Consider the following 61,744-nt stretch of genomic DNA (forward strand, 5'->3'; position numbering starts at 1 on the left):
GTGCAGGCGTTTTGGTTAGCCATGAATCAACAATAGATCAAACTGATAAAAAAAATAAAAAATATTTGATGGCAGGAGGTGGTTAGTAGTCTGAATTTTTAAAAGGTAAGAATCAGACTACAAATTTCCAAACTTCCATGTACGTGTCGGGAGTGGACAGTATGCCCAGCCCCGCCCCAACTGGTTCATTCCCTCCAAGGGATCCGCCCACCACAAGGACACCAGGACCAGGAGGTGAGTAGAATAACACATGCTCTTTATTTTACAAATTTAAAGAAAAAAAGAATTACAATTCATAAAAATAAAGAGACGCTACTACGCTTTCCCACCCGCAGCTGTTTTCCTTCCCCTGCCCTGCTATCCACTCCTGTCCTCCCCTTCTCAGACCCAGATAAGGCCAGGTTCACACTACACGATTTTGGCCCTGATTTTCCACTCGCCGACAGTTTTTGGAGATCGCCAAGAAAAGCCCCAGATCAGAGGCAAATCAGCTCTTGGTCGGTACTTGTGAATTGTTCAAAGACGCCATCCGAGAGACTCGCCGATGCCTCGCAGACGTCCAAAAAATATCTAGCAGGCTAAATATCTGGACCTGTCAGGGAGTCCAAATCCAGTATGAAAAGTGTTGTGACCCATTGTGACTGGCAGTTAGGGCGGCGGTGAGCTACAGCCAATGAGAGCACAAGACATGGGGTGAGGGGAAACCCGGGAGAGGAGCTGTATAACATCAACAAGCATGAGATGAGATAGAACTTTATTGATCCCACAGCGGTGAAATTCACATGTCACTGCAGCATTAAGACAGGGGTAAAAGGCAAGAGTGGCAAAATGCAATAAGGTAAAAAATACAAAAATAAAAAAGAAAAATACAAAGATATATATATATATATATATATATATATATATATATATAATCAAGAACCAATAAAATAATAAATAAATGTACATTAAAAGTAAAAAAATACAGTGCAGAAATGAGCACTGAGTGAAAATTGAGAACTACAGGACACATGCGCAACCAGAAAAGATGTGCAAAAAAAAACAGAGATGTGCAAAAACTAGAGATGTGCAAAAACCATAGTATCTATTTACAGAGTGATGGTGTTTATTGCCCAGTGGTATTATTAAACAGTCTGACCACAGTTGGGATGAATGACCTGTGGTAACGCTCCTTCTTCCACCATGGGTGAAGCAGTCTCTCACTGAAGGAGCTGCTCAGGGCCACCACAGACTCACGCAGGGGGTGAGAGGTGTTGTCCATGATGGATGTCAGTTTGGATAGCATCCTCCTCTCACCCACCTCCTCCACAGAGTCCAGTACAGCTTGCTCTCCTGATCAGCTTGTCCAGTCTCTTCCTGTCCCTGTCCGTACAGCCCCCTCCCCAACAGACCACGGCGTAAAAGATGGCTGAGGCCACCACCGTGTCATAGAAGGTCCTGAGGAGAGCCCTGCACACTCCGAAGGACCTCAGCCTCCTCAGCAGGTGGAGGCCGCTTTGACCCTTCTTGTACAGGGCATGAGTGTTGTCTCTCCAATCCAGTTTGTTATTAAGGTGAACACCCAGGTATTTGTAATTCTCCACCACCGCAATGTCCATACCCTGGATGTTCACAGGCGTGATGTGTGATGTCCTCTTCCTAAAGTCCACGATCATCTCCTTTGTCTTGCTGGTGTTGATGTGGATCTGGTTGAGCACACACCAACTGACAAAGTCCTTGATGACCTCCCTGTATTCTAGTTCATTCCCCTCAGACACACATCCAACGATGGCTGTATCATCCGAGAACTTCTGGATGTAGCAGTTGCTGGTGTTGTGGCAGAAGTTTGAAGTGTAGAGTGTGAAGAGGAAGGGAGAGAGCACCATACCCTGAGGGGCACCTGTGCTACAGGTCAACAAAAGTTCAGTGGTCTGCTTGGACCCAAGGAATGGAGGAAAATTCCTCTGATTCCTTTTGCATCATCACAGTCAATGGCGGATGTAGCCCAAGCCTGCTATACTGAGAACTAGCAATTCTGGCAACACGTAGTCACCAGGTCTTCATAGTCAGTGAATCTTTGGAGTCCGAACGAACTGGTGAACTGAGGAACTTGTCAGCATAGTCACCAGTTCCTTTGAGTCCGAACAAACTGGTAAACTGAGGACTCACAGTTCCTTTGAGTCCAAATGAGCTGGTGAACTGAGGACTCACAGTTCCTTTGAGTCCGGACAAACTGGTGAACTGAGGAACTTGTCAACAGTTCATCAGGTCAGTAGGTGGAGTTTCAAGTCTTCGTAGTCACCGGATCTTTTGCTTGTTCCACATCATCAGCTGTGCCGAGATGGCCAGTGGGAGGTACTTCGAGAGTTTTAGCATTTCAGCCATTGGCTAGTTGTTGTCATGAACGTACTGCTGATACAGTTTTGTGATAGGCTGCTTCGTGGACAGACCGCATATCTAATATCCACTGGAGGGAGAGTTATAGCTGCTATGCAGCTAATAAGCGCGCATGTTTGCAAAGAGGAAGCAACGAATCTTTTAGACTAGTGATTCAGTACACTCAGTTCACCTCAAAGATTTGTTTGTTCACGAACTGCACATCACTACTAGACCACCAAAGTGTTGGTGCCGCTCCTGAACCAGTTTTCCTGGCCAACAGCCGGTTCTTTGACTGTCGAAACGTGAAGAACTGGTTCGAGATTAGGCACCGGCTCCGAACTGGCCCTCGAACTGCCTTGGTGGAAAAGGGGCATCCGTGATCTGCCACCTAGCCATGGGGAGAGAGAACCGCTCTCATCTACAGGGGGTCCTACCGCCGTGGGGGAGGCTCCACACATGCGCACACACCACATAAGGCCAGGGCCACACCAGATGCGTTGCGTGTGCGTGACGGCTACGTCGCTGAACTGCTGCAGCTCGCATGCGTGTGTTTGTCCACACATTGCTGCTGCGGCACTGCTATTGCCAGCCCTATCTTTCTACATAATAATAATGATAATAATACATTTTTTTTGTAACGCACTTTACATTTGAAGCAAATCTCAAAGCGCTACAGAATAAAAACATCACAGCAGTCCATCATGAATCATAGGATATCAAGTAAAAAATTAAAAATTTAATTTTAAAAATCATAGGTTTTACTAAAAAGAAATGTTTTGAGTCCCTTTTTGAAACGGTGCCCTGAGATGGTCGGGGAGACGATGGTCCAGAGACGAGGGGCGGCAGAGCAGAAGGCCCGGTCACCCATAGTACTGAGCTTTGTTCTGGGGAGCAGGAGACGATTGGTATTTCCAGAGCGAAAGGAGCGAGATGAGATTTGTGGAATGATTAGTTCTTTCAGGTAGGAAGGGGCATTGCCATAGATGCACTGGTGAGTGAGGAGGGAGACCTTATATTCAATCCAGTGAAGTGAGCGGAGAATGGGTGTAATGTGTTTATATTTGCGCACCCTCGGGAGGATCCTTGCAGCACTGTTTTGTATATACTGTAGTTTCTGCAGACTCTTGTTATGTATCCCAAAGAGGAGAGCATTACAATAGTCCAGTCTGGAGGAGACAAAGGCATGGACCAACTTCTCTGCATCCGATAAGGTGAGAGAGGGACGAAGATTGGCAATATTTCTAAGGTGATGGAAGGAGGTCTTGCAGAGGTGTTTGATATGGGCTTCAAAGGTGAGTTGAGGGTCATATCTTATGCCAAGATTGGGGACTGCTGAAGAGAGGGGAATGTCATGGCCAGCGAAAGTGATGCTGGTTATGGAGGAAGGCTGGATCTGATGGGGTATGCCAACCAGGATGGCTTCTGTTTTGGAGCTATTCAACTGAAGGAAGTTATGTTTCATTCACAGCTTTATCTCCTCCAGGCAGGCAGTTAGAGTTGAGAGAGTGGTTGATGAAGCTGATGACCCTGAGGAAGCTGAAGAGGTGTATGCATCTGTTTTCATGTACAGTTGTGTCATCAGCATAGCAGTGGAATGAAATTCCAAAGCAAGTGATGACACGGCCAAGGGGAAGCTTGTATAAAGTGAAAAGAATGGGGCCCAGTACTGACCCCTGGGGAACACCACAGGTGACAGTGTGTGTCAGGGACCTTGCATTTCCGGAGCCAATGTACTCTGTTCTGTCAGTGAGGTATGATTCAAACCAGCTGAGGACAGTATCAGTGAGACCAATTGTCTGATGTAACCGGTGGAGGAGTATGCCATGGTCAACAGTATCGAATGCAGCAGAAAGATCAAGAAGAATGAGGAGGGAAGGTGAGCCAGAGTCAGCGGTCATAAGGAGGTCATTGGTGACTCTCACCAGAGCTGTTTTTGTGCTGTGAGCAGAGCGGAAACCAAACTGAAATTTTTCAAAAAGGCTGTTGCATTTGAGGCGGTCCTAGAGGTGGGCAGCCACAACTTTTTCCCAAACTTTAGAGATAAATGGGAGATAGGCAATGGGCCTGTAATTTTCCAAGACTTCAGGGTCCAGAGTGGGTTTCTTCAGAAGTGGTCTGATTATGGCAGTCTTCAGAACAGGTGGAACATAGCCAGCCTGGAGAGAGTTATTAATTACAGTGGTGATCAGAGGACTTATAGCAGAAATGTTTGCTTTCACTAGGGCTGTAGGAAAGGGGTCCAGGACACAGGTGGAGGGTTTCATCTTCCTGATGATATCTTCAACCTCTTGCTGTGAAGATTCTGAGAAGCAGCCAAAGGTATTGGAGCTCTCACACTGTGAACAAAGGGTACAGCAGAGGGTTCAGAGAGGGCAGAGCGAATCGAGTCAATTTTTGTTTTAAAGAAGGACATAAAGTTATTGCAGTGCTCTTCTGTTGACGCTGTGGGCGAGGGAGCTTGTGGTGTGAGAAGATGATTAATGGTGGAAAACAGCTGCTTAGAACTACCAGGACTACTACTGATGATATTTGAGTAAAACTGTGACCGGGCCTCCCTAAGGGATTTCGAATAGGCCTTTTGGTGGTCCCGATAGGCTGTCTTGTGAACACTGAGGCTTTGTAACGCCGTTCAAGAACACGCTCAGCAGCCTTCATTTTCCGGAGTTTGCTGGTAAACCAGGGGGATGAGCTCTTTTGACAGGAGCGTGGAGATCCAAGATGCTGGATCCACGTCTTGTTGTAAAAATCAGGTCAGCTATCATGGTTTCTGGATTAATTTGTTTTTTAATTTCTAAAGCAGATTTGGCGTTTGGGCTTGGTGAGGGTGAGCAAAGATTGCAACTCCATGTAGACGGCCTTATGGTCGGCCACAACCAGATAATGTACCAACAGATTGCTGAGGGGAGCAGAATTAGTGATGACCAAGTCAAGAGTGTGCCCTCTAGTATGTGTAGGGATGTCAACAAGTTGCCTGAGATTGAAACAGTTCAGTAGTTGGAGAAACTCAGCCGCAAGTCGGCAGGAGGGGTTGTCGATATGAATGTTCATGTCTCCAAGTACAATAATACTGGCAGAGATTGTACTGAATGTAGAGAGAACGTTGTACATCTCAGGGATGAAGGACGGATTTGGCTTGGGTGGACAGTAGATGAGAAGTATTGTCATTGGAGAAGGAGGCTTACATTTGAATGCCAGACACTCAAAGGAAGACAGCTCAGGCAGGGGCAGAGAGGTCTGATTGAGATCACTGCGGTAGATAACAGATGGCACCACCACGGTACACCACCACGGCCTGTACTGCAGGCTTTCTCAAGGTAGCAATAACCAGGAGGGCAGGTTTCATTTAAAACAGAAAAAAAACAGAAAAAACATCTGGTTGATGCCAGGTTTCCGTAATGCACATCATATCTAAACATTTCTCCAGTATATGATCCAGTATAGTTCAGTATCTTGCCGGTTGTGAGGAGTTGAATGAGTTGTTAGCCATTAGCCATGAACGTAAAGCACAAGAAGACCCATCCAACACAGAGGTAGAACAGCAGCGACTTAGCCGTGGAAGCTCAGGGTCCCAGGGGCATACACCAAGGAGAAACTTCACCAGGAAAAGTTGAGCCTAAGAGGCAGCCCAGGTCCCAAGTGAAAACCTCACAATGGCCACAATGAACAGATATAGGAGACTCCGGGCGATGGTATGCTGACAACAAACAGGTAGATAGGGAGCTGCTAGGGTCGGTAGAATCCGCACTAGGCAGACAGGTATCTGAAAGTTTACCGCAAGATAACGACAATCGTAGACTTGACTTATACTATCAAACTGTTGTAACTATGGCGCTCGGATGGAGAAGCGGCGAACAAACAACAAACAACGCCAGTGCCCTCTCCCCAACTCAATATATTTTGGCTTTGTCAGTCTACATTGAGTTTGCAGTTGATAATGGCCATCAACGGTAGAATGTTTGATTTAATTTCGTTATAAATTTAATTTATATTTGGTTTAGACAGAATTTGAAACTGATACAGGAAGTATTGGGTTTAATACATATATATGTTTTTTCAAGTCTGTGACATATTCTACAGATATAGACATTGAAACTAAAGGTGTAATGTTGCTGGTATGATGTCAATATGACTATCAACAGATCATTTTCACTGTCTACAGCGGCGATTCTTTTTTGACTGGGGTGGCATGGTTCATTCAAGGGTGGCACAAGGATAACGCAACAGCTAGATAGACAACTTTGCTTGCTAGCAAGAGCAATAGTGTTGTAAACTAACACACATACTAACAACCAGACATTTAGAGCTGCTGTTTATTGGCTATATTAAAACGTGTACTTAAATTTTTGTCAGTCCTGACTCCCTCGCTGATTTGAACCACCAAGTACATCAAGAAAAGTCTTGCCTTTGACCTGTTTGATGGCCAGTCATAGAGTAAGATTTTTGGGTGGCAAACCAGGATGGCCCATGCCCCCCGAAGCCCTCCCTCTGGCCACGCCCCTAACTGTCTGTTTTTGCTGAGAACTGCACGCGTCACAGGGAAAAAATAAGTGACACGCTGAATCTCTAGATGAGGCGCCGCTGCAGCGAGGCTCGAGCTGCGACTGAGCTGCGCTGCTCATGTGGGCTGTGTGGCATCTCTAATCTGTTAACACGGGTGACGAAATGAAAATTGAGACATTCCACGACATCACGGACATCACGCACACGCGACACATATGGTGTGGCCCCGGCCTAAGACACACACAAAACAAAGGAATTATAAGGGGTGATGTAGCTCGGCCCGCACCACCATGGGGGGTGGGGGCTCTCCTCAGTCCTGGCTGTGTCCAGTATGGCATCAGATTTATGTCAAAAGTCGCGAGTGCAGAAAACATTCTGTTTGGCAGTTTGGCCAGAGGCTTGTTATTTCACATTTACATTTATTCATTTATCATACGCTTTCATCCAAAGTGACATACAAAAGTACAAATAGTGGGCAAACAGGCACAAGGGCAAGATGTGTACGGGTAATACAATGCAGATAGCATTGAAGCTGAGCGCAAGGTCAGTGTAGCGAGACAGAACTAATCTGATCTGAGGTTACATATATCAAATACAGCCACTGGGACAATAAAGTGCTGCTATACTGCCTAGGCAAAACGTGCTACAAATACAATGTAAGAGATAGTGCTACAAGTACAAGCCAAGATTCTTAGATTTACAAGGTCAAATGGCAAGGGTGTCAGTCCAAGTAGAGTCTGAAGAGGTGTGTCTTCAGCCCACGTCTGAAATTTCAAACAACTGAGTCCTGTCAACAAGTTAGGAGTTTAAGACACAGTGGACGGAACAATGGCAGCAACACCTGAAGATTTATATGTAAGTAATATTGACAGATGGCTTCATCTAACAACCCAGCAATTTACTTACTGTGAAATTTGGAACATGTAAGCAGCTAACGTTAGCCAATTAATGTTAGCTATGCTTCCTCTATCATTCAGCCGATTGCATGCAATAGACCAAATGTTAAGTAACGTTAAAGTAAGTAAATTGCTGGGTTGTTACATTATGTTGTAGGCTACGTATTACAGTAATGGTTGGGTAGTATGTTCGAAGTTAGTGCATACTGAGTATTCGGATGCAGCCAGAAACTCGCCGCAATACTCCTGGTCGCCGATTTTTCCTGGAGCTACCTAAAAATGCACACGAAGACAAACTCGCATCCAAGCACGCCAAAAGGAAAAAAGGAAAGAAAAACCAATCAAAATAAAGGAATGAAGGAATCAACAGAAGAAAGAATTATGATTTTAGGCCATGCAATTCAAAAGATATGTGACACGAAAACGCTTGGGCACCCTCAGGGCATTGTCGAAAACACAGGCACCAAATTTGGTGTCGGTACACAAAGGCATTGCGTAGATATGGCCTCACTACCTGATTGGCATCTTTGTTGTTGACTTTGTTAGTGCATTACACCCGAGTGCTTTCTATAAACAAAAAAACATGTATAACTTTTGTGTGGCATGCTCTCAATATGCTCTGACTCAATTTTCGTGAATATTGGAGAAAATTTGTGGGAGGAGTAGTGAAAAGACGGTTTTCATTAACATTCAAAATGACAGAAAACCAAATATGGTGGAAATGAAAATTTTACATCTGTTCAACTTGACATGACTCAAGGAATCAAAAGAAAGAAGAATCATAATTCTAAGCTAAAGACATCAAAAGTTATGAGCAGCAATTCAATTGTTTTGGTTATAGCGCCACTTAGTGGTGAAATGACACAGAACGTCTTGGACACTCTCAGGACTGTGTAGGATATCCATATACCAAGTTTGGTGTGAAGACACAAAAGCATTGCTGAGATATGACCTCACTACCTGTTTGGCGTCTTCGCTGTTGACTTTGTTACCACATTACTCGCAAATGCTACCCATAAACATAAAATCATGGATAAATTTTGTTTGGCACTGCCTCAATATGCTCTGACTCAATTTTTGAGAAGATTGGAGAAAATTTGTGGGAGGAGTAGCAAAAAGACTGTTTTCATTAACATTCAAAATGACAGACAACCAAATATGGTGGAAACTTCTTGGACACTCTCAGGACTGTGTAGGATGTCCATATACCAAGTTGGTATGACACAAAAGCATTGCCACCTCACTTCCTGTTTGGTGTCTTTGCTGTCAAACTCATTTGCATATTATGGGCGAACGCTTTGGAATATCTAAAATAGTCAGATAACTTTTGTGAGGCATGGTCTGAAGATGATATGTACCAAATTTGGTAAAGATTGGACAAAATTTGTAGGAGTAGTAGCAAAAAAAGCAGTTTTTGTAAAAATTCAAAATGGCGGAAAATCTAATATGGTGGACTTTGACAGCAATGGATGTGTTGGACTCGGACTCCAACACATCAAAATTCTAACAGGGTCAGGAGTTATGGCCAAAAATGTCAGCTGAACTTTGACCTAATGGTGGCGCTAGAGGGCTTGATTGACTGACCCCAAAATTGGTGAGTGGACAGCTGGGACTGTCCTCTGTGAGTGTGCCAAATTTCATAAAAAGCGTACGAACGGATCTATGGGCTGCCATAGACTCCCATGGCAGATGTATAATAATAATAAGAAAACTAACAATTACAATAGGGTTCCAGCACCTTCGGTGCTTGGCCCCTAATTACAATAGGGTTCCAGCACCTTCGGTGTGTGGCCATTCTAAAACCCCCGTGCACTCAGCCTCCATCAGCATCTCTCAAATTAAAAGCTTTAATTTAAATTTAAATTAAAGTTAATTTTTTTCATGCACAACTGTCTCTAGAGTGTATAGAGAATGGTGCAAAAAACATCCAGTAAGCGGCAATTCTGTGGGTGAAAACGCTTTGTTAATGACAAAGGTCAGAGGGGAATGGCCAGACTGGTCCAAGCTTACAGGAAGATGACAGTAACCCAAGTAACCACACATTACAACAGTGCTATGCATAAAAGCATTTCTGAACATACAACACATTGGGATGGATGGGCTACAGCAGCAGAAGATGTTTTGGTGAAATGATGTCATCAGTGATGTTCCAGAAGCCTCGTTTAACCGCTGCTTCAAGAAAAGTTTCAAGTTTGGCACAACGTTTCGACTGTTTCTCTCAAATGCATGGGTTGTTGTCAGTGTTTGAGGTAGTTGGAGATTCTGAGTTGCGATTTTGTGATAATACTATATTGATTGAGATGGAGCCAGCAACGTGTAGACAACTCTGATTTGATTTCTCCAGCTTGTAAGCTATGATTTCCATGAAATATAACATAAGCCTAATTATTATGTTTCGTGTTGTCACGGACCATTTTGCAACATGTTTTCCACTCTGTCCACTTTAAAGAACCTTAAATATCAGAATGGCTTACACTACCCAGATAAACACTGATAAGATGATTTATATTCAGTGTGCAAAATATCAACATTTAGGTTTCAAAATATGGGGGGGGGGGGGGGGTGGTTGTGGATAGTAAATAAATAATTATTTGAAAAAAATATGTGCTTAGTCCCTACTGGAAGTAAATAAATAAATTGTTTTATTCACTGAAGTCTTGTCACTGAATCATTGGATGAAGAATGTACTTTATTTTATGAAAACCTGCACACGTCTTTTGACCACAACTTTTGAATCATTGCAATGAAAAGCAAATACGTTATTTTGTGTTTATTTTTCATACTAAGTGGGATGTAAAGTGGGATGTTATGTCAGCCCTATGTTGGAGAAATTTGCTGTGATTTCAAAACCGGATAACTTGCCAACGCTTTGTCGCACAGAGAAACTAGTACCATCGGAAAGGGTAAGGTCTGCTGTTTATTTTGATATGCAGTACGTTGTGAAGCGTGAGGGACTTTGTGACTTATTCAGCTGAGAAGCAGGAGTGTGAACATGGGTGAAGAAATCAGTAAAGATATTACTTTGCAGAAGTTTGATTTGTCTTCATAACATGATTACTTCGGTATGTACAAATATGTGACTAGCATCATTACAAAGCTCCGGTTCCGCTCTTTCATGTGATATTTGCTCCATTTCTATTAGAACTATTTCTTTATTTGACTTGACTTTCATGTGTAGGCCTATGCATGTTAATAGGCTGTCACCGCGCCTAGAATTTTTCTCGTATCGTACCAGCAGGTGTCCCTAGAGTGCATTTGAAGCCTCGAGAAATGAACTACGTTTCAACACATCTGGCTGGAAAGTTTCAAGGCTTCATGAAGCTTCATCTCGCCATCACTACTCCAATGGCCTCCACAGTCACCAGATCTCAATCCAATAGAGCACCTTTGGGATGTGGTGGAACGGGACATTCACAGAATGAATGTGCAGCTGACAAATCTGCAGCAGCTGTGTGATGCTATCATGCCAGCGTGGAGCAGAACCTCTAAAGAATGTTTCCAGCACCTTGTTGAATCCATGCCATGAAGATTTCAGGCCGTTCTGGGAGCAAAAGGGGGTCCTACCCAGTATTAGAGAGGTATACCTAATAAAGTGGTCATTGAGTGTATAGACACTAGACTTTAAATTGACCAGGATAACAAATTCAAACACAGCCTTTTTATTTGTATGAAGTAATTGTATTCTTTGTGCTTTTCTGTTTTCGTGGGGAGGTGGGCGATATCTCATCTTAATTTTGTTTTTTCCTATGTTTTGACGTTGCACACCAGAATGTCTGCATCAACTTTTAAGGTTTGTCTGTCAATGTCATAAATGGTAGTTTATGGGACCTTTACCTAATTTCTGGGAAGTTGTCTCCATGCTCTGTTAGCTTGAAATGACTATTGGTGTGCCCTGTGTCATTTTAGCCATCTCACCTTGATGGCTAAAGACTGGAATGACCTTCAACTACACGGGCATGTCCAACTGGCTAATTGTCAGTTTAAGGGTGGACTTGAATGCAGCCCTGAAATGACCTACTTTCAAATAAACCTCACAGTGGCCCACCTGGTTGTCAAACTATTGGGGTTAGCAGCCCTGCTCCTTCCTATGACCCCACCTCCCCCAAAATGAGCTTTTGGAGCCACTGTCTGAGCTGCACTTTTGGTGCTGTGGCCATTAGCACAAAGGTAGAGTACTGCTTTAAACTCGCTCTGTGTTTGAAATGGACAATTCTGTGGAAAATGTCAACTGCAATCTGAAAATGAAGCTTTTAAGGGAAATAGGCTGTGCTCACAAATCACACTCCAAATTCTGGTAGATGGCCTTTGCTGGACAGAAAGACTGCCTGGCCATCCACTTCCATTTGGTCAGACCTGTTCAGAGAATAGCCCTTTTGCCGCTGAAACACATTTAATGGAAACTGATTCATTTCATTGCTTTAATCAATAAATACAGATCTTTCCACTCTTAATGAGAAAACACTGGATGTGGAATATACATGGTTCTTTTAAAAATAATAAAATAAAAATTCAATTAAGTGTTCAAAATATTAGTACCACACCAAGCTGACTGTGTTGACTAATTATTTTCCCAACAAGCACTATCCTATAAGCTGCATTGACAGATGAATGTAAAATGAGTCAGATAACCCCAAATCGCAGCAGTGCAACACTGTAGCTTTAACGCCGTCCTCTGTATTATCGGTGGAAGACAAATCACATTGAAACATCCGCCGTTTCTCTTTTGTCAGTATTTTGGCGCAGAGGGACGCTTTTCAGTGTTCAGCGGACAAGCCAAGTCTCGCTCCATTAGCTAACCCTACAGGAAAGCTGAGAGGCGATGGCTAACAATACTACTTGTAAATATTTTGTTGCTCTTATTTTTTTTTAGCATCAAGACGGGAACCGAGAGATCAGAGGAGGGCATTGATGTGAAAAGCTAGATGGAAATGACATTTTTTCACTGTAGCGGTGCTAGTAGTTAATCTCTTCATGTCCACTAGCTACAATGGGTTTGTGCTGTGTACGTAGACAGCGCTGAAGAACGAGATATTACAAATGGCCAAAGTGACTATACGTATTCTCCGTAAGAATTGATCGCAAACACGTCCTGAATGATATTTTGTTTGCAGAGGTGAATTTTCCTCATGATTTTGGATCCTAGAGGTGCGCCGATATCTGCAGTTCCGACACAGCAGAATCTACAAATCGTGTGAAGTAAGAGGGGTGTGGACTATCTCGTCACACAGAACATAATGCTGTGCAAAATTGTCTTTGATGTCATCCTACAAAAACAACAACAAACTTTCAACTGCGATTTGTACGATGGACTTTATAAATAAAACGTTTGCTAACGACGCCATAAACGCGGTTTATACATTCAGGAGATGAACTAACACTGGCTGTCTGTTAAAAACTACTTACGCATTGCATATGCTGTGAAATAAATAAATAGCATTGCCTAAAGCCGTTTTTGCATTTAGGTCTGGACTTCGATTCTTCTGGAAATCTGGAAGTTCGGATGCAAGTAAACAACTGGTGTGAGCTAGTTTAGCCACATCATCCTGACGTTTACTTGCTATTCATGCTGAAGCCGGTCCTGCGTACTCAAGCTCCTGACTCCCACACAAAAAAGGAATCGATGTGCTGACGGTGCAGACGGACAGCAAGCTGTCTAGTTTGAACATTAAGGTAGTCCTCAGTACCGCAAACGGCCGGGTTTCTGAATGACTGGAAAGACAACTCCAGCTACATCACATGCAAGGCCTGTTCACTTTAATCCGGAGCTGGGGCTACAAGTTTTTCCTCCAAATATCTGGGAACATCGGACGATTTGCAACAATCCCGGCTGAGTGGAGATTCCCTTGAGAAAGTAGCGTAAGGAAAATACGCAAGGTAGGTTTTTTTGACGTGAGGAGCGGATGCCATTGCAGTCTTCCCCTTCTTCGCCACCCCCCAGTCGGTAGAGTTTACGCAAATTACGCAGAGAGGGTGGAGCATTGTCCGACGTACGCGTTGACGCAGAGGGATTTTTACGTCCGGTCGGTGTTTCCCCCCCGCCCATCCAGCGGCTACAACGATGGGTAGGAAGCGGTGTGTCGGCGCAGATTGTTCAAAGATGGCGGCCGGGTGCTGCGGGGTGAAGAAACAGAAGCTGTCGGGGTCCCCCGGGTCGGGGGGCCCCGGCGGGGCGGGGAGCGGGGTGGCAGGGACTGGGCACTGCGGATCGGACTTGGGGATCGCTTCCTCCTCGACTGTGGCAGCAGCAGGGAGCGTGAATCGGGCGAACGGCCTCGGGGGTCCTGGGGGTAGCAGTGGCAGCAACACCAGCGCGCTGTCCCCAACTCCTGGAGGCTACAACTCCACCGCCCTCTCGCCGAATCTCAGCCCCGGCCCGGGCTCTGGCAGCGGGGGCAGGAAGATGGTGGTGTCGGCGGAGATGTGTTGCTTTTGTTTCGACGTGCTTTATTGCCATCTGTACGGATACCAGCCCCCTCGAACACCCAGGTTTACAAACGACCCTTAGTAAGTAAATATCTGGCTGTGCTAGCCTTCCAACCCATATGAACAGGCTAGCTGACAAAGCCAACAATGTGTGACTTTTGCCTTTGTCATGTGGCAGTCGTTTATAAACCAATGTTTGTTGTGGAAGAAACTTAACTACCTGTTCTAGCTGTCTAAAATAATTGCTTATGTTGTTTGTCGGAATGCTAGCTACCATTAGCGTGTGTAGTGATAGCTAGCTAGCCAGGTAGTATCTATTCAAGATAGCTATACTTGGTAGGTAACGTTGACATCTGTATATTTTTCATTCCTACAGTTACCGTCATCACATTTCTCGGGAAGCTAACTTAGACTGCTGATGTCTGTTTACAGAAATACTCATTAAAGTTCATTCAGACTTTGGCTTGGTGCATGGAAAGAGAACAAAACATTCTTGTTAGGTAACGTTAGTTGGCTAATCAACAAATTAACGTTAGGCATCTGCAGAACTGATTTGTTTCTTAATGTTATGTTGGTTCCTTCGAAACAAAGACCGCTAGCATGGGAAGCTAGCAACAATCATACTGGGACTGTAAGCAATAGATTTAAAGTTGTATTGCTTTGTGGCACTTGAAGGCTAACATTGTTTCTTTTTGGGTAAAAAAGTGCTCATGCTAGCTCGGTTATGCTGGATGGGTACTTTTAGATTGTTTCAGCCAGACTTAATGGGACCTTGCTTACAATCCCCACCACGTTATGACCGTAAAATTATCTAGTTAGCTAGCTAGCTATTTTTTAGCTTTTTTAGCTATATTTTATTAGCTATTTTTTAACTAACGTTAGCGATATTGTCGAGCGCAAGGGATTATTGACTATCATGTTAACCGTTAATTAGCCAACGCTAGCTGCTTTCAGTTCCTGAAGTCTGGAAGACAGTCTTTCTTGGTTGATGTAGAAGTCTTTCGCCGGTGTAACTTAGCTGGTCCATTTAAGTGAAGGCTATATTAAGCGGTGCCAGTCATTGTAAAATCTCCGTGTTATGTTGAGATAATACAAAGGTATCAGTGTATCTCGGAAAGATACCAATGTCCGAATCCAAAATTATGTTCAATTCTTTCAATTCTGAAAACAAATAGGTTTCCACATTAAACGTAACTTGGGGTTCTCAGTTGTTTTCATCCCGAGTCATAATATGGCAAACTACTCCCACTATGTAACACTCACAGAGGGTCTTTATTTGTAGGCTCTGTTTCGCCTATGTGTGTGTGACTTTGACAAACGTTTAATCTGTGTTAAACGGCTAACCTTTGAAACAGATCATGTGCAAAACGTACGGTGTATTAAGCGTGGTCATTGAAACAGCCGTGACATATTGCTGTGCTCAGTCGTTCTCCACCTGTGGTCACTTGTGGTGACTCCATGTAGAGACGGAGCGCATTTAGGCCACGCCCACGCCGTGGGGGAAAACAACGCTGCACTTTCCATTGATTTGCATTGCACAGTTCTCTTTATAGTCTTAAAACTAAAATCGCAACCATCCCAAAAAGCTGTTGCGTGGTGGGATGCATGGCAAATTAGATAACTAACCCTGATTTAAGCTTTTACAGGATTCCAAGACGCAAAACGGAGCCAAAAAGATGTCATAGTTGGCTTAAAGTTATTAACAGACAGGAGGGCTCCCTAGCCACGGGATACAACAAGCCACAGTGGCTGGTAGCTAAATGTTAATGTCAGACCCTGATTACAATGTTATTCTCCACATGCACTTTCCAGAAGGCTTTATTAAAAGTGACTAATGGGTGAGGATAAGCCATTTAGTCCCTGCAAAGATCTACCATAGATTGAGTAGGCTATCTTGCTAGCTAACCTAGAGCAAGTTACCATGGCTATATAGCTAACTAACTAGCTAAACTAATGTATCTGAGGAATTGGAATCAATTACAAATACAAATTTTAACAACAAATTCTCATATTAGAGAATTACTTTTTGACCTACCTGACACAAAATGTCCGCTGCACACATGGACGTGAATAGTATCGGGATCCCATAAGGTCCCTGTGGCTGGGGAGCCCTGCTGTCTGTTAATAGTGTTAAGCTTAAGGTGCTAAGGTTGCTATCCCTAATAAACATTCAATATGTAATACTAGGCCTACAGTTAGACTTGAGCATTTGATCTTACATGACAGCATGGCAAGTTCATACGACATTGATTCAGATTGATACAGAACAAGGAGGGTCATGGTGATAGTTGTGCTAATAATATGTAGCTAGTAACAGTAGGCTATAGACTTGAGCATTTTGATCACAGCATTAACTAACGTTAGCTATCTAGATGACAAGATTGACTAGCTTAGCCTACCTGGTGATTCGATCAGGTAATGGTACAAGTCAAAACAAGGGATGGCTGGCCACTCTCTGGGGTCATTTTTCCACGCTGATTTGGGATAGAAAAGAGATACTGAGGGAGTCCAATGAGACTTAGTTTCTCTATATATCTGGCCCTTTCCCAGGCAGAAGGGTACTGAAATAGCCTGGTGTTGACATTTTATGTTAAAGCTGTTTCAAGACACGGTGCCCTGCAATTTCCCATTCACTTCCTTTCAACTTCGCGGAATGTTTTCCCCCACAAGGGGCATGGTTTTCCCTCCAATGACACATTGCGCTCTGTCTCGATTGGTTCTTTGTTTTAAACGTGTTAAACTCAGGTTTGAAGCAAATGTTTACGTTTGCACCAAAAACAGGTAGAGTCAGTAAAGCATAGGCTGTAGAGCCGCCTCTGTTCTAGGTCGATGGGGCCATACATTACTTTGAGAGACAGGGTTAGGCAAGATGACGACTGTTTAATCTCACTGTGAAACCAATTGGTTCTAATTTTATTTACTCTTTGTAGCCTAACAGGAAAATGGAGTCACTTAAAATTCTGTTTATTGTGTTTTCTGTTCTGAAGTGATAACAGCAGTCAGGTTAATGCAGATGTAGGTGAAGTAGTATTGTGTTTGAATTATGTTTTGACGGTTGACAATATTCTAGGGAATTTGTCATTGTTTTTCCAGACAGGACATGCTCACCTTAACATGACTCCTCCCCATGACTCCAGCTTTTGTTTATGTACTTAAAGCTGCTTGCAGAAGGTTAAGTGAATTGCTGCATCAAATCCTGTGAGAGATTATGAAGGCTGCCAACAGTAACTACAGTAATATGCGTGGTGGAGTTTGTCATTTAATGTGACATTTTTCTGCACTGAAGCCTAACTTCATAAAATAAGTCAGTCCACACATGGTTTGTCCCAGCCAATAAACTAATGTTTGCACAACCAAAACAAACAAAACACTAATGCTTTGCAGAATGCTTTAACAAAGGTGTGATGTGTAGATTTGACGGCACCACTATGAGACTCCCTGCTAGAAGTCACATTGGTTTCAAAGTTCATTGTCTTCTTTTAGACCATTCTCTTTATTTCCCTTTATTTTGAGTATATCTTGATATTTTGGAATCTCCTCTAAAGCACTTCATAAATGCTTGATTTAACCCTTTGATGCATACAATCACACCAGTATGATGATTCTAGTAGTCCCTGAAACATATTAGGGCTGGGCAATTAATCAAATTTTATTTTCAATTACAATTTTGGTTTCCAACTATTAGGAAAACAAGATAATTGAGAAAATTATTGTGCTGCATTATTTATTGAAATGTATGTGTGTATGTATATACACAAACATATATAATATGTTATTTTTTTTACATTTATTTTTATTATGTTTTTCAGTTGAATTATATTTAATGTTCAAGAAAATCCACTGTTAACCCTTTCGCACGTAACTTACTTTTATGCTATGTAGCGCATGTGTTACGTTATATGGTTTATGTTTTCACTAGTGTTATTAATCTAGTGTTCTAATCGCACTGATTTTAGCATACGCATTAAACGGCCAGACGAACCAGTGTGACCATACGTGTGAAAGGGTTAAAAGTTCAAAAAATGCATATTTCCAAAGTCAATGAGTAATCCTGTTAAATAATCGTGATCTCAGTATTAACCAAAATAATCGTGATTATGATTTTTGTCATAATCGAGCAGCCCTACAACATATGTCTGCATTAAAACATTCTTGTTTATGTTCATTAGTGGTTTCTATTGAAACAATTTTAAACTTGCATTCAAAAAGGGGGAAATCACAACCAAGTTAAATTAAACAAAACAGTATCTATTCAAACCAGGTAATGTTTTTGCTGCATATTTTGCAGATAACCATTGTTTGTTCAACGAAGAAGACCTTGCGATACCCAAACCACTGCCAGACGATGGATCCAATGCTGTTTCTTTTCGGAACCAATTCGTCTGCCTCCATCTTCTATTACCGTTTCTGAACTCAACACGTATAAACTCGCTTTGGCGCTTCACTTCTTTCACTCTCTGCAGGTTCTTTCCCTGTTCCCTCCAGATACAAAAGCACACATCTCACCTATATACATCACACACACTCACCCAGGAGAGTGGTCTGGATGGGCGGGTGAGTGTGTGTAACATAGGCTATGTATGTGAGTTTTTTTCTTTTTGTGTCTGAGAGGGAGAGAACGAGAGAAGTGAAACACCAAAGCAAACATGCTGGCGGCTTAAAAAATTAGTCTACATGACAATTTGTGCTCAATCTTCGTGATATAGTCATTTACTACACCCCACATAGAACAAGCTGCGATACATTGAGTATATTCAATATATCGCCCACCCCTAGCTCAGTCCTACTGTTGGTATTGTTAAAGTCTTTGTTTTGATGTAAGTTCATATATTCATAAGGAAATGATTGCACACTTGCTATTTATTCTGTTAAATGTTTTTTCTCTCAGTCTGTCGACAGTGTGGAATTTGGAGGCTATCATGTAAAAATGTTGTTCAATGGGCAGTCTTCTGCCTACTCTGAATTCGGTGCCTTTGAGTACTTGTAATCAGTACTGTAACTAGGGGTGGACGGTATAAACGGTATAGAAAGTACACTGGTATGAATTTGCCCTACGGTATGGATTTTGACTTTTGACAACACTACCGTGCTGACCGGTAGAGCCCTCACAGATCTAGGTGTAACTTCATCGAAAAGACACAATACTAAGCTTTATCTACATATACAAATCTTTGCTGACCTGACAGTGATCAATCTTTTCTGAAGCATTAAAATATTGTTGTCGAGGACACCGTGAGTTTGGGAGTTTTGGGGGTATTTTGTCACGTTTATAAATGTATATTTTGGTGTTAATCTAATGTTGGCTTGTGTGTAGACTAAAGTTGAATGTGCGCGCATCCGTAGGACTATATTAATTATCGTCTCCAATTCTTTCGATATATATATATATATATATATCTCCATACATCTCCATACAAGTAGATTGTATGCCTATACAAATCAGTTATCACCTGGTAGCGCGATTCCTAAATCCCGTAACACCCCCCTCCCCTCGCTTTTTTCTCTTCGAATTTACACTGATCTCATACATGGCCTCTCTGGAATCCAACGGACAGAAATCCGGCGTAGCAACGGAGAACTTTAATCCCTGAGTCAGTTTTTATTTTTTTATTTTTTCATTTTGTGCAGTTTGATTTTATTTATTTCATGAAAAAGTGTCTTTCAGAGATGAAAGTTACTTGAGAAAAGGTTTTGTATTTTTTTCTATTCATTATTGCAGTTTTGCACAATAAATGTTCTTAAAATACCTCTTTACTATGTGAAATATGTCCTAGTAATGCAGTTAAAAGTACAGTAATAGCTGCCATGCAGTTGCCATACCAGTGCTTTACCCCTTCAGAAGCATTTATATTGAAATTTTAAGAAAAACAAATTTACTGTGATATATACTGTTACCGTCTGTGCTTAAAATTTGTCCGTGATATAAATTTTAGGCCATACCACCCAGCCCTAACTGTAACCTGTTTCTTTAATGTATTTTAGTTGTGTAGCATGTCTGACGAGAACGGATGAAGCATTTTTGTTACTCTTTGTACTTTATATTTTATTTCAAGCAGTCTTAAGCTTAAAATTATGTTTTTATTATCCAATTACTGATGTAAGTGGAATGCATAGATGGTCAAGCTGGTTAATACCACTCAGTTACACATTTTATGCATGATCTGTTCCCTCACAAATATAACGAAAAATGTAAATTGGAGCAGACCATATAAAGAAAATGAATCAATGTGCTAAAGTGGAGGGTAATTGAGTATGAGTGTGCTTAGGCCTATTAATTTGAGGTTGAATCCATTAAAGCATGATTTGTAGTTGACATGCATGGTCTGGTGCCATGCTGACATTGCTGTATCTTTCTGCTGAAATTGCCACGTTTACATCTTTCACTGTAAGAACAGCGGTGGCACCAACACCGATTCACTTTAAACCATGTAGCATTACCTAAAAAGACATTAAATATTTGGGCTCTGTACTAATGTGCTAATTGGTAAGACTCAATTCAAAATTTAGGTGTACAGTGTGCTGTGAAAAACTGTTTTTTTACATTGGAAACTGCTCACATTAACATGAATTGTTCTTAACACATTTTTGTATTTTCTGGAAAAAGTTGAATTTACAGAACCTTATTTGTTATAAAACTATTTCTTGGATTTCACTTTATCAAACAGCGTTGTTGTAGAATATGTGTGTATGTTGATACATGTACACATTCTTTTTAATTGATTTTCTCAAAATCACAGCTGGTCTTATGTTGTTGATGTTCTGTTTTGTGTTCGGTTCCAAAAATTGGAAACCAAAGAAAAAAAATACAGACCGAGTTTTTAGCGTTTTTAGCTTCTATTGTCTGTTGATCAAGCTGCACTAAGCACAGTACACTGAGATGGCTTAGCTGAAATATTCAGCTGATACAAGGAAATGTCTGTATTCATACACATTTAACACATGTACACATATAACTGATTTTTTTGGCTCACAAAGTAATACTGAATGAATTGTTTTGAATTTGTAGTATTTAAACATGTAGGTTAAGGTTTGTGTTTAATTATTACACATTACATTATAAAATACATGGCTGAGGTAATAATGGTGTCTAATACCAAACTACTACCCTTGAAAATAATGGTGACACTATGTGTTTGTATGAAAGGTAGAAGACCAGTTACATGTAGTTATGCGTAGCTTGCTTGTATGTTTTTCAGGTGGTTTAAACATTGAAAAATTGCAACAAATGATTGGGCACTTACCACTCTTAACTCCTCTCTGGGAGTAAAATTTTGGATATTGAAGTGCTTGGAGCAAAATGCAACCTGTTATCATTTATTATCATACTGCATCAAATTCTGAGTCCTCATCCCAGTACCATCAACTGTTAATGTAGCCAGCAGAACTGTTTAAGCTTTAGCAAGCCACTAGCTGCAGCGATGTTATGTTGCTAGCAGGTGGCAGTTCAACAGTTGATCCCACTTGACAGTACATTCAACACAATGGTGAGTGATGCATGGCTTCAACAAAGTAAATGCGATATTTGGAGGATTGTGATTTTAAGCAAGGTAGTATTAACCAATATGTAATTTTTACACAACATAAAAATTGAAATCCATGAGGTAGTGATATGCTGCAGTGCAAACTATTGCATGTGGTGTTATGAGTGTGGAGTAGTCTTCTTTCCTGAAACAAATCGCTATAAATTTGCCATTTTATAGCAAAATCCCAGAAGCCTGTGCTTCTGAGACTAAGACAGACTAACACGATACTTCTACAAAGCTAATGTGGTGTATTAGATGGTGGCACTATGCCAGGTTGTTTATGGTTTATAGGACTATAGCACGGTGGCAGGCTGTGTTTGATGTATTAGACTGTGGAACTGTGCCAAGCTGTGTGTGCTGGGCTAAAAAGGGTCTAAAATGTAAACTTGATCAGCTGTCCTTCACGTAGTAACTTTAATGCCCCCTGACAAGCCTGAATAAATCTTTTTGGATTTTTTTTCTTTGAGTGAGACTTGGTGATAGCGTTGTGATCTAGAGTGATGCTCACCAGACGCATCTCAAAACTTGCTAGTAGTAAATTTCGTTGCAAAACATTTTCATTGCTTACAGAAAATGTTCAGGCAAGACAACTGCGAATATGTTTCATAGTAATTAGCCCTTTGGTACATGTATATGTCACATGGCTATGGAATGGTGGTCATTGTGGCTAGGGGTGGGTGATCTTCCCAAAAAATCATATCACGATCTTTTTAACACACAATCATGATCCACGATCTGAATTGCGATCTTCCTCCCAATTTTGAAATGCACTGTCGAGAATATCCAGACTCGAATAAACCTATGGACTTATCTATTTGCACCATTTAAAACACAATATTACATTAACGACAACTGTTTTCAAAATGGTCATTAAAACCTGAGTTAAACTTTATTTTAAATATTAAACAAAGCTGTAATCAACAGTCAATACATAACACAACCGTTAAATAACACAGATTTTTCGAGTACTCAGAACTCGGGTAGAAAAAATTGTAGTAGTAAAATGTAAACAACACAGAAGTGCACTTTTCAAATTGACACTTTCACACTTGAACATTCTAAGAAAAATAAACATTCAGTTTCACAATTTCAACTTCAAGTTGTAATCAGCAGCCAATAGATAACATGATAACCATAAAATAACAGACTTTTCAATTACTCAGAACTCAAATAGAAAAAGTAGTTAGCCTAAATGTAAACAACACAATCACCGTGCTTTATTTGTGAAGCAATCATCTGTCGGCATTCGCTATACATAGGGGGACATATTTGTGACTTGGCAGATCATACCGTGCATCTAAAGTGTGCATCAGTGTCTTAAATCGCACATTGTCCACAGCTTTGAACGGCACCATATCCTTAGCTAGGTAGAATGTGACTGCCTCAGTCATCTCTTTCCATCGTTTGCTGCTTTTATCATATATTTTTCGACTGCTCTAATGTCTCGGTCAATGATAACTGTCTATGTTTCGGGACCTTGTGAGATATAGATGAGTGGGGTTGTATTGACCTGAGTGAAACACTCTTGACATGTTCCTTCTGATGTTTCCCTTTAAGGTGGTTGAATAGGTTTGTCGTACCAGCCATGCGTCTCTTAACGTCCACGATACCTGTGAAATAGGATGTTATGTGATTTGGACGTTGTGCGAACACCATACTATATACAGTATATGGTATACTATGTACTGTACCATTATACGCCTGGCAGCGCAGTCGCTTTATTTCCATAAAACATGAGATACACGTGTTGTGTGCGGGAAGCGTTGCCTTCACTACATCCAGTTACGTCCACTACGTCCCGTTCTGCGATTGGGATTTTTAAACTATATTATAACCTTATGGGACTACGGATGTATATGCGAACATACGTAGTCTGAATGGACGTTAAGCAGCGGATGATTGACCGTTGCCCAACAAAGTTTACAGATAACTTTGCTTTGAGATATATCTGACTGTGCATAGCTGAACCACTACCACACTACTGACATTGAGTCCTTTTTCGGCACCAGCCCCTCATCCGCCATGCTGCTAGCTCACCTTGAATTGTTTTTCAAATAAGTCACGCATGAAAGACACCCTAATGATAGAGACACGTGATATAAGTTGGCCAATCAGCACAGCCATCTAGTAGGCAATCATTCTGTTGATTTGTGAATGTGGCGTGGATCCACAATTGTTACTGGCCATCGACGTTTTATGTGAAGTTTGGAGACATTAGTACGAGGAAATAAAAGGTCACAATCTCTACGATTCGCTTGCAAAGTAGATCGTGGACGTCTTCAAGATCGATCACAATGTAAAATCGTCAGAATGCCCACCCCTAGTCCTGGCTTAGGTTAGCTTGGACAACACCCCTAACTAACTTGGTAACCATGAGCCATGTAATGTACTCACTGTCTCCTGGCTTGCTTTCTGGGAACAATACATGTACTCTGGCAACATCTACCTCTATGACAGGCAGCAGTGGTACTGTTACATTTACATTTACTGTTACTACATTTTAATTTTCCAAATGCAAAGCTAGAAGAATGGCGCATCATCTGATTATGATTTTTACTTGCTCTTCTTAAGTGGATCACTTTCAGACAACTGAGTGACACCTCGTCTTCTCAGATTTCTGTCTGTGCTTAAGTGTTTGAGAACTCATGGATATTAAACCATGTTTTTTGTGTTTCAGTGTTGGTTACCTTTTTGAAAAATGAGTCCTGGCTTTGATTCTATAGGAATTGTTTTTGCAAACTAGCACAAGGATGACAGCAGGGTGGGGTAGGTTCATTTATTTCAATCATTTATAAAAATAAAAATCATTTATTTTTAACTGATTGCATTTTTGCCGTAATTGTTGCAAATGAAGTTATAATGACATTAAATTTCTATATTTAGTGTTTCAAACCCCAGAATGGCTCGCTAACTTACCACAGCTCAGTCAGAATGAAAATGGCAAAACATTTTTTAAAAATTTAAATTTAAATTTTTAAATGTATTTATTTTACCACAAACGTTAATGTCTGTGTTCCTTATTAACATTTTAGTTGCCACTTTAGTTTCACTCTTTGAAAAAACCATCACAATGTGAATTAAATTTCTTCCTCCTAAATAGACACAGTGTACTTTTTCATCTCCATCTGTCAACAGCTGAATATGAATTAATTCTAGATACTTGGATTGTGTGAGTGAAACCCTTAGCGGATTCAAAAATAAATTATTACAAATTTCCCAGCCTGGCTGATGGTATCAGGAGCATGTGCATGGCACTGAGTCATCTTTGTCAAGCAGTGTTTCCTGAAAGAACAGTTTACCAGCAGACCATCTGCTTAGTGCATGCATCAGTCATGGAAGGAGGAGCCTTGCCTTTTGGTGTGAGTCACATCATCATGCTAAGGGAAGCATGAGGAAAACATGTTGTCTTCAGCAGTGTCTATGTTGTGCTTCCTCATGGCAGTGTTAGCTGTTAGCTTCAGTGTCATAGTAAGAGCTGTTCTTCTACAGTGTCTTGTGTAAAAGCTGCTCTTTATTGTGTGTGTAAGAGTTGTTCTTCACAGTACCTGTTAATGCCAATCCTTGCTGATCGGTAGTCACAGTCTGGGACAGCAAGGTGCCAAATTAGCCATATTATGTTATGTTTAGGATATCTTCTGTCTTTCTTTTCCTTTTCAACAAATCACAATTGATCCCCTGAAGGTGGTCAGTGTTTTGGAAGAGGAAATTTTTGCCATGAACTCTGCATTTGGAAAGACTGTTGGTTTGTCTTACTCAGTCTATTCTACTTCAGCAAGAAAAAAAATCTTAATTTTCAATACCGTGGCAAAGTGATGCCATTCCATTCAGTGAGTCACTCTGACCTACTTTCCAAATACTGAAAGGAAATGGATGAAAAATCATGTTCATGATGTTGGGGGCTGAATTTTGGCAGGAGCAAGCACAATAAGACTCCTTGTACAACCAGTCCTAACTACCTGCAATCATGGTGAAACAAGCATTATCTGTACGGCATTTCCTTTATGCCCGCTTGAAAGCCATTGCAGCAGAAAGGGATAATACTGCCCAAAGCTCCAGCATTTAATGTTTCCATCAGCTATATCAAGTGAAATGCTTCACATCTGTGTTTGGTTCATTGTTTGTCCCTGAATTTTTCCCTGATGGAGGAAAAGGGCTGGCAGTGTCCTCCCCCATTGCCTTTACATGGTGTATGAATAATTGGATCAGTTCTTTTGTTTTGCTCTGGGATGAGCTGTGAGGGGCGCTGTGCACACTGGGGGTTGTGGGCAGGGGGCCTAATCTACTACAGGGAGAGAGGAAAGCTACTTGCTACTACAGGGAGAGAGAAGCACTAACCTAATCGCACTATAGGGAAAGAGGAAACCTAGTCATTACTACACAGACAGAGGAATACCCGTGTAATTGTTCCTACAGGGAGAGAGGGTGGTAATCAAATCACACTACAGGGGAAGAGGGAGCCTAATCACTGCTACAAAAAGAAGGAGGACCTCTTTGCTGCTTAGGGTTGGGTATCGTTTGGGTTTTTTCCGATACCGGTGCTAAAGCGATACTTTTAAAACGGTACCGGTGCCTAAACAGAGCCTGAACCGATACTTGAAAAAAAGAGCACAAAACAATGGTCGATGACATTAAAGAATGGCTTATTGCTAAGGCAAATTTGAACTTGAAATTGAACTGTTAACAGTTTTAAGTATACTTAAATATATAAATATAAATAAATACAAAACACTTAAATGTTCGCATTGTTAGCATATGTTTTCACTCTTTATCTTTAGCCATGTGTTTCTATGTACCACATGGAAGCAGCATAGTGCTGTTGCTGTGATATCAACATCGAGTAGATACGAGTGGCCTTTTTTCCCCCGGAAGCATTTCACATGGCCTTGGAAAACTGGAGGTGTGCTCCCACATCAGGTATGACTAAAGGGAAAAAAAATACGGGAGGAAACCTAGCACCTTATTAACCCTTTCGCACGTAACTTATTTTTTATGCTATGTAACGCGCGTGTTACCTTACATGGTTCGTTGTGTTCTCATTATCGTTATTAAGCTTCTCATAGTTTTCAGTTGGCATTTGCTATATTTTTTTAGTTAAATCGCTGTTTCCTCGAAGCTAAAATTAGCTAGAATTTCTCCAATCTAGTGTTCTAATCGCACCGGTTTTAGCATACGCACTAAACGGCTAATCACACCAATGTGACCGTACGCGCGAAAGGGTTAAGTGACACCGAAATCTGCGTTGCGATTCGGTCCGGTAGATTCCAGTCGTATAGGAACTGGTGCCATATTGGCACCGGGTTTCGGTACCCAACCTTATTGCTGCTACAGGAGAAGGGGCCAAATCACTGCAGCTGGTGCCGAAGTAGTGACCAGACAGGGGAATGAGTTTCGCAAAGCTTCCCACTGCAGGCCTGTAGATTAGTGAGAACAGTCTGTCCCAGCAGCTCCGACTCCCTCCGTGTCACTTCCTCATACAGGAGAACATGCAGAGCTCAGCTTTCAGCTGCCCTCACACCAAGTGGAGGAGACGGAGTCTGCTGTAGTGACCTCACGTCAGTGCTGAAGCTCCAGAGCTTGGTATCAGAGTCCCAGAGGTTATCCTACTGCGAGCATCTGAGAGGGCTTCTGGGTCCTTCAGATCGGGCCATCGCTGTCAATTAGTCAGGAATACAGCAAGTAAAGAACAGGAATTGACTACTTCAAGGCTGGTTCAAGACCCCTGGAGGCATCCTTTTGTGCCTGTCTACAGGCAAATCCCAGGAATCAATGCTGTTGACTCTGTGGATGTCCTTTAGTTTGAACCAAACCCAGTCAACTTTGGCTGAGGTTCAAAATAATCCCTGCTCTTGGTAAATCCCCATGTTGACTGTTCAGAGCACGGAAGCCTACACTCACTCACTCAGTTCTCATCTAAATGTCCCACCTCAGAAGTGTGGCATAGTGGTAAGGAGCTAGGCTTATAAAGCGTACCATGAGATTCTGTATATGCGTATATGCGTACCATGAGTTTCCCGATTAGTGAGCACTCCACAACAGAGAAAAAAATGTGTATGTGTATATTTGTCATGGCAATAAAGCTCTTTGGAATTGAAATTTGAAATTGAAAATTGAGAGAGAGAGGCTGTATTTGAAACCGCCTACTGCATACTGTGTACTGTGTATACACAAGTATATACTGTATACTGCATGCTGTTTTCAATATAGTACCCAGTATGCGACCATTAATGATTACGTTTGTAGTATGTTACATTGTCACGTGAAATCATTGCTAGTTTAGAAACGTCCAGATTTCCTTGTGGTATTTTCCAGTTAGACGGCACTAGCATTCTCATGAGTGAAAAGTATTGACGAGTTCACAAAAATATTTGCGAGTTGAAGTATTTTCAGGTTTTCTCTTTTCAATGCCTTACCTTTCAGTGGTACAGGTACACACTGTGGCATGGAGGAGGAGAAGGGCTGCTACAAAAAAAAAAACATTTTGGCCGTGATATTTGAGTATGAATACAATGTAAGTAAACTTCAAATAGGTAGGCCAGATTTAATTATTCATTAATCAGTCAGTGGTGTTTTTCTCTCTCTCAGCTCTCTCTCAATGTGTGTGTGCGCGCGTGCGTGTGTGTACGTGCACGTGCGTGTGTGTATGTGCACGTGCGTGTTCAGGTTTCTGTACCCTAAGATGAAGTCCTGCAGGCGCCCCTGCTGCTGTTGAACCATTGAGCAAGGTGCTTAACCTGAATTGTCCATGTAAATGTCATGTAATAATGCCATGTCATGTAATGCTGTAATAATGGATAACACGTAAAAATTTGATTGCCTGCTAAGCAAAGTAATGTAATGTAATGAGAATCAGAGGTTTCTGTAGAAAATCTTAACCTGTATGCCACCCTTGTTCATCTGGGAGATGCAGTACATTGTTAAAGGGTGTCTTTGTGCCTTGCTTGTTTTCTAGTAGATTTATGGCTGCCCTTAGAATGGGAGCTGTGTTTTGCCAGGGGGTTCTTTCTGCAAGATTAAAAGCTATTAATCTTAAAAAGGGCAGAGCAGATCTCTTTTGGTTTTTCGGCCCCCGGACCAAGGTTTGGGTTTAATTTGTGCTGGAAAGCCTTAATGCCTGGCAGCCCACAAAGGTCAAATTGAACGCCTTTTTTGCTGATAGAGCGCAAAACTGCCGCCCCTCATTGGCTCCCAGCCCCACCCCTCTGTTTTTGTTGTTGCATCACTCTGCTGAGACGAGTGAAGCCATGAGTTTGTGGGCATGAGGAGCCTTCCAACCCCTGGCTGTGGTTCATCGGAGTGGGTTTCACCGCTGTTGTGCACATAGTAGTGAGTGTGGGTGCACTATGAATGCCCACAGTGGAGACCCCAGGGTCAAATGTGAGATGTCAGAAGCTCCCTGTAGGAGGCTCCTGAGTGGCCACTCATTTGGGTGAAGGCTGAGTCCTACAGCCCAGTATATCCCAAATTTGTCATTTCACAGCCAGTGATGAACTAGGCAGAATTGCACATTGAGTTCATCATGTGTTAATTTAAAGTAGCACTCTTTACGGTGATATTCTCACTGAATGGTGTACTCGGTACTCTCCAACGGGAAAGGGTGCACGGTAGTATGATGTCTATGACTGGTTATATTTGCTAACAGTTATCCCTGGTGCAGTTAGGGAGTGTCACCATAGGGTCTTGTGGAGTTTTTCTGCTTTTCACCTCTCTGATTCAGGCTAAGCAATGGTGACTCTGGCATGTGAAACCAGTGACACAGGCAAGGACAGCTGTGTCTGCTTTTGTCATTGGACTCACTCTTTCTCTCATTCCCTGACTCTCTTCTTCACTGTCAAAGCCTTGTTTTTGGTGGTGAGTGGACTCAGGGATACACAAGGCTTTGTCGCTACAAATATGCCCATTTCTTACCCTGGGATTTTCCTCTCCATTACTGGAATCAGTTGCTACTATGACAGCACCATCTGCGTCTGGAAGGCTCAGGGTCACACAGTGAAGTCATTCTTGCAGGAAGTCTAAACGATAAAGGTCATTGAAACCCAATGTGCCCCACTTGGCCATAGAAATGAGCTTGTAATTGTCATGGAATGTGTACGGGGGCCCAATCACCAGCAGGCCTCATGACTGAATCATCTCAGCCCAGAAAAAATGGGGCAGCAGTTTCACTGAACACACACTGTCCGCCTGGAGTACTATTAATCTCTGTCATAAAACGCTGAATTATCTCTTGCAAGAGTTTTGTCTTTTTATTTGTCAGCGTGATAAAATGCAGAGTCATTTTCTTTTGCAGTTTTGTTTTATTTGCAGATATTGATCTGGTCGTGAAAGTTATTGCAGTTTTCAGTGTGGCACTGTGAATAAAATTATTGTTATATCGACCGATATGTTTTTTTCAAGGAAGAAACAATAATGATTATCTGTGACAAAAAGAGGACGATAACCGATACTTCAGGCCGATATTTGAATGCTTTTAACATGTTTTTTATTTCAGTGTGAAAAAAATAGGCTGTGACAACACGGACTTAATTACAAACCCTCTTTACTTAGTCATATGTTTTCAGGCATAAATTTAAATAAAGAGCAAAAAGATCACATGAAAATTCTTTCTCAAAGATAAAAAAGAAACTGAATATTGCAATAACTGACATGACCACATTTGGCATTACAGATTATCTGTGAGGGTCACATTTGAGCTGCAGCGTGTGTGCGAGGGTGTGCACGTTCGAATGAGATGGTGTCCGAGAGAGAGACAGGGCCTACTAAAAGAGGGCTAATATTGACGTTGTGGGTAAATTTCTCTATGGTTGTCTTATTTTGGCTACGCAACAGATGCCTATCACTATTTCAAAAGCGTTCGATTATCGGACGAACGATGGCAGTCATTGCGTAAGAAATAAAGCAAATTGATACATCATTTAGGCTGTATTTTCATCATAAAGTGTGAAATATTAAACCATAAAACTAGCCTGTGTATCCACGCTTTTTCAGAAGCTGCAGGGAGATTCTAGGAGCCCATTTGCTCGTAAGCCATTTATGTGAAAAATGGACAGCTCATACAAAAGTATGGTACCGCGTGGAAGGACTGTGATAAAGTTAGCGAAAACACTGTGAAGTGCAAACTGTGTGCTGCATTTTTTTTATTTTAATAACTCGACTTCCATGATGATGATGATGGCCAAATGAAGAAAAATCAAAGTGGCAAACGGGTATTTTCAGCTTTGCCGCGAGGTTCCGACATACAGTGCAACTGCAAGCGAGCTGAAGTTTAATTTCGTGAACGATTGCTTAAATGACGACTGTAATTCAGAAGGGCTGTGCTTTAGGGTAAATTTCTTTGAATGTTTCATTTGAAAGAATAAATATACATTACTCTTTGTTAAATGTGCAGTGTCAAACTGTTGCAACTTATGGCATAAGTGCACCAATTAGTCCTTATTACAAGTCCTTATATTCCAAGCTTATACTGATTCAAAAAGGTCCAATTAGCCTAGTGCAATTTGGTTAACGGCACGACCCTTTTACTGGATACTTACCTTCCATCCTTGTTTCCAGCAGCAGGTCTGAAAAAATGTTTGATTTTCAAGGTCAGATAACATCTGTCTTGGCCAATGAGGGAATTTTTTGGAAAGAATGTTAGTCATACCAATAGCATTTTTCTTCTGACAGAGGAGATGCATCGGGATAGTACATGCATTGCTTTTAAAAGTTTTTTTTTTAAATCGGGAATGTAAATAAAAATATACTGATGGCTGATAATCCAAAAAGTTGCAAATATCGGCCCCTATTATCTAATGACCAGATAATAGGTTGATCCCTAGTGTGAATGGAACCTTTTTACTTTTGAACGAAGAAGCAATTTAAACTCTGTGATAAAGAAGTTACCAGCACATAAGCACAGTTCAGGGATGAGAAAGAGGGAAGGATATGAGAGTAGTTTAGCCATCGTTCGTTTGATTGTCCCAGCTCCAGTGGTATGAAATACTGTGGTGCTAAAGGCCTCTGATCTGGAGGGTGACTGGGTGGAGGAGATGGAGATGGTAGCTACTAGTTCATGAAATGCCTATGTCCAACTACAAAACATTTATTTGCTTTGGAAATATTAAGAGACCCCCCCGAAGTTGAGCAAAGAATGCATTCACACTGGGGGAAACTTGTGGCAAACCCCCAGGTATTGCAGTTCACACTGCCCAGCTGAGCCAGCTGTGGGACAGGAGAGGTAAATCACATTGTTTTTCCCCCAAGTAGAGAAATTTACAGGCCCTCCAGGCCAGCAGAATTTCCTTTCACTGCACTGGTCTGGTACGCCCAAAAAGCCCACACTCCACCACGTCCATGTGATTGGAAAAGCCTGAGTTGCTGCTCAAAGACAATAAATATGTGGCCTTTCCCGCTTGTTGTTCATCCAATATACAGTATATCATCTTAATAAATATTAGCATGACATTAAAGAACAGCATCTGTGACTTTTGTCAGTATTTGAATTTCTTCAGTATTTATTGCATATACTTATTTTACATATGTCATTAACTGAATGAACCAATGCATTGAACTACATCTGTAGATTTTCTCTTCCACAAGCAGTGATGTTGATATGTTTTTATCCTATTGTGTTTCCAAGGAATGTCAAGGAATGCCTGACAGTGTACAGTAATGGATGTTTCACATTGAGTCATTTAAACAGAGAAGTATAAGCACATTTATGAATGTGCAGTATATGGAACTCAGATGTGTCCAACCAACCTGAAACATCCTTGTAGTCTTAACCTTAGCCTTCCACGGTCTGTAATTGCTGACTGTGACAAAGCAGAGGTATCAAAGTAGAGCAGCTTGCAGCACTAAATCACAGTCAAAGCAGAGAGCTACCTTCTTACAGTGTCTGCATCAGTAGGTTTCAAATGGCACAACAAGTAGAGAGTAAACCCATTTAAATATACATTCAAGGTCGAAATGCTCTGTGGGCGGTCCTCACAGCAGTGCGGCCTTCCTAACGGGTTCCCGTGTCTCTTCTTATTCTCCGCAGCCCGCTGTTTGTCACGTGGAAAGCAGGACGGGACAAGCGGTTGAGGGGTTGTATAGGTACATTTTCTGCCATGAACCTCCATTCAGGACTCAGGGAGTACACCCTTACCAGGTAAGAGCTTTTATTGTTGATGTTGCTTTTTTTGGGTTTGTTCTCATGAACACCTGGGCAATGACAGTCAGGTGGTCGATCCACGGTCCTCCTTCTGTATCAGCACCACCCAAACACACACAGTTTATGAGGACGGAATGCTAGGCTAACAGACACTTTGTCTTATGACTTGGCATTAGCATCAATGCATATGTCCCTTTTTTCTGGAAGATTGTGCACTGTTCCTGGGCTGTGTATTTGAGTTATGAATATGTGATAGATAAGAATGTGTGATGGTATTCTGGGTTTGTGTCTGAGAGCAATGGGATCTCCTGCACCACAGCCTTCGTTTCCAGCCACGTTTGTTTTCCATGAATGTCTGATGGTGTTTCATTTTCTTTCATGGGGTGGTGCTTCAGAAAGTGTGTGCATCATTGCTGCAGGCCAATAAAAACCAGCCCTGATTGTTGTCCAAGCACTGTCAAATTCTTGTTTTAATCCTAAAATGACTACATTACTGAACTGTGTGTATGACTTGCTGTTTTTTATTTATCAAGGAGTAAGGTATTCAGTAAATTGCTGTTTTTATGGGAATGATTCAGTCTCCTTTAAAATTGTGGACAGGTGGAAGGTCATTAAACATGAATCACCAGAGTACACACAATGAATGCAATACAGGTGACATCTTTCCTTATAATGTACCGAAAGAGAGAAATGATAGTAATGGTGAATAAAAGTGGTGAGTGAGAGACAGTAGTCATGGTTAATAGAGGTGGTGAGTGAGAGAGAGAGAGAGACAGCAGTATTGGTGAATATAGGTTGTAAGTGACATACAGTTATTTTGACATCTCCCTACCTGGACCGTGTAAAAATCTTACCTTTTCTGAAACTCAGCATATTTACAGATAAACTCTGTGAAACCTAACATGTTAACAGGAATTTAAAGTATAAGCTGTAGGCAGCCAGGGAACTATGCAGCTTTCCTACACAATGTGTAGAAGAGAGCCGTTCTGTTGTGGTTGATGTTCCAGTACACTTCGTGGTGCTGCTCTAATTCATCATTTCATTTCCAAATCGAGTTTGCTACATTTCCCTGGATTAGCTGTTGTTACTGCTACACTGAACGTGTTTTATTTTGATGTGAAGAGGGGGTTGAAGACCTCGTCTGACCTGAAACTGAAGGCAGTGTCATATTAGTCACTGGCCAGCGCTCCAGATAGAAGCAGTGATTGAGCCGCCCAGCTCCAGATGCCTGACCTCACCTGCCACGTCCCTGATTCAGATGTCTGGTGCCAGCCAGACGCAGATGGGTTCCCCACTTAAGTTGGCCTCTACTTCAGGCCTCTTCCTTTCAGCAAGGGAGTTTTTTGTTGCTGCTGTTCCCTTAGGCTTGCTATTGGGCATTCAGGCACTGGATCTCTGTAAGGCTGCTTTGTGACAAATTATCTTGTAGAAAAGCGCTATACAAATAAAATTGAATTGAATTATAGTGTCAGAAGTATGAAAATCCATTGAGCTTGTGTACCTCCAACAATGCCGTCAGTGTGGGAACACTATTATATATGAACTCTCATCTCAAACCTGGTGTCAGACTGGTCTAGGGAAGCGTTAGGTCAAAGGTTGCCTTGCAGGAACCCCATCTTTCCTCTGCGTTTCATGAGTTTAGCATATATATTTGATTTTCATTTGGCAATGCTTGCCAGACATTACTGTGAAAATAAAGAAGGCAAAATTACTCTTTTTTTCCATTTTTGTTGCCCATGGTTTTTACATCTCCTACGATGCCAGCCAAGCTCTTTTTCATGAATGCCTTCACAGCATTCTCTTGTTAATCTCAGATTTGGTGACCGACCAGGTGTGGACTGTGTGTGCAAGCTGTTCCTAGTCACACCCAACACAGTGAATGTGACTGCTCTTTCTAAAAGTGCATGATTTCATTTCATAAACTAGATTTTTGCCCAAACAGCACTCGCTCATTAAACTAATACATGCCTCATTTCATAGAGATTGTCCCAGATGTGAAGTGGACCAAAGCTCTGTCCCTTGCTATAGTTTGATTGCCTTGTGATTACCTGCAGCCTGGAGGTCAGGAACCATCCTTTCATGCTGCTGCCTTTTGTTTGGTAATTTTACCATAATTACATTATAATTCCATGAATGTCTAACTAATGTGTGTGTATTGATAAAATTGTATGTGACTGCATGCATTTCTTGAGCATGTTAAATAGGGATGCACGATGATATTGGCATGACATCGATATTGGCCGATAAAAGCTTAAGAAGTTATTATGAAAATTTCTGCCGATGTGCCTGGCCGATAAGGTGACGCGTTAACTACGCGCGTGATGACGATAAATGTTTATTATGAGCGCCAGCAACAAGCTGTATGGAAGTATGTCGAAGTATCTGAAATGGATAATAAAATTGCTATTTGCAATGCTTATAAAGCACCAGTGATTGGGGGGGCAGTAAAATATAGAGCCAAGTTTCTCACTCTGGGAGGATTCTAGCTGAGTGCTGCTAAGCTTTTCTCTGCTTTTGGAGGGGCGCGAGACCATTTTTAAATAACGCGGCTCTGTAAGGAGAGAATGCGATTTGAAATGAAACAAGATAGTCCGCGATCGCCAAGCTTGTGCTATTGGGAATCGAACGGAGGGCCTAATGGTTTTGACCGAGCCTCTAGCTAAGTTTCTCACCCAGGGAGGATGCTAGCTGTGTGCTGCTAAGCTTCTATTTGCTACTGGAGGGGCGTGAGACCATTGATTAATATCGCAGCTCGCTAAGTAGACAATGCGATGGGAAATAAGACAAGACAGCCCATGATCACCGAGCTTGTGCTTTGGGAGGTCCTAATGGTTTCAACCGACCCCTAGCTAAATTTCTCACCCTGGGAGGATGCTAGCTGTGTGCTGCTAAGCTTTTCTCTGCTTCTGGAGGGTGTGTGAGAAAAATTTTAAATAACACGGCTCCAGAAGCAGAGACGGCAGTGGGAAATAAAACAAGACAACCTGCGATTGCCTAGTTCCTGCTTTGGACTCGAACAGAGGGCGCCGTGTAATTTTTCTGTTTGTACACTTACACAATGACACTCGACAGTGAATAACGTTTTCTGTAACTTTATTGTGTCTCTGCTCATACAAAATAACGCGGCTCCATAAGGAGAGAATGCGATGGGAGATAAGACAGACCATTTTTAAATTACGCGGCATCTATATATATATATATATATATATATATATATATATATATATATATATATATATATATATACACATACATATATAATTGGCCAAAATGAGTTTGAAAATATCGGCATATCAAATATCATATTCCCTGATTTGTTGGTGGCGTTTCCCTACGTCTTTGTCAGCGCAACCAGTGGTGGTCTATCACCTCTCGTTGTAACTGTACCGAAAGGGGTGTGGGGATACAGAGTTGTCCTCATTTTACAAGACACTAGAGAAGCTGAGTTTTTGTGATGACCGCCAGCAAATCAACAATCACTATGAATCATGGATGAAATCTCTGTCTCTGTCTCTGTCTCTGTCAGCAGTCCGCAGACCCTCTCTCATACTCAAATTGCATGGCTAATTTCCTGAGATGATGAAACCCGTGCGACACACTGATAGGTCTGCAGCCCTGCTCAGATCATTTGCAGAACCCAAGTAATGCAAAGTGCTTGCTGTCATTTGCCCTCTGTTATCTGGGGATTACTGTAATCAGTGCGGGTTCAAGACAAAAGGGCGGCCCTCGAGTTGGGTCAAAAACGCCAAAATTCTCGAAAAGCGGGATCAAGTGCTATCCCAGCTAGGTGGTGTTTGCATTAACATCAGAGAGCTTCAACATCTGAAATTCAGCTCCCCTCAAAAAACCGAGTTGTCTTTAAAAAGTTTAACCTAAAATGTTTAGCCACCTACAAAAATGCAAAGGTATGGTTAGCTTGTTAGGTCTGTTCTTTGTCATTTTCTTACTTAAAAAACAGCATAGGGCAGAGAATGCTTGTGCCATTTTCAGAGGCAGTGGTCTGTTTCTTATCAACCTAGCAGCCAATATCACATTGCACGCTCTAGTGCTAGATTGAGAGATGTGTATGTAAACTTGAGAAATACTGTACTGTGGGTGACATGCTCTTAATGTAGACTACTGTGCTGTACTAAATGAAAACTTGTGTTCAGAACGACAGATGGGATGTTAAAACAGTATTTCTGCCCTGACATGGCGGATGGTATTGTTATTTTTCCCCCCCAATTAATTTCCTTAAACACACTGTTTTCAGCAAATGTCGTTTTGCCTGTTTTTTTAACTGCATGGCCATTTCCAATATAAAGCTATTGACCTTCTGTCTCAAAAGGAAATAACAGGTTGGTCACAGACAGCTTCAGAAGTGATATTCTGCACTGTGATCAGGCTGGTGTCTGTTGGCCCACAGGACGTCTTCAGAAGGTTGTGAGGAAAGGCTTACTATTTACAGCTTGTTAATGTTCCCTTCCCTGGGAGCTGGAGCTGTTCTCAATCTGTCAACAAGTGCGCATCCTGTCTGAGCCAGAGACAGACACCATGCAGATGTTTGAATTGTCATAAAAGAGTAATGAGTGAGATCAATAGGCAGGAGTGAGGGGATATAAAACTGTGCAGGGGGGCGGGGGGCTCTGGTTGAAATATGAGACGTGGCTCACTCTTTAGTTCCCTGTAAAGGCACAAAACTGAACTGAGTCCACGCCAGCAAACCTGCCTTCCACCTGCTGCATCACCGAGCCCCTGATGTTCACCACAAGACCACACCGATAAACTGAGTGGAATCAATTATGAACAACATATAAAGGGAGAGGTGACAAGACAAACCGAAATTGACAACAATGGAAACAATTCAGAACCACCCTCGGCTGTACACTTGTTAGCCTCATAGGTCTCTACCACTAAAAAAGCCATTAAAGTGTGTAATGGTATTGTACGTATTATGAGTTTTTTGCAGTTTCGCAAATATGGCTGTTTGAGTTTGAAGTCCTGTGAACATGTTTGTGCCCTGCTAAGCACACGCCACACACAGGGTCAAATTGTCCACCCTCCAAAGCATTGTCCTGGAAGTGTGTCTTCTCGCAGAGAAGTCAGTTTGCATTACGCACCTCGTCTTTTTTCCTGCTCCTCTAGCATGTCAGATGGCCACATTGTGTGTTGCCTTCCATGTTGAACTTTATTTTGACTGTTTTCTAAATCCGTCATTCAGGTAATAAGCTCAGCCTTTATGTGGTGTAACATCCTTTGTCATCAAATTGTCGCAGAGCATGATGAATGCAGTACTATTTCCAGAGGGAAGTTTAAAAAAAGGGAGCAGTTGAACAAGGGCCCTACAAGAGAAATATTTGTTATTTAAAGGGGTTTCCCATTCTCTCCCTGGATACTGTAAAGAGGGTCGTGCAACAAGAAAATAAAGCCTTTACCTTCAACTCAGCAGACAGATCAGGATGATGGTTTTCATTGGCTCCAAGTTCAAGTTCGTGCAGGCTCCCATTGGCTGGCGCTGTTGCTATGATAAGAATGCTGCAGTCTGTTGTTCCAGGCTCTACATATTTGAAGATGAAAGCTGCCTTTTACAATTGTATTTGCTTATCTTTAGGTAAGACATCTGAGAACTATTCTGAGAGATGAATAGTGCACCTTCCAACTTCAAAAGGAGTTTTGCAGTTTATAACTATGATCAACCCATCCTTGTGATTGCTCATATCTACATTGTTGCGCAAGCCCCTGTATTGATACAAAGATCTTAATGTAATTTTGGGTTAAACCAAAAAATTCTACCAATTTTTACCATTACCTGCATGCAATACTATTTCCCCCTCTTTTACAAGTTAAGTTAAGTAAACAACAACTTTGGCATGGACAGTACGCAGCACAGCTGCTTTTGTTCTAGCGGGAGAAGCACACAGACAGTTTAATTAAGTCTTTTCCTTTAACCGCTTGCTCCATGCAAGTGCTGTGCCATGTGGGTCTCCACAGCGGCATTTGATAGCATGGCTGTTATTATAAGCAAGGCTGTCATTATAAGTTTATTTGGCAGCCGCTGTTAGCGAGTCGAGCTTACAGGGCTTACCTGACATCATACGTTAAATGTAATCACAGCAGAAAGCACTGTAAAGCATCTGTAATGTTGATGGGGTCCAGCTAGAATTGCAGTACATAGGCATTTAGTGGGAAAGCATTCACGCAAGAAAAGCAGTGCACCAAGCAAGTACCCTTAAGAGCATCAGAGAGCATTACAAGGGCCTGACACAGCAACGTGTAATGCAAAGGCTTGTTGTTTGTGTGGTGCCAGACAATGATTCATAACACAACATATTGTAACATTAGTCACCATACCACCGTGCTTATGATAGGTAACAATGAACTGAGAGACAAACTGTCAGGATTTATCTGAGGGTTGCAGGATCCAGTTGGGCTCAGACTCAGTTGCCAGCACTCTGCACCAGGTGAAGAATTACTGCATCCAAAGTTATCAGTTCCTAATGTTTTAAAATTCTTCCAAGGCAATGACAGAATTTTACTGTAGCATACTTTAATACTGTTTAATGATTTGTGGACAATGGCAGTGAAGCTGCTAATCTGGATACAAAAAGTACTGCTGCAGAATTTACCACATAAAGAGAGGTCATTGCTAAATAATCAGATGGTATATTTGACAAAAGTGACCTGAATGCTGTGTCATGGATGTCCTGTATGTGGATCAGGTAGTCAGACTGGTTCACATTGCATTAAATTCTGTCTCTGCCTTTGTTAAAGTTTCAAGTATTCTGAATCAATGGTTTTGTTGTGAACATTTTCCAAAGGGTGTGGTCTACAATGGAACATCCATAGACATTATAGGAACACAGATGGCACCAGAAACTCTGGGTACCAACCGGAACCGCCTTGACAGAGAATGGAAGGAATGCAGGACCTGAGTGTAAAGTCATAATACAATATCTGTGGTTATATTGTAGCCAATAATTGAGTCAGCCAGTGGTAGATATTTTGAGGTTGTCAGCTAATTAATAGAAACCTTTGTGTCAGTGTCACAAGAATTGCATTAAGTGCATACAATCATTGTGACTCCATGCCTTAAATATGTCTGTTTCCATGACTCATGCTAACTGAACGCATCTTTCTCATGAATCATATTCCTATTTATAATAGTATTACATTACATTATTTTCATTTAACAGATGCTCATTTCCAGAGCAACTTACATAGGTTACAGATTTGTCCATTTATCCAACTGGATATTTACTGATGCAACTGTGGATTAATTACCTTGCCCAAGGGTACAACATTAGTGCCCCAGCAGGGGATCACACCAGCAACCTTTCGGTTATGAGCCCTGCACCTTACCACTATGCCACACTGATGCCCACAGTGCTAATGTTCATATATTGAACTGTGGAAGTGGGATGTGGTGAGAAAAAGTGCTGCTGTTTCAGTGCCTTTCAGAGCTAGAGGTAATTTTTTTTTTCAGACAAAAGTATTGTATAACACTGTTTGTATTGATCCTGTCTGTGAACATTTGGACTTACCTAAGGTCAAATTTTGTCCATGGTGCTTGTGACATTGGGGTCTATTTAACATCAAAAGGCATTAAACAGTGTATTGATGAAATATGCGCTTGATTTGGCTGACTCTCATTCAAGTGGTAGCTGGTCCATGTTTGGCCTTTGTTGCTGCTGCTTTCTGTCTAGGCTGATGGAGTTTCACTGTCATCAACTCTTTGTAAGGGCTGTGTTCTCTTTTCATGCCACAGTCTGCTCTATCGTGTTTGCAGGATCATATGGTCAGTGCGACCCAGAGGCTCCAACGTGTCAACGTTTCCCCCCCCCAGCACACACAAATGTTCCCTACACCAATGCAAATACGAGTTCACTGACACCAGTTGCTCAGACGTGTCGGCAGGTGCGCACCACGCCATCTGTTACCCGAAATGTTTCACCTGTTTTCGACCTTCCCTGGGAACACACCGCTTCACCTTACACGCACCATTCGCTGGAACTCGCTTAGAGCGCGCTCACTGTCGCTGGCCCAGGGCCGTGTAAACCTGCAGCGGGGGAGAGAGTTCTGAAATAAAACAGATGCTCTGCGAGTTGCTGTAGTGGAAAACCTCTGGCTTGGTGGAGAGCACATTCTCAGGATAGGAATGTTGCTGCTGTTGTAGCCTGTGGTGCATCTCTGGGGAATGTGTGCCTATGGATTAGCCAGGCAAACACTGTCCTTTGATGCAGATAACTAACTTGACAATTAAGTGAATGACGTATCAGTAAACAAAACTATAGCCTAATTCATGAATGTCTTCAGGCTGTGTATTGACTGAGTGATGTGTTGTATTAGTTTTGTTCTATAACAAACATTATCATAAACAGCGGAAAAACCCTGTAGATACAGAGTAGACAGTGACTAGAATGCATGATTTAGGACTTGGTTCATTCAGGATTCAGTAAAAATGGATATTTTCTGTCTGGTTTCAAGACTGTACTTGTACAAGACAATTATTGTGAGTGGTTTGCAAAGGGTTTGAGTTTGGGTCATTTCTTTGCTATTTATATAAATATTTACCGCTGTGTGAGTTCATTAGCATAGCAGAATAGTGCTATGGGGTCTACACTACATCACCAACCCATAGGTTGAAAGAGGGAGACAGAATTAGGGCTGTTGAAATGTTCAAACGTGCTGTTCTACTTCTGAACAGCGCAAAGAGTATGCTCTCAATTTACCTGCTTTCTGGAGCAAAACTGAGGTTTTGCTTGCTCCACATTCCCATCTAATTGATGTCAGCCTCTCTGGTTTGCTTTCCGCACTTCATGGTACAGGGACTGTTGGGGATCCCATCCAGTGTTAATCACCTTAATTGCTTCTAAAGGGAAGAGACCAGCAAGCAAGGGACTGGAAAATTCAATTAAAGAGGACTGAGAGCTACCTGTGTCTGTCCCCAGCTACTGTGTGGGAACCTGGTTAGTGATTCTTTTTTTATTAATATAATGTAATGTACATTGTAAGAAATGCGCACCACACTTGCTGGTAGGCACACTAATTTGAAGATGGTGATTGTGGCATACTTATTCAGAGATTGTGGAATCTTGTGGCACAGATGCACTCCAGTGTCAAAGTCTCTATCCATTAGAGTAGCGGTGAAAGGATTGTGTGTCCAATGTAGTTGTCCAGTTTCAGTCTGAGGCTGAAACAGATTGAGATCAAGGAGAAGCTGAAGCAGTTTGATAACTGGTAGGAACCCGTAGAGCTTGGCTGCTTTCCCCTGTGCATGAAAGGATTCCTTTTAGAAGAACCACCTTGGTCCTTTCTGCTAGGGCAGCCCATAAGCAGAAGGTTTTTTGTACCAATGGGTCTCGCGTCTCTCAGAGGTAAACATGCGCCCTTCCTCCACAAGCCAGATTCCACGGCTGTGGTCACAGTACAGGTGCCGCAAATGACTGTCCAAAATAACAGGAGGGAACAGAATGCGGCAGGTTCCTTGGGGCAAAAGCATCGGCTCACAGGAGCAGCTGGGTGCAAATGAAGGAGAGGCTGGAAGTGGAGCATCAGAAACACACCAATGCCTGAGCAGTGACCACAGGCCGACTCGCGTGGTGACACACTGTGAGCGGGAAGAGGGAGAGCGGTCCTCAGCGTCTGCCATGCTGGCATCTCCTTTGTGGTTTCGCCAGGTGAGACAGGTGTCTGCCGCTGGCAGATGCGGGGACCTGTTTTACACCTAATTGGCTTTGTGAAACGGGCTGCCAGTGCCCACATCTGCCTTGGTCATGAACCTGGATCTCTCAGACCCCATATGCCCCCGTTCCCTCAGTTCCTTCTTGGCAGGCTATGATGTTGTACTGTTATGCTAACTGTGCTAACTCCCAACACTATTGGGTCATTCCATGCCTCACCTAGGACCTCCCAGTCCATGTCATGGATTTTCTTGAAAAAATTCATGTGAAAACTTCTACTAAATTCATGGGACCTTGGAAAATCCTATAGCCAAATATTTTTTTAGTTATGAATTTTTGAAGTTTGGCCCTCTGAGCTAAATTTCATTATTTTTGCGATTCATTGTGTGTGTATTATAAGCCCAGCCAATTGCTTATTTTTCACTGGATTGGGTTGAAATTTGTACTGAACATCCAAGAAAATCTAAGGATAATTTGCAACATGTATTCATGTAAATAGTTGTTGCTCAATGTTTTACAGTAATCAAATTAATAATAAGTAATTTTTTACCCGAACAAAGAATCTTCAATTGTCAAAAATTAATATCTTCACTAGTTTTCACTTTCTTGCAACCAAATTTTGATTCTGTGCGGTATTCATATAGTTCTAACTAGGGTTGGAAACCGAAACTCGGTTCCAAAATCAGAACCGAATCCAAGTACCGGGTACCTGTAAAAAAAAATTGAATTTTGGTTTCTAAATATCTACATGTCCATTTGTTTAGCCCTTTCGCACATACAGTCATGTTAATATTCATTGTAGATATATATAAAAAATTTAAAGATGTTTTATTACTCTTTCATCATTTAATAATTGTTTTGAAAATAGCTAATTTTTCATACTTTTCAGTGGCTGTAATATTACATTCTCTGATCTTATTTCATAGGTAGATATTTGTACTATGTTGACAAGGTTTTCTATCTCTGTGTTAGTGCTGGGCGGTATGACCAAAGATTTGTATCACGATATTTTCTCAGATTCTGGCGGTTTCACAGTATATCACATTTTTTTGTTTGTTTGTTTGTTTGTTTTTTCTGCATGACTGGGCCTTTATATAGGTTTGTGGCTTATTCTGCTGTCAGGAGTACATAGAATATAAAAACATTTTAATTTCATCATGTATATGTATATATATTTTTTTAATTTCATGGACTTGTGGAAAGTGTCTGTTTTTGTGTCATAAACTATTGTTATTCATCCATTCATCAATTCGTCAGAGTTAAAGTTGGGGTTAGTTAGAGTTGGGGGTCCTTAGGGTTAGGGCAGGGGGGGCTCAGAGTTAAAGTTGGGGCTGGTTAGAGTTGAGGGACTTAGAGAAGGGGTGGCAGGACTAAGGGCCAGGATTGAAGGGACTTTGAGGCAGTTAGGGTCATGGTCCGAGTTAGGGTTGAGGAATTAGGGTTACAGTTAAGGTTAGGGTTGGGGGGCTTCGGGTTGGGGTTAGGGTTAGGATGTAGGGGCTTAGGGGGGTTAATCCTATAGTTTAATGTTGCCATCCTGTAAAAGTATAAAAATGTTGGTTAACAAGAGAAAGTTTTATGTCTTGGTTGTTTTTAATAGAGAAAATATTGGGTGTTTCCCTGAGCCATGCTGCTCTTTAGGGGTTAACACCACATCATCACTGTTCCTCCTGTTTTTTTTTTTTTTTTTAAATAATAATAATGGGTAATCATTTTTTTTTAATTAATTTTAAGGGTACATATGAACACACATGATACCAAAAAATATTAACCAGGAACATCAAGCAGAAACATTTGACACAAGAGAACATTAACCAGGAACATCAATCGGAAACATATACCACTTAGTCCTAACAACTGCTCAATTAGTTAATTATTTTGCAAGTGCTTAATTATTTCATATTTAACCCCTGTGGGTGTTCTGAGCCGAGTTGCCTGATCCATCTTCTTTCCTCCTGTCTTCTTTCGATCGTTGTCCACTCCAGGTTGTGGGATAATCCCTTTATTTGGGTGTTCTCCTCACTGTGGTTAATAAAGTGTGCGACCAGAGGTGTGTCTTTCTTCTTTCGGTGTGTCACATTGTACTTATGGGTGAACAACCGTGAGAGTATTGAATTTCCTGTTTCCCCCACAATCTCATGTTGTAGCTTTCGCAAGCACCAAAACTACAGACAATCTGTGTTTGAAGCCCGGCTGAATGCATGAAAAGTCAATGGCAGGAGCCGAATGGGCGGAGTTAATCCCTGCAAAACTGCAAGTGATGTGAAATGAGCGTTCGCAACGGTTTGCTTAGGTAACTCGAGAGAGAATTTTGCCTGGCGAAAGCCAATCACCTTCAAGTAGGGCTAGAAACCACACCCCCTCTCTTCAGCAACTTGCCAGCAGAGTTGGCAATCAAAAATGCTTGCTGTGACGTGGTGTGAAATTCCACTTCGTGTTCAGTTAAAACGCAGATTGTCTGTAGTTTGTGTGCTTGTGAAAGCTACAATGTGAGTTGTTTCAGCTATGCTACGGTATGGAGGTATATGAAAAATTCGTACCGTACGGGAAATTAAAACCGGTATACCGGATGAACTGGTATACCGCCCAGCACTACTCTGCGTGATACCTATTGAGCCTATTTTTCATTGGGTTCAGGAAATCTTCAAGTTTGCATTTTCGGCATTTGCATTTTCAACACATTCATGTTTATGTTTTAGAAAGTTGAGACTAAGGGCAAGATTTGTTTTTTTAATCCAGCACAATTGCAGCTGCAAGTGTCAGTTCATGCTTATGCTGTTTGCTGCTGGTAAGCATGCCTGTGGATTTGTTGGGGGGGGGTGCAGGGGGTAGCTCTCATCTGCGGCCACTGGGACAGTCTTCTGAATTGCAGTGCTCATTAAAGTGATGCAGCCATATGCCCAAGCTCAAATATAGAGCCACCACAGCCCAAGCACAGTCGGAGACCGGAACCTCAGAGCCTGGCCTGCGGCCTTCCTCTGGTGGCTCTGCCGTCACCGGAGTCACAGTCTGCCAGAGCGAGCTGTCTCCCCCCATGTGTCCCTTAATCTGTGCTGCGAATCAGCTAGGAGGGCGCTCCGTCTGGGAGGCTGGGGGGGACGACCCCCAAAACGCACAGGCAAAAATAGCAAGTGGCTACTGCCCGCTGTTGCCGGGGAAATGGGGAGGGAGTTTGACAGCAGGAGTTTCAGTGAATCCTGGGGCTGAGCTGGTTTTAAGGGTGCACAGTGCACTTAAGGGGAGTGACATTCCTGAGGAGGCAGTTTATGGCAGAAGTAGCAGAAAACCTCCTCTGTGTGCTGTGCAACATCAGCATTGCTCATGCCCTAACTCATAATTTCAGACTGTGGCTAATTGAAAGAACACCTTCAACCCACTATCCTCTTTTACATTTCCCATTTCTTTCTTGTTGTGTGCAAATGGAAATATCATGTAAGTGCAGTTACCAGTTGCCCTGGGCAGGACTGGAGTGCTTATTAAAAACAGCAAGGAAACAGCCCTGGTGCAGAATTACAGCCTTGCATTCAAATGATCAACAACTAATTCACATTTGTGCACATGTCCCAAAGTGCAGGTGAATGCATTTTTTCGTACAGCAGGTCATTATTCATACACAGAGAACCTGCATTTTCTGCAACGCCTGGGTGAAAAAGCAAAGGGCTTGTTCAGCTATATGCTCGCTGTCAGCATTGGTTGGAACAAGCTTCTTATGATGGTCAGGACTGCGGAGTTGCTGGCCATCTTCCATCGTAGACTGAAGACACACCTCTTCAGACTTCTTCTTGGCTCCCTCACTCAAGCATAATTCGCCTTCCCTCATTTATGTAGCCTTGCTGTAGGGTATATTGTAGCTTTATTATTGGGTATGTTGTAGTTTGTGGTTGTGGTTAGTTGCAGCAGTGCACTTGTATACACGCTAGTTATCACAGTATTGCATGAGGGCCAACACATGCTTCAAGGTTATTATTCATGTATAAATGTGGTTCGGCCCTGTACAGTGTTCCTCGCCACGTTATTAGTTACAATTAACGGTTCCGAAACCGAAACCGCGATACAAACGTCCACGGTCTCGTCGGTTCCCGTCTTCCCCCAACCAAGCCCAAGCCGCTGCAGCTCTCATTACGTTATTAATGTAACACATGTAAATCATGAAATTATTACTCTATTTAATAAGGGTGTAACAGTACACGTATTTGTACTGTACCGTTCGGTACAGGACGTTCGGTTCGGTGCACGTTGTGATTAGAGTCTAGCTTTAACCACGCACGTTACGTGCATAACTTGTTTATGCTCTGATGGTCAGTCGACCAAAAGGTTAGCGAGTAAAGTGACACTTGACAAGATACAGTGTGCCCTCTCTTCTACATTTCTTTGTGCGGAACTAAAAAAAAAACGTTTCCTTTCCGAGTTCATAACGGAACCGTAAGGCTGTGCTCACACGTAGCGTTTTTTTTTTTTTTTGAAGCTGTCAGCGTCTGTTTTACATAATAATCCTATGGAGTAGACCTTGTTTTCAAAAACGTCCTGAGCATTTTTTTAAACACTGTCGCCGGCGTTTTTTTCTGCAGCTCAGGGCCTTTTTTTTCAGTTGAAAAAAGTTCAACTTCTCAGAAAAAACGCCCTACGTCAAGCGCTTTTTTGACAGCTGACATCACAAGCGGAGTAGTGACACCTGTCGTTTCCCATAACAACCACCAAAAATGGAGAAGGTAGTGGTGGAGAAGTTAATTGTGCTAGTTTCTGAGCACAGTGAACTGTACAACATGACAGTTAAACTGTATCATGACATTCATCATAAACAAGCCGCTTGGAGTCAAATTGGACGGACCCTAGGAGTTTCTGGAAAGTGGTTGTGTTTAATGCTTGAAGCTGTCGTTAGCAAAACTAGCCTGTTAGCTAACGTTAGCTCTGCAACAATGTATAGCCAGCTAGATGCTAACAATGTACACGTTACTGTTGATACGGCAACAAAAGACGCTCTCAACTGCTTTTTGGAACAAAGGCTGCGCTTTTTACTTAAAAATTCTCTGGCCAGCCTTTTCATCAAAAAAGACGCTAAATGTGAACACAGCAACTGAATTGGCACATGTTCAGTAGCGTAATTTCCTACCGTAACGTAATCGATAGTTCATATCATTGTTCAACTGAAATCGGGTATGTTGCTGGCAGTACGTCTAACAGAATTACTAATTTGAGACGGCATCATCCAAATGTGAATATAACCAGTACAAGGTGCAAACACTGCTCCCCGTGGCATTTAACTAAGCAACCTCTCCCTGTTAATTTAGATTTGGCAAAAGCAATAACAAACGCCGTAGGTGTTTGCCTTTATGTGCATTCCTTATGTGTTCAGGAAATTATGGCCACTTTGCCACTGTTTACAAGTTTGTACAAGTTAATGTTTAAAAGTTAAATTCACAGTCAATGAAAAGAAATTTCATGTTTTTTCACCGTACCGAAAACGTACGGAACCGTGACTTCAAAACCGCGGTACGTACCGAACTGTGACTTGTGTGTACCGTTACACCCCTAACAGCTATGATATGTAATATAGTAATACCTATTTCTGCTTCCCAGAAGTCCCAGGTGCATTTTGCAGTGAGCTCGGTGTACCTGGTGGTCATTGCCCACAGGGATGTGTTTGCAGGAGTTTTATGCCCTGCTCTGATTCGTGGGGTCCTGACTGGTGTTTTGTGTTGTCGGTGTAACAGAGGCTGTTCTGATTCATGGGGTCCTGACTGTTGGTTTGTGCTGTGGGTGTAACAGTGGCTGCTCTGATTCGTGGGGTCCTTACTGGTGGTTTGTGCTGTGGGTGTAACAATGGTTGCTCTGATTCGTCGGGTCCTGACTGGCGCTTTGTGCTATAGGGTGGGTATAGCAACGGCTGGTCTGATTCAAGGGAATCCTGACTGGCAGCCTGTTTACTGACATGTGTAACAGTGGCTGTGGTGTCTCCCCTCTGTCCACAGTGCCCTTAAAGACAGCCGCTTCCCCCCCATGACGAGGGACGAGCTGCCGCGCCTCTTCTGCTCAGTGTCTCTGCTCACCAACTTCGAGGACGTTGGTGATTACCTTGACTGGGAGGTAAGAGGAGGACCCAGCCATGCTGTGGCTAAATGGGTAAAAAAAGCTTCCAGACAAGATGGCAGCCTCTATCTGTGGGCCACGAAGACTCTCACTTTACCTGTCAGATGACCAGTGCCTTGTACCATAGATGTGCTTTAACTGACAATTAGTAACATACAAAAGTTATTATATTTTACTGTCACTTCCATGGTTCCATGGTATGGCCAATGTGTTTAATTTTACATGACTCCTGGTAAATTATTAAAGTACATTACCCATAATTAGTGAGTAATATAGGCTGAGATATAAAACTTATCTACTCAGCTCATGAGACTCACTTCTATGAAGGATGATTGCTGATGAATTACAGATAAAATTCACATTAATGCTTTAAACAGCCTTCTTATCTTATGGCAGTTTATGTTTAACAATAATTTGACATTAATTATTTAGGAGTGCTGCCGTGTAAATTGACGTCATAGTATACGTGGCACAGTTGATAGCAAAACTGAATTCTTTCCAATATAACAGAATTGATTCCCATTTGATTGTTGTGTCTGTGTGATATGGTGCTGTGTCAACTACAGTACTGTTACTGATTGGTCAGGCTAGTCTAGTAGTTTAGTGCTGACAGGTGGTTTTGTTTCCTTTGTCCCTCCCCTCCCTCTTTTGTCCTCTCCTGCCCTTTAGAATGTTTGACAGTGAACATAGTGGAATGGCTAATTTCTCATCTCATTTCTTTGGTTCGTCCTGAGGCTGTTGTTAAATGTGAAGGTAGTGTCTTTATATGCTTCCACATGTTCCAGTCAAATTTGAATGGCCCTCTATTTTTTGCCGGGATGCAACTCCTAGGGCAATGTGAAAAACAGAGCAAATCATAGACTTTCAGGTGTTAGCCCTCTCCTGGGAGAGGTGGATTGGCAAATAAATTCCATAGTAATCATATTCAGAGCAGGAAGTACTGCCGTACACACACCATTGTGCAGAACACCATTTGCATGCTGGGAACTGTAGTTAAATGCTGCACACAGATTGTGTTTTTCTCACCTTTTTTGCACACAAATCTGGTGCACTGGGATTCGATCAGAACATGAATGCAGTATGAGAAAGCACTCTTGAAGCCAGGTGGCCTTTATTTCTGACGGGGTTTTGTCATTAAAGTGGACATGAAACACTAGATGTAGTTAGCATAATTTACAAGATGGATTCCCACTCTAAAAATCCTTATAGGTTTAACACTGTCAGTGAAACTGGATTAAAAATAATAAGTAATCTAAGTTACATTTTTGAAACAAGTGTAGCGCCATCTTATTTGACGTTTTGACGAATTTGACGTCATGAGGTTGGTTGTCTTGGACATTCTACATTAGTTCACATTAGCTAACTAGTGACAGCACTGACAATCACTGACTCAGCGGAAAATAAGAAAAGCCAAACTAAAGCGCGATGCAAGGGGGTCACTTTTGTATTGCCCCTGGTTGCAGCAATGAATTTTATAGAGTCAAAGACCAAAGAAAGATTGTCCACTTTCATACTTTGCCTCTTAAGCGGCAAGTGGTTCTTTATCGTTGGTTAGCTGCACTGAAACGAATGAATCCCCCAGTCAGATTCTAGGGTGCTAGGGTTTGTAGCGAGCACTTTGTAAACGAGGACGATGTGGACGAGAGTCAGGCATACTGGTGGTTCACCAGACCAACAAGCTGAAGTCCGAGGCCGCTCCCTGTGTTTAACTTTTCCTCTTATAAGGTTGGGTATACAGACCGTTCGACCCAGTCTGATAGCAAAGAAGTAGCTGTGCGCCGTAAGGAAGGGGCCCAATGGCATGCCCATCTGGCAGAGCAGAAAGAGGTACGACCAGGATTATGTTACGTCTTTTCCCGTGAAAGCACAGCCATCTAGTTTACAAGTTAATGATTAGATAATATGTAAGGGATAAGGGATAGGGTACAGCGAGCCGGTCATTATTGTGCAATAAACCCCGATGCGAAGCTGTACATTATCAGCTTATTACACGGCTACTTACTAAAGAAATCAATAATTTGACACAAAATATTGATTTAAAAATGATTTCAAATGATTTAAAAATGATGAAGCTGATGCTCGAAATTTTGAGTTGCTAGAGAGACTGGCATTCAGATTGGAATTCAGGTGTAACACTTTCCCTCTCTGACATTCAGATGTTATTGCTTTGCTAAGGAAATAGCATCCAGTAGCCCTTACCACCCTAGAGGCACGCAATCTAATCAGCAGCTCCGTGGAGTTTGTCAGGCAGGTTTTGTAGCTTCTGTTTGCAGTGCAGTGGCATCGCAGCGGTGTGGCGGGGAGAGTCGATCACGTTGCTCGCCGTGGTATCCGTCAGGGGCGGTTCGCGTGAGAGCAGAACGCAAACACGGCTCCCCTGAGGCACAGACACTCGAGCCCTGTGCTGTGTCATGCGTCCAGGAGGCAGAGAGAGGGACACAAGGGCTCCCCCAAGTGGATCTTCTGTGTAATGTGGCCAGCCAGCAGGTGAAATGCATCTGGGCCTCCCTGTTTACCGGATGCTGAAGAATGAATGATACAGTGAAATCATTAGTCATGTGCTATAGAATCTGAAAAATATTTTAGACTTCACCTCCACAGCTCATAGCAGGTTAATCACAACTGAAAGTGCTTTCTCATTAGAGGTTGCATTGTCCTGTACTGGTGCAGGATTGCAGTTACAGTCTAGTGTTTCTCTCTGTGTTGGCCTCATATTGCCTGCTCACAGATGTTGTCTGGTCCCCTTAGTGAGCCAATATATTTATCCACAAATTAGTCTACCATTAGTACATGCGTGGTTTGACATTGTTTTTGTGGTTTTGTAAACTAAGTTATTTTTCCATTCAAATGTTTTGAATAAAGGGAGAAGTGCCATTGTTTTTTTCCAGCGCTGTTTTATCTCAACATAAGAATCTTGTTAGTTTAACGTCATTATTAGCTCTGTGGTCAGACATGGCAGATGAGCTGGAAGTGGTATGATCATGTGCGTAGATGAGCCGGATATGATATGATTGTATGCGCAGATGAACTGGAAATGAGATAAGGTGATTGTGGGTGATGTGTCATGTAGCATCTTCTTCTAAAAGTAAGTAAACAGTCTGTGATGAGTGATGAGTTCAGTAATACTGTGGATGGCCATGTTTTCTCATCAGCATAGTGTGGAGGTGTGGCAATATGAGTAAAAATTTGTGTTCTGGCACACCACTCTGGCTCTTGGTCTGGCCCTTTAATCAACCTCTTTCACCCCATGTATGCACTCTCTCGCTCTCTCACACTCACTCACTCTCACACTCGCTCACTCTCACACTCGCTCACTCTCACACTCGCTCACTCTCACGCTCGCTCACTCTCACGCTCGCTTACTCTCACTCTCACTCTCACTCACTCTCTCACTCTCTCACTCTCACTCACACTCACTCAGTCCCTCTCACACTCACTCGCTCCCTCTCACACTCACTCGCTCCCTCTCACACTCACTCACTCACTCGCTCACTCACTCACTCACTCTCACACTCACTCTCACACTCACTCGCTCCCTCTCACACTCACTCACTCACTCGCTCACTCACTCACTCACTCTCACACTCACTCTCACACTCACTCGCTCACTCTCTCTCTCACTCACTCTCACACTCACTCGCTCACTCTCTCTCTCACTCACTCTCACACTCGCTCACTCTCACACTCGCTCACTCTCACACTCGCTCACTCTCTCACACTCGCTCACTCTCACGCTCGCTCACTCACTCTCACTCTCGCTCACTCACTCTCACTCTCGCTCACTCACTCTCACTCTCACTCACTCTCTCACACTCACTCATCACTCTCACACTCACTCAGAAAATCATATATAAAGGTACATAATGTGTATGTAAGCATATATAAGTGCAGGTCATTTTAATGGCAGAATTTGACATGCCATGACTTGGAGCTTCTAATATTTTATCATGCTATATGCAGTCAAACAGTGTTTTACTGATGGCAACTTTCTATGGCAAACTCTGACACATCACCACAGGTGTAGAAGGTAATTAGCCAGACATTTTTAATCTGTGTCGGTTTTAAATAAGGCTGCTAATGAGATCCTAATGTAAGGCAGCAGATGGAAAAGCAGTACATATTTTTATGAGAAGTGGATTGCCCTCTTAAATCACCCAGTAGGAAGTAGGGATGCGTAGGGCAAAAGAAGTGATCGGGTAAAGTGCCAAAATTCAAAGGGGCCCATTCGAAAGGGGCCTATGGCCTGCTGACTGTAAAGCACAAAGGAAAAATACACACACAAATAAGCTTTAAATTGCACTCCCTGATATACCATTGGTACAGCAGCACAGTCTGGCCTGATCCCTGGTCAGTTTAAAGGAAAGCACTGATTGGGAGATTTAGTCCGTAACTGTCCGAATGGGTGGTGTCAGGACAGGTTTGGGTTCTTTTGTTCAGTGTATTAGTCATGTGTCAGGCTGGTGAGTGAAGACGTCATGGACATTGTGCTGATTTAAGTGATAACTCTGTGTCTCTTCTAGGTGGGTGTACACGGCATTAGGATCGAATTTTTCAATGAAAAAGGATCAAAACGCACCGCCACCTACCTTCCAGAAGTTGCAAAGGAGCAAGGCGAGTGACATTTGCTTAATGCTGTTCCATATATATAAATTTAAGATGATGCTGACGTAGGTAGTTCTACTTTTACTGCACACAATTAACACAAATGTAGATTTCAGCTGACGTAGGTAGCTCCAAATTTACCAAATGCAATTAACACAAATGTAGATTACCACCGACACTGACGTAAGTAGTTCGCCTTTACCGATTTGAAAAGCAAATTTCTCTCACTGTTAAGTGCTATTGCTTCCTGTAGAGACGAAATGTCATAAATGGCATTTTGACTTGGTTCGCATCAGGCACTGAAAAATGGTTTGAAGGCGTGCATTGTGACTGCATGTTAAATTGATTTCATGTTTTCCCATGGGTTTGGGATCCCGGTATTAATCCCCATCTCCTATCAAAATGCAGCTGTCATAATAACTCCATTTTCTGAAATTATATATTCTGACTTTTTATATTTCAGGGTTGCTCTTGTGGCCTGGATTTTTTTTTTGTATGAGACCAAGTCAATCTTGTAATACAGAGGTTATCAGTTTGATTCCCAGGTGTGGCAAGGCTGTTGTCTCCTCAAGCAAGGTGCTTAAACTGCATTGCTTCAGTAGAATACCAGCTGAATGAATGGAAGATCTTTTCTCTGTCAGTCACTTTCAATAAGTGTGTCTTCTACAGAAAATAATCAAAAAGAATGATGGCCATCCTGCTGTAAGTCATTTCAACAGTCGCAGGGGTGGCCAGTGCGCTGTCCCGCATGGCAAAGTGAGTGACGCTGTCTCTCCCTCGGCAGGATGGGACCACATTCAGACCATAGATTCCTTACTGCGGAAGGGAGGCTACAAAGCCCCCATCACAAACGACTTCAGGAAGACCATCAAGTTGACCAGGTAAGAGTGCACACCTCTTTACCCAGACAGGAGTCAGCATCTCTGATCAGGATAATCCCAGTAAATGCGAGGTAATACACAGTGTCCAAGGCTACTTCAGACTCTTGTGGTCTTCTTGTAGTGTTGCATGTTACTAAGAAGTAACGCAGGAGGTAGGGTCACTTGGCGTTCAGAGTGACTTCCTAAAAAGGCTTCCCAAAAAGCTCCAGCCTCACCTTCCTTTTCCATGTCTCATTGCATTGTGAGAGTCTAGAATTTGTCCCATTCCTAGTTCTCGTAAACCGAATGAATTTAATGAATTTAATGCTCATTTTGACTCTGGCAAGCCAAGTGAGAGGCCATCCATCCACATGCCTTAGACTGTGTTCAGAAGCTATTTTTCACAGTTTTGGTTATCTCTCTAAATTTGTCACCCTCCACGATCAGCCCGGCCTCCCTCTCCGACCAGGTCCAGTAGCTGGGTGAGAGCAGGTCGCTGTTGGTAATTAATGGCGTGGCATTCTGCCACCACCGTATGGCTTTCTCAGCGAGGACAGGTCGACCGAGGACACGGTCTGGCAGACATGTGGCCCTTTCGCCAGCACCAAGCTGGCAGGCCTGTTTAATGGAATGGATCCATAATGAGTGGCAATGTGGGACTCCTCATCACTGCCATTTAGGTCATGTGCACTGATCATTTGCGTGCACCAACCTCTGCTTTTCCTGAAACATTTAGAACTTTCTGCACCTTTCCCCTCTGACTGACAGTACTGGTTTGTTTGGTTTATCATTTTATTGTATTGTAGGATAGAGGGACACATGGGTGGCAGTAATGTGGGATTTCCACAGTGGGTATTTAATGACTGGTAGTGGTGAAGGATTATACCAGGTGGTTGCAGACTTTGTGTACAAAAAAGCAGTCATTTACCAGATTTGTTTAATTTCTCTGTGGGCATTGCCATCCTTTGCACAGGAACCGCTTATCACAGGAACCATACTGCCGGTTTGCAGCATTCTCAGCAGATAAATGACAAAGCTGCATGAATTTGAAGTCGATATCAAAAGGCCAATGCGATAATCAAATCTCATATTTCAAGCTATTCTGTGGCATTTCAGTAGAATCCTGTGGTATCTCAAAGGTGATTTATTGGCGGGACAGAAAATGGCCGTGTTGCCAAAGTAACAACACGATCAATACAGAAAATAATCAAATATAACCATATGAATTAAAAGCAAAAACATACATGCAAGTTGACAAACAGCAATCAACCTTACGTAGTACATCCAACAGTAAACTGTTAATTTGTCAATTATTACTTAATCAGTTATGATAAATATATACATTTCACTTTACTGTTGGTGCTGCAGGACAGGGGGCTCACCATCCCTTACTCTCTCTCTTTCTCTCACTGTCTTGGGCAGGTATCGTAGTGAAAAGATGACGATGAGCTACGCAGATTACATCGCACACCGCCAGCATCACCACTACCAGAACGGCATCGGACACCCTCTCCCACCCTACAACCATTATTCCTGACACCGAGCCACTGGAGCAGTCCCTGGACCTCTCCACTGAACTCTTCCCAGGGGACCCCGGCCCTTCCTGGTCTAGCTATCTTTACTACTGTACCATTTTATGATGATTGTTTCCGTTGCTGTGCCAACATCCCTCCAGGGTGGTGCAGCAACGGGCAGCAACAACGGCAATCCTCTGACTGCAAATTTTTTTTTTAATCGTCCTTCTCTCGTTTCTGAGATTTTGCAGCATAGACAATCCCGATTTTCCCCCATTTATTTTTTTAATAAAAAACCTAGATCTTTTTCATTTTAAGTTTTTTATTTTAAATGTTTTCATCCCTTTCAAAAATCTTAATCAGGTTTATCGTGTCTGTGGATGGAAGACAGTCAGATGTGTGATGGATAAGTCTCGCATAGTTGTTGCCTTTGCATATGCTAAACTTCAGTGCATTTGTTATGGAGGGGTAGTTCATCTTTTTTCCTAGAGCAAACGGCCTAATCTTGTTGTACTTGCAGGTCGAGAGGTTAGATACATTTCTGTTTCTCTCTAGAGCAGTGGTTACTCATTGTAGACTGTGTTGTGAGTAGCTCAGTGAGATGTGATGGGGTCACATGTAAGATTTCGTTGCTGTTTGCTGTCTAGGCTTTTTTATACCTGACAGTCAAGCATTTGCTTTTCTGAGTGTTAGCTTAAGCAGCTAACACACCGGTGAATGGCAGACCTGACAGACATTGCCTTTTATCGTTCCGAAGTTGGGTCTCACCTACACTGTTCCAATTTTGAGAAAATCTCCAAGCTCTCAGCTGAAACATGTTTTTTTTTTCCCAAATATTGTTTATCATGGTTATTTGAACCCTCTGAGTGGAATGCCACTTTATGCATTCCTGGGTTGTACGAGTTTAGGAGGGTGAGGACAGTCTATCACCAGGTGACAATTCACCGTCCTTGCTGGTAATGTCCTCTCCTTAATTCTCTGTTCAGTCAGGAGAACAGGGACCTGCTTATGTACACTTAAGCCATATTCTCTCCTAATGCATGCTTTATCGTCAGTGATCGGGCAGTTTATTCAGGGCGTACCTGTTTACCGGGAGTGGGCAGAAGGTTCTGCTGGACTCCCTGTCATTTTTCCCTTGTGGTCAATGCTTCGTTTTGGGTGGGTAGGCGTGTTGTTTTTACATGGTAGAAGACTGGGACAGTGGGGGGAAAAACGCCAAACAGGTGTTGGCTCAGTATCTCTGTCAGAGTGAGTTAGGTTTGCAGCGTTTTCGGAGGCCTCTGGGATGCTGCCATCCTCCCTGGCATCCTCTCCAAACTAAGTTTACATGGTCTCACTTCCTTTTCCGGTTACATAACTCATCGTGGCGGTTGGCACGTGCGGCTGCACAGGTCCGAGGCGTCATCATGCGTGTCGTGAAAAATGAACACGGAAACAGCAGGAGGTAGTTAGTGTGTACACTTTTGTCTCCGGAAGGGTCATGAGGTCACAGAGCAGGTGAGGTCTCCGGATTTACAAGGGGTTTATAAGCTATCCTGAATAGACCTCAGTTCGACATCCAAAGAGCATCAAAGATGTTTGTTCTTATTTTGTGGCTTGGCAGGATTCTTTTTATAATGATAAACATCACTAAACATTTTCACAAAACTCCAACTGCCTGATTGGAAATGTAGCCCTTGATAAACAGCAAAATTTAAAGGCCAAACATACCATTGTGTTCCCTTGTTCTGTACTGAACTCCTTGCAGCAGATTGGTGCACAAAGCCTGTGTTACCAACAAAACATACTGTTTTAGCATTGTCAGCTTTTTGTTTAGTTGATCTGTTTGGTAATTGGTAAATGACAGGTGTCTCCCTCAAGAAATATGCAGCATTAACACAAAGCCCAATTTATTTTCTGAACACGCCAAGATTTTTTTTTCAAATTGTTAGTGACTACAACCTGGTTGTGTGATGTCATTTAAATAAAATAAATGTCAGGACATAAAAATAGCAAGGAGAAAGCCTGCCAAGCCTGTTTGTTGATTGAAATTGGAACATTTCTGTTAGTTTTATTTTTTCCATATTGTTAACAGTAAATTAATCCTGAAATCAAACCTACTTTCAGTATTTGTGTCATTTGAATATTATCTGTTAGATATTATCAGAATGACATTTCCCTTCTCAAGGAGCTGAATGGCTCTTCAGGTGTTTCTGGTCCCACATTTTTATTGCATCTACAGTTTGACCCTTGTGGACCCAGATTTGAGATAAAAACACATATATAATGATAGTAAAAGTCTGAGAGGGCATCTTTCTACGATGGCTTATACACCACCTGGTTTATGTGATGAGCGACTTTCTTTTGTTAAGGGCTTTTGTTATTCCATCCATCCACAGCAACCTTACAACTCCAAAAAATATGAGTGGTTTCAGTTGTGTTGCCTTAATGATTTAATCAACAGGACCAGGAAATGGATGCCAGGGCCACGCCCGTTTGATCCACTGACACGGAGGAAAGCTCCTTTTACTCAGTAGACAGACGAAGCCTCCGGCACAGCAGGTTAAAGCAGGCTGAAGCAACCTCATATAACCTCTCGCTCTCGCAAACCATCAGACAGTGCTTCCTCAGGGCTGTGACACGGCATTCGCTCATTTATTTATTACCCAGCATGCATCGCTGACAGCCCATTGCACGTCTGTCCTGCATGCAGGTTTGATACCCCTGTTGATGGACACTCTCCTCTCTCGCTCTCTCTAATCAGGACCTGCACAGCACTGCTGCTGTGGACGTTTTCAAACTTGATTTGCCCTCAGTAATCTGCACAGTTAGAGCCCGTAAAGCTAATCACTTCCAGTTACAGCCAGCTACATGAGTAATAATGAGGCTTCGCACTCCAATAGAAGCACAGTCCAGTGCGTCTACAGCAATAGGTGAAGCACCGAGAGTCAGTTTCTGTGTCAGTCCTCACGGCAACTTGCAGCTCTAATCAGTCCTATCTGCATTCTTTTTTCATCTGCATTCACTGGCAACATTTCCTGGTCCCGTTTTCAAAACAGAGCACAAACTGAGTATTTTCCTGCTGCAAAACCAAGTCTCTCAGATTATCGCATATATGTATAACAGTATGTCCATTGTGCATGCACACGCACTGACATGCCATGTGAGTGCACGTGCATATGAGGAAAAACATAAAAAGTTTTTTTTTTTTTTTTTTTTTTTTTCCTCAGCATGCTTGTTCTGATAGAGATTATAGAAATATGACGTTTAAACAAAAAAAAAAATGGTGCTAACAGACCTCGTGTTTGCGAGGTCACGTGACTGGTCATTCGGACTCATTGATCATATGAACATTATTCTCGATATATGCAGATCTGTTTTTCAGGGGTTTCTCACCAGTGCAACAACCAAGTCAAAAACCTGCAGGTTTGAAAGGACAGGGGCAGCAAAGCCCTCTCACCCTCTTACCCTCTTACCCTCTTACCCGCACCCACGGCTTGGGAGATGGCGGCGTAGTTTTTGAGCGGTCTGCTGTACAGGAGGTGGTGGTATTGAAAGTGCATTCATTCCTGGCCTGGACGCAACAGGTACTGGCCTTTTTCCATTAAGGTGGACACAGGGATCGATTTCTCCCACGGTGACGTGGTGGGCATTCAGTTGCTTGGTGTTTTCTCAGCATTTCATGACCAAAAAAACAAGAGAACTTGCTTGCTGGTTGTTTTAGCAATCAACCTCTTATAGCTCAGCACAGGTCATCCGTGTATGTAGCGTAGCCTACAATGAATCAGCTGAGCATCTCCCTGGCGTCTGGCATGGACCAGTATTGGCTCTTAACAGCCAGACCACCATGTCTTTGGCTTGCGTGTTTACAAAAGACTGCATTGTCACCACAGTGCAGGCAGTTTGCTGTTTCTCACAGTTACATGACCAGTCTGAGGCTTGGATGGGTGGAAGAGCTGCAGTGATGCACAGCAAAAACCCGAGACTCCACCACACAGCCATTCTGTGGACCTCTTAGAAGTGCTGTTCTCCACAACCAAGGAGAGTGGCCATTGTATCAGGATCAGCTTATTCAAACCAAACCACAACCCTTAGCATTATGTTTAAAAAATTCAAATACTTACCTAGGACTAATGCCTTGGGGGAACGTTTTCTGATGTTCACACCACACATACCCCCAGAGTGGAACAAAAGAGTATTGCAGGCGTGAAGCCACTTCCTCTGCGTCTCCCCGCAGTGTCCCAGATCCATCTCCTCAGGACTCTGTGTGGCTCTCCCAGATGCATTGTGTTTATTTTCCATTGCCCGTCCTGTACGTGACGTTTTGAGGTGATTAATGTTTAAGGTCCGTTTTGCTATCTGTAAAAGGTGGCCCTGGCAGCTCAGCTTCATCTCTTACACAGCACAGTCCGTTTGCTGTCTTAAGTCCTGTTCCTGTGAACGCCCATGAACCAGGAAAGGACATTTTCACAAGCTGCAACTATGTGGTAAAATCAGAGGAGTCTTCAGAAGGAACAAAACAGTATTTAGGAAGGAACCGGCCGCAATTTAAGATGATGGAGATGCTACATGAAAGTTGCCGATGTGGCCGCACTGCATGTACTCACTTTCGATTGAAGGCACTAACACGTGGGTTTGGTTCGCTCATTTCCACTACAAAATGAACTTCCCACTTTTTCTGGCCCAAACAGTAACTGAAACTTTGCACTGCGATAGCTATGGTGTAATCCACCTCTGAGAGATCTCCATGAACCCTGACTGAACTGTCTTTTATTCTCTGGTCCCATCGTGTTGGGAATGCTGTGAAATGCTTCACCAGATGCTCTCTGACTTATGCAGCGTGTATCAGGTGTAAGATGGTGCAAGACGGATTTTTGTTTGGTTCTGATCCAGTCACACAAGTGGCGTGTTTCCCTGTTTCCTCCTGTCCAGTTAGTGTGGAATGGGTAGGGTGATTTCTTTTTGTCTGTTAGAAGGAACCAAAGATGCCTCAAGCCTTGCCCAAATGCTGCTCATCGTGGCTGCTTCCCTCTGTCCTTCCAAACACATCTCTGCAGGAGAAACCTCAAATTTCCTGTCTTTTGTTTCCTTTTAAGCTTTTTTTGTACGATTTCTAACATGTTGTGTGTCCTTTCTCAAAACCTCTGTTGAATAAATTTTCATTGTTGTGGTTGGAGAAACCTCAAGTGGTGTCAGACGTTGAATCAAACTGGTTACACACATTTGGTTGTTGTCCGTGTTTGTTTTTTATTGTTAATGTTGTTTTACAGAAAACCCCATAGCGTGCCTCTTAGATTTATGGGTTTCTTAATGTTCTTTCCTCAAGACCAGCAGTGATACTTTATACAAGATGTGTTTGTCCTCATGTTTAATGTCCTTTCCGAAGTAAAAGACTTTTCTTCACTCTGGACCCAGTAGCTGCACTGGTGTACAATCGCACTGATAGTTATACAGAATAAGAGATGAAAATACAATAACTTGTGTTTAAAACTTTTTTGTAAAAAAAATATATAATTTTGAAAAGGAAAAAAAATGCAAAATATATCGTTTTGTATATCAAAGTTGATTCTTTTAAAAAGAAGAATATTTTGGATCTAGTTTCTAAATTATTTGAGTGTTTTTTCTATGTTCTATAACTGAAACGGTGACTTTGAATGTGTCGCCGGCGGACTGATGGGTCACGTTTCGGTGACGTGGTGGGGTCGGGGCTGCCTGGCGTAGCCCCCCGAACCCCCGCCCTTCTCCTTTTTATTTTTCTGTTGATTACCTGGAAAATGTTGATAGTGACAAGAGTGTACCTGGAACGAAACCTCTGTTGTAGAACTAGATCCTTTTTCCTTCCCAATTTAGTTGGTGTTAGTGTGATGGAACTTAAAAGGGGCATTTTCATACAGCAGTATGGCTCTGAGAAAGAGAAAAAAAAAAAAATTAAAAATGGGGAAGTCCTCTTGTTATCAGTGGGAATGTGAGCTATGGCAGTGGCAATGATATTGTAGTTTTGAACACTATTGTTATTACCTTTAAAATCATTTATCCAATAAATTCAAAGTAAAGAGAAAAATTGTGGTGTTATGTTTTTTTTTTGGGAGGGGGTGTTTAGCCTTTCATACAAGCCTTTTCTGTACACATCACTGACAATGAAGCAGGTAAGTTCAAGCAAGGCACACACACATTCAAGCTAATAAAGTAAAACCATTTGATATTGCTGGCCTTTA

The 61,744-nt window shown here is 42.3% G+C and overlaps 1 protein-coding gene across 1 annotated transcript; it reads left to right on the forward strand.

Annotated features, from left to right (window-relative positions):
• The first annotated feature begins 13,812 nt into the window (after positions 1-13,812).
• On the forward strand, positions 13,813-55,819 carry LOC118791439 (AMME syndrome candidate gene 1 protein-like). Its single transcript, XM_036548801.1, has 6 exons — positions 13,813-14,258; positions 32,715-32,825; positions 48,457-48,571; positions 53,095-53,185; positions 53,961-54,057; positions 55,459-55,819. Exons 1-6 carry the CDS (start codon positions 13,813-13,815, stop codon positions 55,571-55,573), a joined length of 975 nt encoding a protein of 324 aa, XP_036404694.1. The 3' UTR covers positions 55,574-55,819.
• Positions 55,820-61,744: the final 5,925 nt, after the last annotated feature.

This window comes from Megalops cyprinoides, chromosome 16, assembly GCF_013368585.1.
Source record: "Megalops cyprinoides isolate fMegCyp1 chromosome 16, fMegCyp1.pri, whole genome shotgun sequence".
Lineage (NCBI taxonomy): Eukaryota > Metazoa > Chordata > Actinopteri > Elopiformes > Megalopidae > Megalops > Megalops cyprinoides.

Excerpts from the sequence above, each read along its gene's own strand:
- LOC118791439 (XM_036548801.1), top strand. The coding sequence starts at position 13,813 with ATGGGTAGGAAGCGGTGTGTCGGCGCAGATTGTTCAAAGATGGCGGCC. Across the intron at positions 48,572-53,094 it reads GTGATTACCTTGACTGGGAG|GTGGGTGTACACGGCATTAG; the intron begins GTAAGAGGAGGA and ends TGTCTCTTCTAG. Across the intron at positions 54,058-55,458 it reads AAGACCATCAAGTTGACCAG|GTATCGTAGTGAAAAGATGA; the intron begins GTAAGAGTGCAC and ends TGTCTTGGGCAG.